The 72,089-nt window shown below is 41.0% G+C and overlaps 3 protein-coding genes and 1 long non-coding RNA gene across 4 annotated transcripts in view; 2 read left to right on the top strand and 2 right to left on the bottom strand.

Moving 5' to 3' along the window:
• Window positions 1-7,750: 7,750 nt before the first annotated feature.
• wnt6b (wingless-type MMTV integration site family, member 6b) lies at window positions 7,751-40,254 on the bottom strand. The gene is made up of 4 exons (XM_033617020.2): window positions 39,623-40,254; window positions 26,338-26,558; window positions 13,612-13,916; window positions 7,751-12,294 (listed from the first exon to the last, which is right to left on the bottom strand). Exons 1-4 carry the CDS (start codon window positions 39,700-39,702, stop codon window positions 11,833-11,835), a joined length of 1,068 nt encoding a protein of 355 aa, XP_033472911.1. The 5' UTR covers window positions 39,703-40,254; the 3' UTR covers window positions 7,751-11,832.
• A 107-nt stretch (window positions 40,255-40,361) lies between these two features.
• LOC144466855 (uncharacterized) lies at window positions 40,362-49,131 on the top strand. Its single transcript, XR_013493267.1, has 2 exons — window positions 40,362-40,497; window positions 48,142-49,131. It is a non-coding gene; the product is annotated as an uncharacterized LOC144466855 (long non-coding RNA).
• An 8,899-nt stretch (window positions 49,132-58,030) lies between these two features.
• Window positions 58,031-62,965, top strand: LOC117251671 (FAST kinase domain-containing protein 3, mitochondrial-like). The gene is made up of 10 exons (XM_033618167.2): window positions 58,031-58,147; window positions 58,397-59,311; window positions 59,503-59,653; window positions 59,769-59,956; window positions 60,049-60,217; window positions 60,448-60,533; window positions 60,692-60,863; window positions 61,388-61,457; window positions 61,630-61,744; window positions 61,963-62,965. Exons 2-10 carry the CDS (start codon window positions 58,439-58,441, stop codon window positions 62,065-62,067), a joined length of 1,929 nt encoding a protein of 642 aa, XP_033474058.1. The 5' UTR covers window positions 58,031-58,147; window positions 58,397-58,438; the 3' UTR covers window positions 62,068-62,965.
• Window positions 62,966-63,118: 153 nt separating this feature from the next.
• The window catches only part of cfap65 (cilia and flagella associated protein 65), a 13,083-nt gene continuing 4,112 nt past the window's right edge, over window positions 63,119-72,089 (bottom strand). Inside the window, exons 11-35 of the mRNA XM_033618166.2 lie at window positions 71,881-72,089; window positions 71,582-71,738; window positions 71,306-71,434; window positions 70,790-71,041; window positions 70,544-70,683; window positions 70,340-70,424; window positions 70,067-70,213; window positions 69,730-69,895; window positions 69,166-69,294; window positions 68,846-69,059; window positions 68,547-68,675; window positions 68,166-68,256; window positions 67,942-68,027; window positions 67,788-67,854; window positions 67,413-67,523; window positions 66,862-67,053; window positions 66,430-66,585; window positions 66,103-66,246; window positions 65,799-65,915; window positions 65,475-65,609; window positions 65,341-65,391; window positions 65,004-65,209; window positions 64,655-64,786; window positions 64,073-64,456; window positions 63,119-63,946 (exon numbers count right to left, since the gene is read on the bottom strand). The exon at window positions 71,881-72,089 is cut by the window's right edge and continues 27 nt beyond it. Of these exons, the coding sequence (XP_033474057.2) occupies window positions 63,811-63,946; window positions 64,073-64,456; window positions 64,655-64,786; window positions 65,004-65,209; window positions 65,341-65,391; window positions 65,475-65,609; window positions 65,799-65,915; window positions 66,103-66,246; window positions 66,430-66,585; window positions 66,862-67,053; window positions 67,413-67,523; window positions 67,788-67,854; window positions 67,942-68,027; window positions 68,166-68,256; window positions 68,547-68,675; window positions 68,846-69,059; window positions 69,166-69,294; window positions 69,730-69,895; window positions 70,067-70,213; window positions 70,340-70,424; window positions 70,544-70,683; window positions 70,790-71,041; window positions 71,306-71,434; window positions 71,582-71,738; window positions 71,881-72,089 (3,765 nt within the window). The 3' untranslated portion in view covers window positions 63,119-63,810. The remainder of the gene's footprint in view (window positions 63,947-64,072; window positions 64,457-64,654; window positions 64,787-65,003; window positions 65,210-65,340; window positions 65,392-65,474; window positions 65,610-65,798; window positions 65,916-66,102; window positions 66,247-66,429; window positions 66,586-66,861; window positions 67,054-67,412; window positions 67,524-67,787; window positions 67,855-67,941; window positions 68,028-68,165; window positions 68,257-68,546; window positions 68,676-68,845; window positions 69,060-69,165; window positions 69,295-69,729; window positions 69,896-70,066; window positions 70,214-70,339; window positions 70,425-70,543; window positions 70,684-70,789; window positions 71,042-71,305; window positions 71,435-71,581; window positions 71,739-71,880) is intronic.

Here is a 72,089-nt window from a genome sequence, read left to right on the forward strand (position 1 = left end):
GTTAAATGCCAGACTTTACAGCAGATACAAACATGTTTACAGCCTAGTACACAAAACATTTTGGGTCACTATGGCTAATTTCCCCGTTCATAAGAACTGTATATGGGGTGAATTTTTTTTTACCTAACTCACCCATTTAATTTTTTAAGGCTTTCATGAAGAGTGGCATCAATCTTTTCATCTGACTCTTTGCAAGAAAGCGAATAAGCTTCTCAAAATGTTATAAACCTGGATTACAACGTTCAACTGCATTGCTGCTTTTGCACTCAGTTGAAAACCATGGTAACTTTGGTCTGATTACCTCTGTCACACTTGTAAACTCAAAGGTGATACATAAGTGTTGATGTGGTATATTACTGCCCTTTTCCCATTGTGTCTTGACTTTGGTGCATTTTACACAGTACAGCAATGAGCTTTCATTAGTTTGCAGCGTCCCCCCCTTTACTGCCATGAACTTTTTAAGATTGACTTCATTGTTGCAGCAATAGCAAAGCGGGTGTCATGGTTACTTCCACCATTTAATGCATGCAAAGGACTATCATGAGCCCAAACCACTGTTAACTGTCACCCTTGGATCTCATACATCCCAAATTATGTAGAAGGTAGTTTACTCTGATTAGATTTATGATAGGTCAGGAATAATTACAACATATAGTAATTTAAAGATAGCTTGTGGCTATTTTGCAAAACCCTCATCCTCTCTCTCTGGCTAGTCTTGGCCTTTCTATACCTTTCTTTTTCGCAGCACATGGACCAATAACACTTTGACAGTGCAGTGCGCAGTATATTAACTGACAGAAGTTGTGTTTGTCACACCCTCGCTCTCTGTGTCTCTCTGAGAAGGGAGTTCAAGCGAAGTTCATGTTTCTTGGAGAGTTTTGCACCGAGCTGACGAAAATGAGCAAAGCAGAGGAGAGCGCGGCAGAGCAGAGGTTAGTCAATTACAAGGCTCGACTCTAGTAACAAACTTCTAACAAGCAAATTCTTGGCTCTGCGTGTGTGTGTTTGTGCGAGCGTAGGAGACAGAGAGAGGGAAGAAAAAGAGAGTGGGTGCACGAGGCTGTCAATAAGCACGGGTGTTTGTATGTTTTTGCATGCAGGGGCACATGTTTTGTGATTCTGCGTGAAATGTGGAGAACGGGCAGGGCAGGACAAACAGTGGAAAGGACGGGACAGCTGTGCAATTACACCAGAGGGAACTGAGACAAATGACAGGGCTGCCAGTTAGACAATCAGTATTCCAGATCGATGGCAACTGTGATTGAAGTGTTTGAAGGAGAAAGTTAAAAACAAAAAGTACTCATATGAAAACTTTGTTACTCTCCTTTTCCCCGAACTCTACTTCATTTTTCTTTCTGCGTCTGAGTCCTTTAGCCCAGGACAGTTTGACTGAAGCAGCTTTATCTTACAGCTCAAAAAGGTTATCATTTTCAAATCAGCATACAAATAAGCAGGGCTCTGGATTTCTTTACGGTGATTGACATTTAATATTCTCTCATTTACGGCGTTACACTTCAATCCACAACTTTATTTTACTAATCTACAAACCACACATCCACTCATGCTATGCTTTGCTGTAGATCTAATGTTTATGTACCTTCCAGTGCCAGTAACACATGCATGTTATTAAAGCAGTCACAGAGCGGTTTCTTACTACAATGTATTGTAGCTGTGTTGCAATCCCCATGCCGAGACCCCAGTGTGGTTCTAATCAATTAACCCGTCACTGCAGGGAATGAAAATATCCTGGGGTTGTGAGAACCGGCTTTATTTTGGATGATCCTGACGATTCACAGAATGTACAGAGAACACATGCCTGAGGGGAGGTAAAACTTCGCTGAGGATCCTTTAACAAAACAGGCACCAACGTGGGATGCTAAACTTCTGTGACTTTTTTTCCCCTCACTGAATGGAAAAGAAAATATTTCTGGGGCTGTATTTTTTGGGAAAGGCAGAAAGCGAAAGTGTCATATTTTACATTTTGAGTTCAACCAAAGGTTCTATAGTAGTTGTTCATTTCAAAAACAGCATGGACTTTTAATGGGGTCACATTGATGCCTTACTTCTTATGCTTACCTCTTGTCATTCAGCTTATTTTGTTCCCTCAAACTTTGTTAGGGGTATCATGAAAGATAAAAGAAATAAAAGAGAAAATTTTATCACAGATTACATTACAAAGAAGACACTGCACTTCTGATGGTGCTATGTACTGTACTTTGTGCACATACCCGCACATTCTGATGTCCCCACCATTTCTGTCCCTGAAAGCAGGCAGGGGTTCAGTACCTTATTCAGCAACACTTTTATGATGATCTAAGGCAGTGGTTCCCAACTGGTGAGTCATGGTCCAAAAGTGGGTCGCAGGTCCATTCTGAATGGACCGCAAGTGACTTGTAAATGTGTCAAGTTTGAAAAAGTCTGAAAAGAAAACCCCACTTTATTTTTTAGTACAGTGAATTTTCAGAATAGCACTTTTATTTTGAAGTGCTGTCTCCTGCTAGAGTGAGTAACTTACAGCTACTTGACAGAGACAGCAAACTTGCTTGAGGGCATGGCCAAATGTGAGTATGATGCTGGATGTATTAAACTGTGTGGACCTTGAACTAATGACTAAGATGAAATCTGGACCCTGTGGCTGGACCAGTTGGGAACCACTGATCTAAGGTGTATGTATGACAATGATGTCCTGGATCTGAGCTCAGTCCAGGACCTTCGTAGAACCTCATCCCTCCTCAGCTTTCTCGGGACCTATTATGCTCTTCCTTATTTCCTGGCATTATGTGTAATAATGTTGAATGTTCAAATTAAACATGGCTAACGAGGTAAGCATATGTAAAATAAATATCTGTAAGCAAATTCCTCAGGCTTGAGACTATTGTAAATACTTTGTTGTCAATGTTTTGTTTTGTTTTCTGCTTTGGAGACAAGCTGACGTCAGCTTGTGATGGATTTCTTTTTATGGTCATCTGCTGCAGGCATGTTACTGCAGGTGTTTACATTACATAGCACAGACTGCTACATATAGCTACAGGCTAATGTCAGGGAAACATGTATTGTTGATTGCAGAAGTTGTTCATTTCTCCCTGATTTTGCATCATATTACTGCTGGAACATGTCCAGTTGTGAAGTAGCTCAGAAGCTTTTATTGGTGAATTTTCACGTCACAAGTGCACTATACTCCGTCAAAGTCATTCCCCAACTGTAAGTGCACTGCTACATGTAGCTACATGCTAACATCAGGGAAACATGTCATCTTGGTTGTAGATGTTGTTAAAAGTCTCTCCCAGGTTTCAGATCATATTCCTTATGGCACATGTCTAGTTTTGATTTGAGGCTTTTATTCGTGATTTTTCACAGTAGAAATTGCCACTATACTCAGTAATAGTTAATTCTGCTGGCTGCAGACTGATATTTTCAAGGATTGGGGCTTGAAAAAAACAGGCACTAAAACAGAGTATCTGAGACAGAGGGTGAATACAGGTGTTCCAGCACAGACAGTATGGCGAAAAACAGAGTATTTTGTAAGCATTAGTCGTGTAAACATGTTCTAGTAGAAACCTAAAATGCAAGTTTGAACCTGAAAATAAGCAGAATAGGTGCCCTTTAATGAAGGCCAAAAAGGACACTTTATACTGTATGGTTTAAACCACCAACTTCTGAAGTAAAACAACTAACAAATCTAACACAACTAGCAGAACACCAGACCAATCTGAGAAGGGGAAGAGGCGCTCTTTGTACATGTGCTACAAAGCGGGGGCATGAGATAAGACAGGTGAATTATGCTATTCTGAAAACCTAAAGATTCTTTTCTAAAAGGGAATATATAGGTATGGATTTGCGCGGACACAAACACACACACACACACACACACACACACACTTTTTCTGTTTAGCGGAATCAAACTGCTTGCTTTCCTTCCCGCCTCACTTACCTCTGGGTATCTCTAATTGGGGATGATTACAAGATGTTTGCATGCCATTGTTGTCTGTAAACGTTGTTGTTTGTGCGTGTGTGTGTGTGTGTGTGTGTGTGTGTGTAAGAGAGTGTGTCTACATGCTTCTGGATTTAGAGTGTGCATGTGTGTGTAATTCAACTAGGGAGGTATGCAAGGTAGCAGGCACAGTCGATCCAAGACTGTGTTTACAAACCCTTATCGTTGCTTCAGAGCAAGATTGCCATTTAAAGAACACTTGGATAATTATATGGGTTACTAAGCTAAAAATGTCAATAAAAATCTCTCTCTCTCCTTCTGGCACACATAAAAACTAATGCTCACGTACAAGCACATACACACACACACACACACACACAAACACAAACACACATAATGGTTACATAGGCTTAAAAGCTGAGTTGATTGAAACCAAACCACATGAAGGAGAGCTGTGTTGACAATGCTCTGCAAGTACAATCAATTACGGTAGATTTGTTTTACATTTTCTTTTGTCATTATTTCATTACAGCTTATTTCACTTAATTTTGATTTCCTTTTTTGATATTCTTTTTTGATTATCATTACCATCAGGCCTCTCAGTGCACTCTGTCACCCCCAGTAGGATAGAGGTGTAGCACTGGAGTGAATCAACTTTCTTCTGCAAGGACGCCATCTTGTGTTCAAAAAGCCAAAATGACAAGAGCATTCACTATATGTGGGAAATTATCCTGCTAAACAGAGGAGGTAACTGAGTTCTATAATAGTTGCTTAGCCCTGTGTTATTGAATTTGTGCAATAATCTACCCAAGAGGGATACAGTATGTTACAGTAATGGGGCTCTTCACACTGCAGCAGCCCACATATTGCTGAGGTCAAAGGTCTTTTCTAAGGAAGCCTCCACGTCAATGTGTGTGTTGTGCAGCGAAATGATTTCTTACCCACTTTCCCCAAACGGAACAGATGCTTTGCACGCTGATCGCAAGTTGCCCATGCACATGTGCACACACTTTAGCGAGCTGGTTGTCTGCTTCCCATCAAGGCATTCCACGACTGTTGTTGCACAAACAACCATGTTTATTGTCTCTGTCCTAAAGAGAACGAGACCTGCCCTGTCTTCACACAGGAACAGACACTGAGCCAAAGCAGCCACAATAGACAGCAGGCCCCCCCCCCTCCCCTCTGTCTCCCACCAACCTGTGGCGGCCATGTTTTCACAACCCAAGATAACAGAGGGAAGGGGAGGAGACAGTTACGGGGTTTGATAAATGACACAGTCATGAGGAAGACATGACGAAGAACAAGAGAGGAAGATGTGGGACAGATGCGGGGAGATTTTAGGGGGGCGGGGGTGAAAGAGATGAGTCAAAGATACATTGCGAGGTCATTTCAATGTTTATCCACCCACGACAATGATGCGGGTCAAAGAGTGTTTCTCAAGGCAGCGAGCTGTTGTTTCAGGATGTTGCAATGATGACAGGTTCCTCGAGGAAAGCACTCATATTTTTTCATAGCTGCAGTGTATTTCTCAAGGACGAGGAGGATTTTGCCAAAATACATTTTTAAACAAAACTACTCTCGCTGAGCTTTATCTGCACAGCAATTTATCTGGCTTGGCTCACCTCATGTTCAGGGAACAACCCTGTACAGGATAAGTCATACTCCTGATGTGTTTTGCTGTACAGTAAATGTCGTTCAAGGGTCCTGAGAAGGCGGAGATGCAATGTCATGCACAAAATGAACTATTAAATCTCTTAGTACTAGCAGCCTAGTTGGGTGGCCTGTGGAACTTAGGCAGCAGCTGAGCCATCACCTCCAGGGCCTGCATTAACTCATAAAGATCACTGTCTCTTCCAAACACACTGAGCCAAAGTGGAGGTCATGCGCGTGTGTGTGTGTTGATGCGGATGTGTGCAAATGTGAGAATGTGCGTGTCTCTATCTTGAAAGCATGATAAATTATACTTTTAGTGCATATTTCATCTGTAAAAGAAGCGAGATTGCTTCATTTCACAGTCTGTGTTAAACGCGTGTGTCTGTCTCTCCCACTCCTATAATTACAGTCAGTGGTATCAGATGAAACCCCACACAGAGTTGATCTCGAGATGTGTAAGCAACATCTCCCTGCTAGATTGATGGAGAATTGGAGGAGATCACACAAATGGAGGAGCATTATAGTGTCGGGTTACCCCTACGTTCTCTTTCTGTGTGTCTTTCTCTCTCGTTATCTTCCTCTCTGTCTTTCCCTCCTTTCCCTTTTCCCCTTTTCATTAATAATTTTCCCTCCCTTGTTGCTCATTTCCTTATACTGGCCCACTCATTTCTCAGTTTAAATAATATCATCCCTCCTCTCCATGTTTTAGCTTTCTCCTTGTTTTGTGCAAGCAAACACACACACACACACATACATACAGGAAATGCATGGTAAATAAAAGCAGGAGACCACCTAGACTTCACTGTAGGAGATAAGACACAGGAGGACTCTATTTATCTGTCTGATCTACGGAAATGACTGTCTGCAGCGTAACACTATAGATCCATTTACAGTGGCAACCCTTCATTAATGCTTTGGGTGAGGCTGTGTGTGTGTGTTTGTACTTAGCAGTCACTGTAGGAGGAGACAAAACTCATCTCTAATAGGGCCAATGTTGCGTTCCGTAGGCACTATTTCTTTCTCAGAGGGACACATGGAAAAATACACCCATTCTAACCTGGCCATGCACTCCCACGGACACACACATATGGATGAACGCACGCACACACGCACACACACACACACACACACACACTGACTGACAAAGACAGACACATGCAGCCACATGCACACAGATGTCGACAGACTACCATATTTATACCAATGCTCCAATAAATCTATCTGCTCACTTGTCTATTTTCTCTGGCTTTGCCCATGCAGCACTAAATGCCTGCACAGCTTAAAAACAGAGGGAGTAGGAGAGGAGAGGAGAGGAGAGGAGAGAAAAGGAATGGAGGGGAAAGGAAAGGTAAGAAGAGGAGAGGAGAGGAGAGGAGAGGAGAGGGGACGAAAGGAGAGGAAAGGAGAGGGCAAAGGAGCTACACTAGGGGAGACAAGACGAGACGAGTGCCCCATGGCACTTTCCTCCTCTTTGGCCTACATCTCCATGTCTTAAACACAACTGCTGGCCCGACTCTACACACCACCGTGCAACAAATTCCTGGAAAATATGAACTTGTGTCAACTTGTACAGCTCAAACTAATACAGGCCCATGCACTTTTCCTTTTTTCCCTCCTTGTCTTTTCATTTCTGCAGCATAAATACCTCAAAACAACACCTCTTGGTCTAGTTTGGTGAAAATCATCTTTTAAGTAAAAGGCTAACTCAACCCTGTGCCTGTATAAAATAAATGACACTCTCACACAATGTCTGGAAGAACTCTGGAAGGAAAAGATGATATAAGATGTTATTAAATTAGTCTGTAAATGTTTAATGTGCTCTTGTCTTTCGAAAAGGAGAGGTATGATTTGGAATATTTTTGTCAGGACTGGGCTCAAAGCCATGGTTAAAGTTCAAACTGACAATTATACATACACAAAAAAGAGATGAGATAAAATATGCTATATGAGAAATTTATTTGTCCTGTCTTTCTTACATGAGGATCTTGATTCTTACAACCAGTTAATTTTATGTGCACCTGCATATGTCAACATGGTTTAAAGAATAAATTAGTCCAAATACACTGTGAAATTCATTATTATTACATTATCAATAGGACCGTCTCATCAGCTATTGTTATATAAATCTGATCCGACACATGGAAAGAATGAGATTAAATAAAAATATTAATGTTTTACTTTTTTATTTGAATAGTGTTTTGAATGTGAGTCACACACGGTAGTTTTATGCTAAATGAAAATTCAACATAGCCAGATATGAAATGACTTCTGAAGGATACAAAAATGCAGAGCATAATGAAAGGTGAAGCAAACATGACAGAATATCTTTAAATAGATAACAAATCAGTGGTAAGCTTGACACAAACAGAACCTTGTTGGCCAAAGATGATTTGCATAGCTGTAACTATTTCCATTATGGTAAAACATGTGTATATATGTGTACTCCTCCCTGATGCTCTTTTACTGCTACATTCTGTTGTTTTCCACCAAACCTGATTAAGATGTTGTCCAAAATTATTTGGAATGTGCTTAATGTAACATGATGCAGACATTGAAATGGTCACTCCACAGGTCAGATAAAAACATACGCAAAAGCAGACAGCATTGTGACTTTGGCGAGTCACTCACATTCCCATTAAAGGTCTAGTGTGTAGGATTTAGTTCCATCTAGTGGTGAGGTTGCATATTATAATCAACTGAACTGAGGAGAACTATAGTGGCCATAGAGAAAACGAGAATGGCATTATCTACAGGCAGTGTTTGGTTTGCCTGTTTTGGGCTAGTGTAGAAGAGGACCCACTCTGTATGTAGATATAAACGGCTCATTCTAAGGTAACAAAAAGACAGCTTTGGGTGATTATAAACTAATTAAAAAATAGTTATAAATACTACATTCAATTTCTGCTTCTCCTAAACACTACACACTGGACCTTTAATGGAGAGTTACCGAGTTATAGCTATAAATTGTAACATCAGCCCAAAACATCATACAATACATAATATGCAACTACTGTAGTTCTATTATTTGTGATAATTACCACCGTCGTGATGCCTTATATTAACACAATCAAAGTTACGGCAATAATAACTAACTGAAAAGCATCATGATTACCTTGTACATATATTTACTATTGTGCCAGATAAGATATGTTCCTTTCATAATCAGTGTGTGTGTGTGTGTGAGGTTTTGTTGTTGTTATTTATGTCATTCTACTATTAAATACATGAAATAATCTCAGTTGTCTGATTGCTATATACTGGGTCATACAAATTGGATTTAGACTTAAAATGGGTGAGTGATTTCTTTCTAAAATGCTTTTAATGAATATTAAAAAGCAATCTGACTAGTCTATTAAATAAATATATATATATATATATATATATATATATATATATACATATGCATACCAGTGTTCTTTGAATGGCAGATATTTCACTTTGGAATTAAAATCATACCGGTCTAGATGAAATGTTACAAAATAAAGTTGCACACACATTGATTATATAAAGGGCTTGGGAGAAATTGCCCACAATATAGCCATCCTATAACTTGTCATTAATCAAGGTGGTCATTGGATTTGGGCCCTGCAAAAAAATGCTGCCATAAAGCAGGTATTGTATGTAACAGCCAGATCTGAATCATGATAGCTTCCTGAAACACAAACATCACCAACGGTGAGATCAAAACAAGACGATACTGAATCCTTAAGGGTAGGATAGGATCCTACACTCAGAGACAAACAGCCTTAAGAGAACAAGTGGAGGCAATGTATTATTATAGTTTAGTATACTTACTGTACATTGTCTGGTAATAAAACGTAAGTGTAAATGAGATGACATGACAGGTTTATGGGAAAAATACTTCCTCTGGAAACGAAACAAATGAAAGATCTTGTCTGCCTCACACAGAGACAGAGAGTCAAAGAGCAGTGTGCTTTTAATAACCAACATGATGCAGTTTAGCGTCAGACAGCAACTCAGAGATATATAGAGGGTACTGTCAACTGAAGGATACGGTGATAACTGGCCAACCTGCACAAACACATACTCAACACTTTCACACACACTCACACACACACACACACACACACACACACATATGCAAATACAGTATCAAACTAAAGCTAACATCCAAAGTGCATTATTACATTAGCCCTGTATATCATAACAGATAAACAAAATACATTATATACATTTTCTCAATACCAAACAATGTCATGTTTGAAAAGGTTTCTCCTTTGGTTTAATAGAAACAGACAACCGCAAAAGTGTTCTCTTGCCAAGCTATTGAGGAAGCCAACGGCAGCCATCGTATCCAAAGTGCTTCTGAGAGAGATGGAAGTGAGTAGTCTTGTCATCATATCTTTATATAAATAACAGTCTTTGCTGGCAGGCCAAGTCCACACCTGCAAAACATGGTGTTGACAGCATTCTTCAAATCTGATAATTTGATATCATTTCCCTTTTATGTATATTTTTGACACAAGAGCAGAAAGAAAAGTCAAGACCAGCATCTTTTTTTGTAACTGATGTGTGATATTCACTTACAGAGTAGGCTAAAGTAACTGTAACTGAGAGACAGACTGATTTTGACACTTTTAAAGATTATGGGTGGTAAAATGTAAAGATGCACTGATTATTACTAATGCCTCATGAAGAATATTGGGCCATAGTGAGATCCCTAATCTTTCTTTGATCCTATAGCATATCGTAGATTGAGAGAAATGTCTGCAAAGGTCTTAAAGGAATACTTCAACCCCTAAATGATCATTTGTGTATTATTTACTCAACCCATGGTACATTGTTTTTCCTCATTGAATTTGTAAATAAAACTTTCTCGCATGCCAGCAGTGAGCAAAGATTTGAAAAACAGTGAAAGTTCTTGATGAGTTAAGGATAGCGGGGTCCACATTTAGCAACAGCAGAACTATATCGATACATTTGTTTACGAACTCTCACGCATCTCGTGCAGTGTAATCCAAGTCTCATTTGTCCGGCCGTATGCTCAGTACTTCCGAAAGTGATGGCCCTTTTCAACAGAGAACTGAACAAAAAGTAAAAACATATTTATGTTCTCTTCAAAACCAGACTCCACTGACAAAAACACTAAATTTACCTCACTGAAAACAGGAGCTACAGCTAGTCTACCACTTCCTCGACTGGTAGCTGGTTTGTGTTATTTTTTGACTTTGGTGAATCTGAAATAACCCTTTAAAGCATCAAAGTCACACAATAACACAAACAAACTAAATGATCAAGGCAGCAGTAGACCAGCGGTTCCAGTATTCAGTGAGATAAAATAAATGTTTTTGTCAGTGGAGCCTGGCTTTGAGGAGAGCGCAGATACGTTTCACTCCCTGTTCAGAAAGGGCTGTCTGTTTGGGAAGTACTTAGCATACAACTGGATAAAAGAGAGTTGGATTAGATACTGCATGCACTTTCTCCGAGTTTTTAAATGGATGTTTTGATGTAGTTTTGCTGTTGTTTAATGTGGACCCCAATGACTTTGATTCACCAAGAACTTCCTCAGTTTTTGGATTCTTTGTTTACCAGAGGCATGCGAGAAAAACAAAGTTTACTTAATGAATTCAATGTTACACTGGGTGAGCAGTTGATATACAATTTGGGGGGTGTAGTCCTTTAAAATAACAAATAAAACAGTAATTAATCTTTGGAGGCTAAAAGGGTTTCACAATGGCAAGGTTGTGCAGAATGCACAAAGATTTGCTGAATTTGCGTATACTGTTACAATTGCAACATCCTGGAGGCACTGATTTATTTAGCTGTTGCATTTTAAAATAAGTCAGTCTGAGACTGAACTTTCAGCCAGCTCATTAGCTTCTTCTCTTTCATTGAGATGGACAATAACATTTTTAACATTCTTTGGTCCTTTTTCATGTACAAGAAAAAGAAAAACAGCTAGTTCAGAAAAACACATTTTCCTATTTTGCTTCTTTTAGTCCCCCTGCCATGTGGATGCATTTACTTTTGGTATCTTCTGAATCTTTGGCTAGCACCTCTTACATCTGTCAAAACTCCTGGGAACCAAACAGCAGAATACGGGATCAAATACTATTTGAAATGAACATCTTTGAGGCGTTATCTGAATGTGACTGGTGAAAAGACAGAAACAAAAGGATCACCATGGAAATCCGAACCCTATCCTTCTTTCACACTAGCCAAACTAAAGCAAAAAAAAAGTATTTATAATTAACCAAGTCATATTGACCGCTGTCAACCTCAGTTCATCAGTGACAGAGACTAAGGTCTTTTCGGACCAAGCACTTCTTGCACTGGACCACGCAACACCAGTGGAAACGACACAGACAGTTCTCCTCTAACACCACTGTTTCCTCCCGGTAGCCGCGCTCACAGCACAGCAGGTCGCAGCCGCTGATGTCCATGGCCGTGCTGTTGCACATGCGCCCCCGTGTCCCCAGTGAACCAGTTTTCCGATTTGCAAGGCAAAAATCGGGCGACTCGTCAGAGTAGATGAGGTCCTGTTTATCTGGTGGCTTTATATTTTGGCCAACTGGGATCAGGGTCTTGCCATCATTGCCGCCCATCACCTTGGAAGCACCATTGAAGCGCTCCAGCAGGCGGTCGCCTACCTCACGGAAATGAGGCATCTTTTTCCAGCAAGTGCGCAAGGTGCATGAGCCCGACAGTCCGTGGCACTTGCACTCTGTCCGCATGTAGAGCTTCACCGCCTGGGAAGGGAAGAAGTGGAGAGGTGAGTGAGTTTAGGGTTTGGGGAGGCAGGGGAAAGCAGAGAGGTGAAGGAGGGCAAATGGTTGATAAATAAGGAGAAAGAGAGAAGGTTGATGTGACAGAAAAAAGGGGACAAAGGACATTTTAAAATGTGTACCCTGAACTGAAGCAGGATTGCATTTGACAAATGGCAGGTTCTCTAAAGAGGTAATTTATTATTGTGTTTTCATGATATATCGCAGACAAAGCCACTGGATCTCTCTCTTTCTCTTTCTCTCTTACACACACACACACACACACACACACTGATAGATAGGTAAGATAAAAGCAGACGCTATTCAGAAGGAATTTAACTCCCCAACCCCCCTCTCCCTCCATATTGCCTCTGGCCTTCCTACATCTAACAAGCCTTGACAACAGATCATTCACTTATACTGCACATAATTAACCCATCACACACACACACACACACACACACAGACTTGCAAGCATGCATACAAGTACACACACATACATGCACATTAAGAGACATTTGCACGCATCACAGCACCTTTATTTCTCAACCTCTGGGCATTTGTGTTTCTCCTTTTGTTCAAATGGTTTGTTCACTAATGCTACAATTGGACTACATCCCAAAAACCTCCCCTCTCCTCTCCACCTGCCTTTGACCCCAACTAAAGTGAACTTTGTAACTCTGTGTTTTGCTTGTGCATGTGTCAACAATTCTGCAAGTGGGTGTAACAAACGGAGACGAATCCCTGACAGCTGAAAGCAAATGTGATCTGGAAGATTTACCGAGCTATATTTCAAATGATCGTAATTAACTGCTCTCAAAAGTCGCTACTTTATCTCCTCTCTTTCGGTAGCAGGTTGACTTGTTGAGGCCATACTTCACTCTGCATTCATACGGGCAACAAAGAGGAACTTTAAACTTCTACAAGGGCTGTGGAAACGTTAGAAGCTACCTGCCTTGGAGGCTTGAAAACAAAATGTGTGGCACGCTCTTGTTTTTGTGTTTCAGAAACCTGATTCTTGTTAGAATATCAGCTTACGCTGCAACACAAATATGGCTGGGGGCGATGTCTTTCTCTTTTGCATGTTCGTGGAATGATGGAACATTCCACAGGACAAGCAACACCTTCGTTGCTAAAATCTTTGAGAGTGTAGTGAAATATCAGACCTGGGTTTGGTGTAGCACAGTAGCAGTTATTTTTTTGTCACACATTACAGTTGTGTTCAATGTATTTCTAACTCTACTAATTCAAGATGTAAACAGAAACTGCACAGACATACTGAATTCTTAAACTATTTCTTACCAGCCGCCCAGCCTCATTATTGTGCAAGTCAATGAGTGTCCTGATGTCGCTCTTGCCTCTTCTCCTCTTGGCGTCCATAAACTGTTTCGACTTTTCATAACCAAACTCTACATCATCTCCGCAGCCCCCCCACTCCCACTTGACTCCATCTCCAGATTGGGAGGATGAGGTCGGCCTTGGAGGTGCTCTGTTCCTGGTCGCCTCGCAGCCACACTGCAGGAGGTCTCCCATACTGCAGGCTTGGGTCACAGCGTGGGTCACACCAGCCGCCGTGATGGCATAAACAAACGCTGTCTCCCTGATATCTGTGGTACAAAGGACAAGCGAAAGAGGGGTTTGGTTTAGGGATTGGTCCCCAAGTTTGGTTTACACACGTCACCAAAATGATTTCACCATAGTTGTCAATGAATAATTCCTAATCCAAATGTATCAAGGCACACAATTAAAACTCAAAACAGAGGATTGAAACTTGCTTTCTCTCCCATACTGAGGTAACGATTATCAACAGCTTCACATTTTGGGAAATAGGCTTATTTGCTTTTCTGTCTAGAGTTAAATGCGTATACCTGTTTTTATGTCTGTAAGCTAAATATCAAGCTACATTCAGTGGCCAGTTATCTTAGCTTAGTATAAATATGAAAACAGATCTGCTCACCACCTCCTCTCAAGGTGGACAGAGCCAAGCTAGCAGAAAAACCTAAACAGGTAGTTGTCAACATACGTTGCATTCATTTTGAAGGATATGTGTTGGAGAGTAGAATGAGCAGGCTTTCTCGTTTTTCATTTCAATACATTACAATTTTACTGACACAGTGACATGGTATGTACATGATAAATACCAATGACTGTTTGTAAAAATTGGCGACATGACAGCTCCCCAAAAGTGAAGCCAAAACAACTTGATTGCCCCCTGGTGGCTGGCTGCAGCATAGGTCATAAACCCTGCCCCTTCCATGTACCAAAAACCCAAGTACTCAAAGTACATGTACATGTCAAAATGTTTTCTGTCATTTTAGGTAGTTCTTATCACTGCTGTATGTTCAAGTGCTCATTTTCTGATAAGTTTGGTTTTAATTAGGTAATTGATGCTATAAAAAGGGGGTGTGATATTATGACTGACAGTTGTGTATGTCAATGGAAGTACTTGCGATTAATGGCACTTCTTGAGATTGGGTTATACAGGTGTATGGGCGATTGACACTGTGGCTCCGCTTCCTGATCATTACTGTGCAGACTCTGGCTCCAAATTTGACAGCAGCCATATCTGACATATTTTTGCTTCATTTTTGGAGTCTATGATGTCTATGATGAATACCAACACATTACACCACACAACAGTCAGATATCTGTTAATCATTGTTATACTCAATCAGTCACAGGACAACAACTGGGAAGAAGAGAGAACACCGCAAGTGAAAGAAGCTAGTTTCCATCCATCAGTCCACTCATCCGGGCCTCTGTCTCTGCATGCAGTCCATCAATATCGCGGCTACATGGAACAGGATAAAAGCACCTTTCTCTCAATCCTGGTCCATTACTACAATCTCAAGCGTCATTGGATTTGTGGTGCTGAGAGGACGGCTATTTCTCCCTCTCTCATGCACACTCATACACACCACAGCTGCTGGTTTATTTCGGGTGCAGAGCTTAACACTCCTGACTGAAGGCATGTCCAACCACAACTGCAAATTGATCGTCTGTCCTCGCCGGTGGCTTCGGCATCGTACTCACCCTCGGCTCAACACGTCTTTATCCATAGTTATTGCAGCTATGAAAGAATCTCACAGACCTACTGGGTTGAAATAAGAGAATGCTTCATTGTAAGTATCTTATGAATTCTTTGTCCTCTTTTTCTAGCGTCATTTTTGCTGTTAGCACTATTAAAAACCTGACCATAATTTTTCCTTGATGGGAGATCTTTATTACGGTCGATCGATGGCATGGTGTGACTTTTTCATCAGGTGGGGCTCTGTGTAATTTAGCCGTTTTTGTAATCTTCTTTTGCAACGTGTACAGATGCTTTTCAGACCATTGAATTATTGAATAACAAATCAAGCCAACATTTTGTCAACCCACCCAAGCTTATTTTTACTGACATAATCCATTCAAAAGTTGCCGAATTGGGGGGAATATCACAGAATCTGCCAACATTTCTTGTGTTTATTTTTTTTGCCCCAGATCTAGTTATATTTGGCATACTGTGGCAACCGATCAGGGGCCACCAGGAAAATATGAACACGTTACACACATACTGATGTCAGGCAGAGAAAAGTAGGGCCTGTAGGCAGCAAGTTTTCATTGGCCATCAAATGTTTCTGTAGTATGTCAGAATAACAACTTACATTAATGCACATACACATACCATAACAATAATAAAAATGACTTTTCATTAAAATATGTATTCAACAATTGAAATTCCAAAGGCTGGACCTTTCAAATCTTTTTAAATATTTATGTTTAGGTACTGACATTAAATTAAATATTGCTTACGAACAATATTGGCAATATTTTTTAGCTATTGTAAGCAAATCCTGTGAAAAAACAAAACAAAACCAACAATGCGACTCACATGTAGCCTGATATATGTTATTGCTGTGCACTATGGAGCTCAGTTTTTGTCCAAAAACAATCACAAACACATAGATGCACCACTCCATTGCAGTGGGTGATATGTTCCCTCATTACAATGAATATGGGCACTGTATTTATTTAAGTCTATCTGTATACACTTTCTTGCAGCTATAAATATTCACCAGAGGACTGTGTATTCATCCACTGCTAAAAATAATCCCTGACAAATGCTGTTTTTACTCCAGTTTGAGTAACGTTTGCTTAAAACTACAGTGCCCATCTGTTATAGGATATGACAGAACCTTTTTAAAAATGGAGATATATATTTAACACCTGTAAAAGATGTACTGTATGTCTCGAGTGGGACCAAATGGGCTTGGGGCTAAGTGCCATAGTGCTGAAAGACAGACTAATGTTTTGCTAAATGTTGGTCTCTTATAAGGATTTGTTGACAATAAGAGTGTGTAAATTCTGTCCAGAAACAAGCGAGCAGTGGGAAATGACGATGATTCCAATGGCAGAACACTGAGAGATGAGGGGGAGAAAAAGAATAGCCACTTAGCGAGCCATTGTATGTGTGTGCGGAGACTAAGCGAAGGACTTTTATTTCTAAGAGCTGGAAGGCAGTGAGCGTGCAGTCACCACCATCAACGCTGCCAACTCCATATCGCATGATTCAGTGAATGGGATTCATTAGGAATGGTAACACACATACACACACAATGGGTGGCGTGCGACGAAACCTGCACACCCCAGCACGCCGTGATATCAATACCAGCTGTACACTCCAACACCCAAAGATGTCTCCAATCCAGGCAAATTTGTGTTTGCATGCCTGTGTTTCAATGTGTATGTGTGGGAAAAGTATGTATGTAGATTTAAAGCATTTATGGCATTTGACAAATAGTCACTTAATTTTATTAATGTGTTACTTAACATGGGCATGGTGGTGCACTTCTGCAACTGTGCATGTGTGCTGTTGTTGTGTAGAATCCTCGCAGCTCAGTTGAGACCACACCTCGGTGTTCCTGCTGCTCAGCAGAATATGGCTGGGATTTTCAGGAGCAGCAACATACTCAAATCAAGATGTGTCGTTTCCAAAACCTCCCTGAATCTATTTCGAGACACGTGTGTGAAACATCAGCACACAACTCAATATTAATACAATATGGTGATATCAGCACAAGCTGTGTCCAAACAAACAGGGAGCCTGTCCAGATGTCCTCAGATGCACTGGTGAAACACTGCATTTAGTAGAAGAAAACTGCATAAGAAACATGTCATGATGACATCTAATTTAAGCAAAAATGTACTTGACCTTATTATCATACTGAACTTGTTATTGTGGTTTATTATTAAAAGTATGAGTAACCTGGAGCAAAATATTAAGCAACTAAAAGCAGACAAACTGAAAGAGACAGAACGCAAAACAACAGAGAGTACAAGAAAATTCAAAAAGCGAGAGCAGGGGGTTTAAAGAGAGATAAAATAGAGAGGATTACTGTTGTGTGTAAAAGATGCTATCAAAAATCTAATGATTTGAGGCACCCTGTTTCATATTTTCCTCGGAGACATGAATTCCAAACAAATTCTCTGCCACGGCGGATGTCTGGGCCTGTCTACGTCTGCTTCTAATTCCAGAAGGCCCATCTGCAGGAATTAGAACATATTATTAATACTTTGACTTTTAGGTAATGGGATGTGAGAGCTAGTTAAAAATCCCCTCAAAGTCCAGATAGGCATAGTTAAATAAAAATACATTTGTTTTCTCAAAGGGAAAGGTGTTCTGAGGATCATCTGTGTAAGTAGATCTGGTGACACCTTCGGCAACTGGTGGTCAAATCAGGGGCTCTTTCCAAATGCACAAAGATTGGAGCATGCAGTGAGGACGGTAGGAGACTGGGATGCATCCTGCAGCATCTAGTCTGCCAGAAAGTCTCTGGGAGCCAACATCTGTTGTGGCTGAGGATAACTGCAACACTATCAGATTAGATATGCTGTGATATTAGGTCATTGCCAATCTGAAAATGTGAAGAAACTATGAGCTAAACAAACTATCAGAAAAGTACAACAAGTAACAGTTGTCTAACCTTACCAATGAAATTCTAATGACAGCAGACCTCAAATTGGTGGGAACCTGCTGACATAACATGGACACAACTGTTATCCGAACACCTAAAGACTGCAATATCTGGAGTGATTCTTAACAGGTAGAGATGTTCCATCAGTTCATGCATTTTCAGACTGGCTTCCCAAGAAAAACACCATCTGTCTTTTAAGCAAGTGCCCCAACACAACATCTTTTACACTGAAGTGACAAAGCCCTCTAGCAGCCAACGAAATTACCATGGGAGCAAAGGAGAAAGTCAAGTGACGTCATCATAGAGTGACAAAGTCCATGTAGAGAGAAGGTCAGGGTGGATGGAATCATCAACATAACGTCGGACTTCAGTGTGGAAGGTCGCTCTAACCCTTGTCTGTCGGTTGGGAGCAATCATTTGGACAATATGTTGGGAAGAATGTTTCTTTAAAGCATTATGACGCTTGTTCCGTAACCACAACCACATGTTTGTTATTGTAACCATGACAACAAATGTCCCCTAATGTTAACAAAGTAGTCATTTAAGCCCAAACCACTATGTCTACCTAATCTTAATATAGTACTTATTTTAATCCAAACCATGATCTTTCCCTTAAGCTAACCATGTGCCTTAACCTAACCAAACCTAAACCATAGTGTTCTAACATCTTAAAACTGATTTCATTTTCAACTGTGATTTCTAGCAGTTTTGGAAGGCACAGCCAAATTATTTCATCCTGCCGATAGGGGCGTCAGACCAAAAAGTTTGTGTTGTTCTAGAGGAGATGGATAAAATTTTAAACCTCTGCAAACCTCTACTTCTCCCTGTGAGGCAACCAGCTGTGGTGTTACCTCCCAACCACATACCACCCCAGCATGATTGCTCATATTTGTTAAATACATGTCTGGTAAGAGCAACTGCTCACAAGTGGGATTATTACAAACTGGGTCACAAAATAAATGATGTGCAAGAGTAGAAACCAACAAACTGCAGCACCCTCTCTTACTGATTTCAAAACACTTAGCTGGAAAACACAACAGCCTGAGATTTATTACTTTATTCATTTAGATCCAATCAGCATTTTAGGTATGGCCCTCTCTGTGTGCTTGCCTGCCTTTGGCTTGAAATGATATAACATCACATAAATCAATCCTTGAGGGGTGTCACTATCAGGTTCGGGGGAATCACAGCATAATACTTTTTCCTGCCAAATATAAAGTACAGTGGCTCTACCCACTTACTTTAAATACCAGTGAAACACAACACAACACAAAGTGTGTAAGAGTGTAAATGTGTAAACCCACTGGAGGACTTGGCGGGAAGGGCAATGGTCAGGGTGGGGCAACCAACTCTCTTGGTCTCCACCTGTTTGAACAAACCGCAGCAAAAGTGCCCCCTGGGCTACCCCCAGGGAAGATAAAACATGAGTGCCCTCTAGCTTGGCCTTCAATTAGAGAAAATGTGATGAGGTGCTTTCTAGAGTGCCCTTCTAGTGGAGAAAACATGATGAGGTACCCTCTAGGCTGTGTCCTCTGGGGTGATCTTCCAGTAGAGAAAAACATGATGAGGTGCCCTCTAGGGTGCCCTTCCAGTGGAGAAAACATGATGAGGTGACCTCTAAGGTGCCCTGCCCTTCCAGTGGAGAAAACACGATGAGGTGCTATCTAGGGTGCCCTTCCAATAGAGAAAACATGATGAGGTGCCCTCTAGGGTGCCCTTCCAATGGAGAAAACATGATGAGGTGCCCTCTAGGGTGCCCTTCCAATGGAGAAAACATAATGACGTGCCCTCTAGGGTGCCCTATCAGTGAAGAAAACATGATGAGGTGCCCTCTAGGGTGCCCTTCCAATGGAGAAAACATGATGAGGTGCCATCTAGGGTGACCTTCTAGTAGAGAAAACCTGATGAGGTGCCCTCTAGGGTGCCCCTTCAGTGGCAAAAACATGATAAGGTGCCCTTCAGGGTGGTCTAAAAATTGAAAAAGCATGATGAAGTGCCATATAGGCTACCCTACCAGTGCCCTATTTATTTTTTTCACCCCTGCCCAGCCTGTTTATAACACTGTGTGAACGTGTCTCTATACCTGAATGTCTACCTGTGAAAATCATTAATGACAAAATGTTTGAAACAATTTATGACTGGTTTAATTACCTTGCAACCACTGCACAGCCTAGGGCAAGAGTCCTTGTTTATTCCACAGTGATACAATACTCCACACACACATACCATGCACAATCTATAGAGACGCTCAAAGAGCTGCAACATCCCTTGTGTGATTAGCAGCATAACTGTATGCTGGCTGACACTGTCAGTCATGACTGCTCCAGGGTCTGTATGTTATTTAAACATGGAGGAGATTAAGGAAAAGAGGATAATGAATAACAATTTATGATGAGAAACAAGAAATTTGACCTTGTTTTGAAGCTGCTTGTATGTGAAAGGTTCATGTACGTTCAATTCCGATGCAAATAGGTTGTCATCCTTGTGTCGACATGTTCATTCATTCAGACTTGTTGCAATGAAGGTGTGAAATGGCAGTGTTTCAGTCATGTTGTGAAATCAACTTAAACCCCTATTATACAAACACATACACACACACACACACACACACACACCTATATGCACACATTTCCACACCCGTCTTCCTCAGCCACTGTCTCTCTTCAAGTGGATTCATGCAAACGTCATTACGTCAAAAATACTGGAGACATTTGCACCATGCCATATGAATGTTTCTGTGTGTGTTATTTCAGCCATACAGCTGGAAATTTGATGTATGCATTATCATGTTCATCATCTAAAACACTGGAATGAATGAAATACACACAAATGCATGCATGCTGGCTGTGCAGTCAGTCATCAGAGCAGAACACCTTCAACTTATCTTATTACTCCCCTAACAACATTTACAGTCAGACACATGTTGTCACACAGCAGCTGTGCTGTCCTGTAACATGTCACAAAGCAGACTGTTCTTATTTACTCCACCATATGACAGAAACCGAGTAGGATGTCAGGTCAAGGAGTATACAGAGTAACAAAGCCAAACAAACACAGGACTTTGAACCTGGAGACAGGGGTCTGTGTCCCGAAAAAAAAAAAAAAAGTCCACAAGTTATCTTTGGACACATCACTTCATCATGCCACTTCTAATAATCTAATTAATTAAATAATTCTAATTATGTTACATAACATGACATCATGTTATGTTAAGTGACCTTATTTGCCAGTAGGGGCACTAATTTGTAAGATATTATATAAACTATGTGTATTATATTTTTCATGAGATACCAAAAGAGCCATTCTAAGAGGATATGTTGCACAAAGTTGCACTTGAACACACCACAAAGGTTACAATCAGCGGCACGTACGTTCTGTGCCTGTATGAAAGGAAATAACTCTCCATACCAGCAGACGGCGGCAGTCTGGATTCTTCATTCAAAAAGGCAAAACCAGACAACCGTCATGACACTAGTTAGCCAGTTAGCACATGGACAACACAATCCCATGTTGAAAAGCAAAGAATATTTACCATGTGCTAGCGAACAATAACAAAAATGACCATGAATCGTTTCTGCTAAATAGGTTCATGGTTAAAATGGATAACATTCAGCAAAGGGCTGCAAGCTGGAAGATTAAGAGTAACATATAATCTAAAGCTATGTAAGACATGCAATCCACTAATAGTCTGAGAGGAAGTGAGGTAGACCTACATCTTTAAAGCCACTATGTGTATATTTTCTAATTTCAGTCGTATCAAAAACAAAGCAGACAAGAAAGCACACAGTATGCTCGTGCCCAACACCCCCACGGACACACACATGAATGGAGTGAAAGCTGCAAAGACTTCACCAGGATTGTCTCATATCTCTACAAAGAATAACCCATGTCATTAAAATAATTTCGAAAGACATATCACATACAATCAAAGCAGAGGTCATTGAGTTTAAGTACACCACTTAGAGAGTGAACACACAAAGGAACTTTTATTTTGACATTTACTGCTACTAGTTCATGACAAACAGTCATTAAGAGCACATCCAGGTAATTGAGGACAAAGGCTTCAAAACAGAGGAGCACTTTGGCCTCCTTCATAGACAGGCAGGAATTTATGATTAATTGCAAGTCTGTCTTCTACTGGTAGATTCTTGTCCCCTTTTCCCTCTCTCTTCCTCTCTGCCTCACTCTATCTTTGTGTCTTTTTTTCTCTGCCTTTCTTCTCCTTTCAGAGACACTGGCAACCCCAGCAGTGTCAAAAGAGATCAGATTAAAAACAAATATGCTTTTTAAGCCTATGGTTAGGCTCAGCTCCAGGAGTTATTGAAAAATTATGTGAACTTTTCTGATGGTGTGAGGCCAAATTATGCTCAAATTCCTAAGTGAATCCTGAAATTCGGTTAAGGATTTTGCCTCTGGTGTGCCACCCCAAGATTTTCAGTGGACCCCTCTGGCCACCCCTATGACACATTTCTGGTGGCACCATTGAAAGTACCTCATGTGGAGAGAGGATGCTCTCAGTGAAGAGTTTTAATTCTGAGTGGATTCATGTTCAGTAGCTCATGTGATTTAGAACAAAATCTTATCAATGGCATGCAGTTACAAAGAACTGAGAATGAAAATGTCACTATCCTACCTTATCTTTCTGAGTATAAAAACTGTGGTATATAAATGCAGCCATATATCATTTTCCTTGAAACAGAATAAATAAACTGTTTTTTGAGCAGCTAAGGAGGCAGAGCAGGTTGATGGAAGATTGGCGGTTCGATACCCGGCTCCTCTAGTCCGCATGTCAAAGCATCTTTGAGCAATATACTGAACCCACAATTGCTACTGAGAGCTGTGCCATCTTTGTGCATGTAATGATTACCTCCTGATGAGCAGATTGGCACCGTGCAAATTTTGCAAACAGTGTGTGAAAGTGTGTGTGAATGGGTGAATGTAGCATGTAGTGTAAAGCCCATTGAGTGGATAGAAAGGTTCCATGTGGTAAGTCCATTTACCATTTACAAATGATAACAGACTTGTTTTACAGTACAAAGTTCTGGCACAGATCAAGGAAAACATTTCTTGGAAACATTCATCTGCTATTTTACATATTTTTGAATAATGTAAAATGTCAATTTCATGTCTTTGTCTCAGCAGAGACCAACAACAGGAAAATGATTGATCTCAAAAGTTTGCATCACAGTCAAACAGTATTATACTGCCTAGAAAGTACATTTTTTTATGTATACTTAGGCCAAGAAGTAATCACAAATTTTCCGAAAATGGGAAGGTTGTGCAGCTTTGATGTAAACAGTTCAGGAGATTGAAAATAACAATTCAGTATTGACTGTTATATTGTGCCATGGAAAATTAATATGATTAAAATGTCAAGTGCCACTTAATGGAGACGTTAATGACAGGCGAGCACAAAACTTCAGTATGCACATATTCCAGCAATGGTACCCAAAATGGTTTTAATAACATGCTTGACACATTTTTTGTCGTATATTAATATCAGTTATTCCCTGTTTGTTTATGAAACACAGAGATAAAGGCTCTCTGTAGTCGCAGTCAAAGAAGAGACAGGCAGCTCTCTATGAATCTAATCATACAAGAGTAAAACCAACACAGTAATTGGAGAGGACCCAGCGGTCACCCAACATCAGTTATATTACAGACTTCAAAGAGCTGGAGGAAGATGTTAAGAGATCTTGCGAGAGATGTTAAGAGAAAAGGGCAATTTTCGCTGATCATTTCAAGCGTGCCCAATCTGATGAAGAGGAGAGTCAGTCAAGTGTGAATACGTCTGGTCTGAAGTACAACAGCTGCCCTTGTCTGTTGGAGTGCCATCAGACAGGGATCTGACCTCAAGTTGACGTAAGGCCGTCAACTGCGGTCATGAGGCCACGGGTTCAGATCCTAAGGTACTCACGGCTGAAAAATGGAACATGACAATATTTTTAATGTGTTCTTTAAAAACCCTCTGACAGGCTTTTGGAAGGACTGATGGAGTGAGCCACAAAGATGATTGTGGGAATTTATATCTCCTCCATCAGCTATGTACATCCAGGTCAAGGGTAAAAAACATCCATAGAAATGAGTCACATGCACCTTTTTTTCTTTTTAAGTTTCTGACAAAATCCAAATAACTGGTGTGATCTGTTTCAATTTCAACATGTCCTCATACCTAAACAACAGCATAGGTAATTTGCCAAAGACTCCCAAAATATATGACATGTATGCCCATTGTACCAGTGATGGGCACACATAGTAAGGGTCTCAGTTTTAAACAAGTGGTTAACATTGTAAAACAGTCCCAATAATCCACCAAAACTGCTTTGTTAGGCTGAGAAAAAAGATCATGGTTTGTGTTAAAATAAGCATGTTTATTACCTAACTTATAAAACATACTAAACTCAAGTCACATATGTGTGTACTTAAGTTACGTACGTAAATGAACATAATTAACGTTGCCCTTGGTTTCACAAAGCACTAAAAAAACAGTCTCCTGGGTTAAAGTCCTGTGTTTGACCCATCCATCCACCCCAGCTGCCTCCCTACATGGACTTAATCGCTTTCTAATTTTAACTACATCACATCACTTTTTTGCTCCCATCCAAATTATTACAGCCATTAGAGGTTGCCACCTAACAGTAAATGAAAATATGAAAAAGACAGTTTTGTTTTTTTTTGTGTGTGTATTAAAGTAAAAATTCAATGTTTTGGAAATTTTGCCAAGAGTACTATGAGAAGACTGATACTTCTCTCATGTGTATCCATTGGATATAAGGCTACAGAGCCAGGATGCAGTTAACTTGGCTTCGCAAAAATAAACAGGGGTTAGCCTAGCACTTCCCACAGGCAACAAAATCTGTCAACAAGCACCACCAAAGCTCACTAATTGATATGAAAGATCTTACATATATTGCTGTAACCCTCAAGAAGTCATTGTGCCAACCCCATGAAACCACAGTGCTGTTTTTACACTTCCTTGTTTGTACAGATTAAACATAGAACAAATAACATGTTAGTGATCTTACAACCCTTTTCACACATGAAAGTCTGAACCAAGGTCTGCATTTTTGTTACACTGTATACATTTAATCTGGTTAGTTTTGGTTTCTAACTGCAATTATGCAAGTGCACTAAAGAACCATACATGACACACCTATGCCCTGGTGTCATCACCTACTTAAGCTGTGTCTCCCTATCCCTGACATTGACCAGTTTGCAGACGCACTCTCCTGTCCTCTCGTCTCCCCTCTCTCTCATCCTCTTGGAAAGTAATTGAGAAGAGTCAGATTTTTTTCGAGTTTTTTTTTCCAGCTGACTCTTTATAAAGTCATCTTCTCCACTCCCCATGTGCTACCACAGTTCATTTGGTTATGCTGTGTTGTTCATGGATAAACTGAAACCTACACTGCACATTTACTACAATTTGCTCTGCTCATGAGCACCTGTCTGCTCTGAGCCCAGCCACCATCACTCTCTCTGTCACTACACAACATACAAACACACTACATGCTGAGGAGCTACACTACTCTTATCACATTATGGTAGCCTGCCAAAACTTCCTGTAATTGGTCCAAATGTTGAATCCATCTAAAATCTGTTATCACACCAGAAATTAACCAAACCATGTTTCAGTTTGATCTGGACAGAGACTGCCCCTTTTCATTGGACCAAGGCTCGGTTGTTTGGTTTGGAACGTTGTCTGTGGGAGGCTTCACACCTGCAATTTTGGATCGGACCAAGCTGATAAGTCCAAAAGTCTGGAGCAAACAAGGTAGGTGTGAAAGGGCCCTAGAGTGCTTGTAGGCAACTTTTGTTACCTTTGGACGGAGTAGGGCTCCCTTTCTTTCCAGTCTTCACTAAGCTAAGCTGCTGCCAGCCTCATATTGAACAGACAGATAAAAGAGTTGCACTGATCTTCACATCTAACTCTGAGCAAGAAGTGAATAAGCCTTTCCTTAAATGTCAAAGTATTGCTTTATGTATGTATGAATGGAAATCCATACTAGATAATAGGGGAAAAAGAGAGACACAAAGTTAGTTATCAACAAGCCAAACACATTCTTCTTTCACTCACCTTGCTGCAGTATTTTGCCAAAGTACTTGTTGTGGCTGGTGCAGTTCCACCGGCGGTACCTGAACTGGTACTGGCACTCCCTGACACCCAGCCTGGCTCCTTTGGCCACCTCACTGACAATCTCTGGCTGAGTTTGGCACAGCTCAGCCTGCTTCCCCGCTAGGCGCTTTGCCTTCCTGCAAATGCTGTTGGGGTCCATCACCAGCGGACTGCCCACCGCCCTGGAAGAATTTAAAGAATGTTATATAAGGGCAGAGAACAATATCTCAGTAACATTATAACAATAGAATAGTTCCCAATTTTCTTTTTGGTGAGCAACACCTGTTAACTTAATCACACAGTAGACAATGTGGCCGCACTCATCAGCAGCCACAAACCAAATGCAAGTTAAGTTTTTTCTGTGGCTGCTGAGCCTGCCAACTCTACCCACCACTTCTCGGCTGCGGCGACAATGTGCTTCTTGAATAGGCACGTGGGAGACAACAGGGCACCGAGTTTCCCAGAGACATCTCAGCTCTGACGTCAGATTCACAAGTCTGTATTTTGCTATTGGACTGCACTTGAGAAAACTGTGTGGTCCTCACAGAGTTGGAAGTGAAACAGTTGGAAGTCTCTTAACAGACAGGCCGTTTACTGTTGATCTTAATGCTAAGTTGATTTTGGTAAACCAGAAGGCAGACTCTGTAGATTTCCTGATGATACAGCCTCTCTGGAGATTCTGTAGCAGTTAAGAGCTTCACCGCTTAAACCACACATATCCCTCGAATCAGCGCAGCTAAAACAATTCCCAGATTAAACCCACTGAGATGAAAAATGTACATATTATATTACTAAAGAGAGAACAAAAATGAATGTTTAAACCTGTAAATCAACCATGCCTCATGTAGTTTAAATATTTAAAACATTAAAATACATATACATACATTTTGTATTTGATGAATGCAGACCCTGGACCTCCTCAATAGCTTTGACAGATGAGTGTATATAATAAAGATAAATAGTTTATTCCAACTCTTAATGGGAAAGAGGGGCTTGGCTCTAGCACTTAGAGGCACTGCCAGCATCTGTGGCCACTTCAGTGGCATAACAGCAAAGTGGCTTGAGATGACTTTATTTCATTCTTTTCCTCCTCCCCTTGCCTCAGCTGTCCTCTACTCATCCCCTCTATACTGTTCACTTTATTCCTGTTCTCACATCCCCCGCTTTTGTTTACTCAGTCACTTTCTGCAAGTCTTCTCCACAGTTGCCCTTAGCTCACAGAATTGCTCCATAACTTCAAGTTTCACCATGACATAGGTGTCAGGAGGGGTATGAATGACACAAAGAGGGAGTGCAAAAAACTGAGAGTGAGCAAAAGACTACCTCATAGGTTTTCATTCAGCCTTGTCTCTGTTAATCACACCGCCTGATATCATTCATCTGCCTCGAGAGTTTGTTTTAAGAAGCAGAACAAACACTCGCCAATCCCCTCTTCTGGCGGTCTGATACCAAGCAAGACATTTGCACACCCACACACATGTATGCACAATCATCCTTGCACACTCAGTCTCTGTGTTTTGGAAGTTTTTTTTAAAAAAAAACTATTGATTTTTATTTTATAAAAAAGCTATTCATATGACAGACTAACATGCCAACACGTGATTGAATGAAAGCACAATTCACAGGAAATCTGGTGTCAGCTTTTTAGCCAAAAACATCATGGAAAGGAAGATCCAGAGGCAAACTGCACACACCAGGACTTAAACATGTGATAATGGCAGGCAGCATGGATTACAGTTATGGTTTCTTTGTAATCCATTCTAATAATTCAACTTGTCCAAAGATTAAGGGGAGTAAATGTATCTAATCCTACAGTGTGAGCTCTGATATCTGGTGTTTAATGTGGAAATTATAGTAAAAGATCATAAGTGCATTGGCACATAAGCATACATGCGCTGTCTACACAGATACACTCCTGGGACACCCACTGCTACATTCCTTCTATGATTATTGAGAGTGTATTGACAACATCGCTATGGAGACAATGCTGTATTTGCAATACAGGTGTTCTGTGTGTACAATGTGTGTGCGAATATGTGTGTTCTCCTCAAGTGTGTGCGTGTGGGAGCCACACAGATAATGAAATCATACAGACAGTCTGTATGTGTTAATTAGCAGGTACAGGTACAATACTTAGCAACACACACTCCCTCTCAACAACCTCTCATTATATACCCACTGCAATCAGACTGCACGTGTGTGTTTGTGCGTGAGAGAGACAGACAGACAGAGAGAAAGAGAGATATATGCAAGTGTATTCCTATACAGTATGTGTAGATTTTTATGGATGTGAGAAAAATAATTTGTGTTTGTCTGTATGTTTGCCCGTGTGTGCGTGTGCACATGCACGTGCCAGGGGCAGCACTGGGAAGCCAGCTCTGTCAGCAGCTCACAATAGCTAGCCTGGTTTTTACAATGGGAGGTGTAGAGTTGTAAAACGAGTGAATGTACTAGATGAAGTTTGGATGGTGTCCTGGAAGCAAAAGACAGAGACAATTAGAGGGCTTTGACAATGAAAAAAATTCCTTATGATCTCTTTTTGCACAAAAGTAAGTACTGCAAAGAGAACCGGGAAAAAAGATTTCTCCTGGCGGAGGATCAAATGTAACAGTAGTTATAAATTCTTATTGTTTTGTGCACTTATGCACTTTGTGATGAATATGGTAATCTGCATGCACTTTGTTTTTAATGTGTCACCCTGAGTGGTGAGTCTACCGGTGATACATACATTACACTTTTTTGCTTTCAATTTTTTCAGGTTCCATGTTTGACACTGGGACTGAGGATAAATCCTGGAGATTACTACAGTACTGTGTAGTACTGGTATGTAGAAGATCTGGACCCAGGCAAATGTGGTATGGATCTGGGATCTGTCTTACATCTGTGTAAGCAGCATCTTCTCTCTTTCTTCTCTACCTGTACATTCTCTCAACAGGTCATAAAAAATAAACACAATAAATTCACATGCTGCCATCTGCTTTATCATACAATTTAACTAATTCCAACACTACCTTCCAAAGACCGAGCAGCTGCACAACAGTTGCAAGGGGATACTGGAAGCACACAATCGGTCAGAGCAGAGAAATGAGCAATAGCAGGACTTTAATTGATTTGAGGCTAATTGCATAGCTGACTTTTATTAAAGTTAGGCGACAGGCTGCTGTGAGTTTCAACAATTAAGACAGATATCAAAGTAAGTATTTGTAGGTGAGACCCTTTCTGACACAGTAGGATGAAATCATCCCTTAATTTTAGTTCAAGGCCTATTTGATAATCCCTACTGGAGTGTCTTCAGTATTAGTTTAGAAACAGGGCATGATGGGAGGAGAATGGGAATGCAGTCTGAATCGGAAAGTGAAGTGAACTGAGGTGGAAAAGCGCCTTGCCGGTGATATACCCAAAAATGGGGTGCAATAATTGGATAATAGGATGACTGTAAGCGGCCTGCATTCTTGCCCTTGTTTGGAGATTAGTACATAAAAGTGTGCATCCCTGTGAGGTTGAAGAAGATATGTGAACAAAAAAACAACAGATATGTTGCATTGTAAGATAAGGAGCTTAATCAATTACAGAGGTCTAGGAATGAAGTCAGTACATTCCGGTCATTTTGTTCCTTATTTCAAATGACCTGAAAAGCTGATAAGCAAAAATCCACCTAAAATGGGTTGTTAGGATATCTTATAAACTAATTATCTAACAAATGCTCATGATAGGCTGTTTCTTGCAGCTCTTATAGTAACATCTATAGAATAACTAACTTACATAAAACAATTTCTGAACTTGCTCTTAACCACTGCATTTGCAGAAATTCTCCAACATACATATATAGGCTAAGTGATTCATTGAAATTACATGAGTTAGTCTTATTTTTTATGAAATCAACTTTAATTTCTGGTGCTGTTTGCTGCTTGACTGCCCCATCAATACAGGTGCATGCCTCCCTGGAGTGCAGCAAGCCGGAGTTGGACCGCAGTTGAAAGGTTGCATTTGAAAGGCAAATCGCCAGCAAATATGGATTGAAGCAGAATATTTCATCAGCTAAAAGCATGTTGTAAATTTTGGAAATGATTACACCTATTTTCTTAAATCAATTTTGACTTTTGAAACATGCTCTTGAATTATTGGGAATGTTTGGCATCCTCTGGAATCCTCCATCAGCTTTGCCGATGACACGGCGCTATACTAGCTTAAAAATACATTTGACGTTTGTAGATGTAGTAGCTTAATCTGTAGGTGGCTAGCTAAGCACTTTTGTGTTTATGTCTGGGGTATTTATTTAGTTTGGGAAACCCCACTATCTCTAGAAGCTCAAGTTGGCTGGCACACTCTCCAGGGACTAGAAAATGCATCTGTTGTTAGGTTGTTACTTTGGTTCGACCTACTTGCTGGAGTAGTAAACTAGGTTCCCTTGCATATAGGAGTCTAGTGACGTGACTGATTGCTTTCCGGTTATTAGTCAGACCCCATGTATTTCCATGGAAATGGAGACTACAGTTAAAAATGTTTTCTTTTACCTTGAGAGCCAACTGCCCCTCAACACCATATATTTTGATTATATATTTTACTTTGTTGGTAATAGTTGTATAATCACAACATTGCACAAGACAGTGTGCTTTAACTTCATTTGTAGCACTTCAGTGACACTTGCAGACCTCGGTGCAAAGGCCTCGGTTCTGACCACATCACCGTCATGCCACAAATGGGGTTACGTAACACCCTCTCATGTAATATTGCTAAAATCCAAAAAGTGCGTGTGGAAGGTGCGACGAAAAGCAGAATTGCTTTAGGGCAACTTGAAAAGGTTTAAGTGCAGAACATGTCATTCATGCATGTCATATGCAGTATTGTCTACACTCTGTTTTGGTTTTAATGGAGCAGTATAGGACAGAATCGGGCACTGACGTAACGTTCTTTGCATCTTGTACTGTATACGATATACAACTGTTGGCTTGACCCAGATCCTACTAGGAACATGTTTGTCTCCTGGTCTGTGGCCCTATGCAGCCACAAGATAAGATAAAAAAATATTATCTACCGCATCATATAAAGATGAAAAAGACTCTTAAAGCTCTAATACCCAATGGAGTGTTTCAAATGGATGCATACATATACACAAATGCAGTTTGTGCATAACATCTTACATCTATGGCACACACACACACACGCATTTATCCAAGCAAACGCATTCGCTACTGTGCGGGCATGCACAGAGATAAAAGCATGTGTACACTTGGAGAAGGAACTACAAAGCCAGACAGTAATCAGATCCTCTTCATGCAAAGTGCCACTGTAATTTATGATAACTCTTGAACAGATAACTCAGTGCAGAACACCGTCTAGAACTTGGAGTCATTGATTTTATCAAGGGCTTTAAGGAAACACTGTCTCGCATGAATAGGTTTTCATGATGATGAAGCCCCAAAACAGAGATGGCGGGTTATACAGTGCCAGATAAAACAAGACAAAGCAAATATAAAATACCCAAATCTAAAGCACTGATAGCAGTGCTGCTCCCATCTGTGACAGGTTGACAGCTGCTCCAAACCTTTACCTTGTGGCTTCTTGAATTGCTTTAACATTCTAAATAACCTTGTATTAGTGATGTACTTTTCACATTTGTTTCTGTTTTTCATATTGTGGCTGTATATTAGCAGGGAAAGACTGAGGTGTCTTAGAAATAGATGCCTTATTCAGTGTTTTCTGAGCCTAGAGGTGGGTCAGAAAGAGATTAAACATTGGTGCTCAGAGCGACCTCAGGTTTCATTAAGGATCTCACGGCACCATAGATAAAGTGCTGTACTGTACGGGGCCCTTCTTTTTTTTTTCACTCCGCCCACGAATGAGTGAATTTCATCCCTCCTTAATCCCTCAAGTATGCTGGAGATGAAGACAGTCACGACAAGCGCTAGTCTGAGACGCCAGAGTGAGAGAGGCAAAGAAAAAGGGTCAGAGAGAGACAGCTAAAGAGAGGGTGTCTGGACATCAACAGAGATGGTGGAGGGTTTCAGCGCAAGATGAGAATGAGATACGGAGAGATAAAGCAGTGATAAAGTGATATGGAAATGGAGATAAAAATGAAACACAAGTAAAATTTGGCCATTATCCAAACTGAAGAAGGTGGAAAATGTATGTGAACAAATCTAGCACCTTTCCAGCGTTCCTGCGAGGACAGTGTGAGAGGGTCTGTGTGTCCTCACTAATTGCTTCCCTCTTTTCCTGACCCTGCTGTCTGGAACGCGTTGATCACTCTCAAACATGTTTGATCATGTTGTTTTTTGCTAATGTAAAACAAGACTGAGAATAATGAAGTTTGCCTTAATAAAATGTTTCAGCACTCATAACTTATAATGCACCCACTCTAAATAGTAGCAATAAAGTGTGACCGAGAGGAAACCAACACCACCAAACCAATTTCACAAAAGAAAAACATTCACAAGTTTGTTCTGCTGTAACAGCTTGGTACAGTGGCACACCCAACAGCACTGACAGCCAAAAGATACAAATTGTCAAAGAATGGATATATTCAGATGAAAAGTACGGGGAAAGGTGCACGGATGTTTGTGGGGCTCAGAAATATCTATCAATCTCATGGAGAGCAGAGCTGGAATGCCGTGTTGGTATGAAGGCTGGTGTTTTCTGGGCACATGGGCATCTGAAGTATGGCTGAGAGGAGAAGCAGACATCATACGTGGAACTGATTAAAGGCAAATTCAGCTTGGAATAGCTCTATTAACTAATGGCGAATAAACAGTAGCTGTGACATATTAGCTACTGTATCAGAGATACTGCTGATGCCTTTGTCAGTGATGTCTTTCAGAGAGTGGCACAAATATTTTTAAAAGCAATATTTATTTCCTTATAATTTCCAGGCATTGGTAAAGACAAACTAAGTATTAATGGCTTGAAAAGTACACTGACTTCTACGAGCCTTTCTATTTTAATCGGTGAAACACTTATAGCCCTGGTTTAGCAACCAGGAAAGTCACATACCAATTGCATGCATTAAATCAACTCACATGATGCAGGATGTTCTCATGCACCATTTGCATGTATACCAACAAAAAGTAATGCATCTCAATTTACGTATAACCCACATAATCATGAGCCAGTAATTCATGTATAACCCACCTAATTGGGAAGGTTGAGATCACGTTTATCCCTGTGACAGTCTGGTGACCTGTCTAGGGTGTACCCCGCCTCAAGCCCAGTGTAAGCTGGGATAGACTCCAGCCTCCTCGCGACCCCCAAAAGGATAAACGGCTACAGGAAATGAATGAATGAATGAATGAGATCACGTGACCAATGCGATGACAACATTGTTGAAGGAAGTGGAATAAAGACCAATAGTCAGCATAAGGAAGCAGGTTGGGGTGGTGAGTGGGTCAAACAACTCAGGACTTTCCCCCAGGAGACTGGTGGTTAAGACTGTGGGAAACCAAGTGAATTTTGGGTTATCTTAAGGTACGTTGTCACCATGTTTCTTTTCCTAAACCTAACCTATGTAACTTTACTTGCCTAAACCTAAAGACGACCAACCGTGTTTTTTTTCCAAACCTAAGGTAACTTCCTTGCCTAAACCTAACCTACATAACATTATGTTAAGTAGATATCATTCAAGGGCCCCTACTTTGTTAGTTATCATACCAACTATTGTATATGCATTTTCATAAGACATCACACAAACCATTGTATATGGAAACATTGCGTGATGCTACTCAGCCAATCAAATCTTTGCATTCTGATAGGCATTACAATTGACTTGGGTCGATGCGATACACACACGTGTGATGAGACAAGAGTTGGCGAAATAAGAGACTCAGAGAAAAGTATTGGCTTGTTCTACAGAAAAAAATAGGGGAGACAGCAAGTCACAGTTTTAAATCAAGAATGGACAGACTCTTACATGTTTGTTCTACCCACAGGCAGTTCAAAACCAGTGTGTCTCATCATATGTTCCAAGACTATGGCGATTATAATAGACTAAGCACAGAGCATCTTTGGAGCAAACATGCCTACTGAAATCTGAACTAAGGGCACAGAAAATAAAATATTTTATATAGCACTGAATCACTGAACTGGATTATAGTGCAAGTTAGATGTGGGGGGTGGGGGAGTCCACCATGTTAAAAATGTACTGATCAACTAAATGTGAGAGTTTGCAAACTCCACAAGTTATGCCATGAAAAACGTTTTCTGATGAGACTGCCGCTGTTTGTGTTAGGAGTAATTAATCAATTTGATGAATTTGAAGCTATAATCTTGACTGACAAATGAAATTGGAAAACTATGATAAAAACAGCAACATGAAACAGTAACAGTAACATGTACAGAAACAACAGTAAAGGAGAACCAGAGACGGCTCCACTCTACAGCAACTTCTACTTTATGCAGAAATGTGAAATCCATCACGTTAGCTTGCAACGTTACAGTTACAGTACATATGAAGCTGGCTCCTGCTGACCCTAAACTATGAGAGCAGTTTTTGCCCCCTTCGTCAAATTGTCGAGGCATTTTGACATCTCTTGGACAATTTGAACCCTCTACCCTTTATATTTATAACACTGGGACATATTTAAAGTATGTAAGCCTGCAAAAACCCCAAAATTCATGTATGCACAGTAGTGCAGACCCACACATACCCACACACACATAAACATGTTTAATTCAGCCCTTTCTCTGATGCCAAACCCACATCGTCATTTATTCTTTATCTGTACCCATCTCCCTGGTCCTGATTAGACATTTAGCTTTTCAGACTAGGAGTGGAGTGGACAAGATAAGATCTGTTACAATGAAACTCTCCTCTGGTGATGATGGCGGTTCTGACTATAGAGCCTGTGTGCGTGTGTGTGTGTGCATGTGCATATATTTTCCCACAACTGTACGACTGAATGAGTGCATTCGTACATCTCTGAGTGCATGTTAAACAGATTAACCCGGGATCCAGTGGTCAGAGACGTATTTGGACTGACACACACATAAACACAAAGGAGAAAGCTGAAACGCACACACACAAATGCAGCGTGTGTGTGCACCTGTAGGCCAGTGGCACGCTCCAAGCAGGCTGTCCACCAAACTGGGACTGTCACAGACACACACACTCACATACACACACACACATTGAGCAAAGTTGGCCCTGCTAAGCACTGCAGTCAAAACCAGTATAAGAGAGCAAAGGCATTCCTCACTCCCCAGAGTCTCTGAGCTGTGCTCTCTGCTCTCAGGCCAAATGATTAGAGTGCTCTAATCAGCAGAGGCTCTGAAAGGACAGCTATCTCCCCGCATTTCATCTCCCTCACTCTCCGTCTATCACTGCCGCTCTCTCTCTTTTCCTTCAGCGACAACCTATCTGTATGATAGGTATTTTCCTTCAAAAGACAAGTACGGCTAAAAGACATACAGAGACATTGAAGAGGAGCGAGCATGAGACAGGGAAGAGAGATGTACCGATGGTATGTCCAGCAGCTTTCAACAGAGAGCATCATTGTCTTGGCAGACTGGGAAACAAACCCGCAGGTGTGGCTTCACCCTAGCTGCACCACAGTTGGCCACTGTGTGTGTGTGTATGCGAATCAGTGTCTGAAAGTGTGCACTTGTGTGTTTTTGTGAGTGAGTGTGCAAGTTAGCCAGCGAACAAGTGAGTGAGTGAAAGAAGATGACAACGTATGTCAGTGGGGATAAAAAGGAAGTAGCTGATTTCTTAGTGTTGATTCCCTTAATCCACTACAGCTTTATTTAAAATGAATGTCGTGAGTCCTGTCGAATGTGCTGCCAGTGGAACGCTGACATGGGCGTTCCAGAGACTGAATATAGTTTCAACACGAGGAGCTACTTGGTCGAAGATTCTTACAAATTTAGCATCATAAATTTGGATGTATCACTTGTGTTTCATTGATTCACTGTTTTTTATCTCTTCCAGTTGATTACACCACCGATTAGGAACAGTGTTTATATGAATGTAAGTACAGCTTTTGTTGATAATAATGGCACAGTGATGCATAAAGGATCAAAATCTACAGTATTTTATTGTGGTGCTATATATATCTTCTCATGTTGGTGTTTTTTTAATTGTCATTCTTTTTTGAGTTGCAATTAGCCCTGATGGACAACAAGATTTTGCCAAATTTAGCCCAAACACACAGAGTGTTTAAAAGCAACGTATATGTAAATGACCCCTGTATATGACATTGTTTTTCCCTCTTTCCCCCGAGACCAGTACCCCTCTGGGTAAACATGACTTGTCCACATTGATATTATGTCCTCCGTCTACACTGAGGTACCTGAACACTGTGCTTTTCAAAAAATGCCCCCAGTGACCCCATCTCTGAAAAATCTGGTCTGGCATTTCAGTGTGGACAAGGAAAACTGAGCTCTTGGAAAACGATAGCAAACCCCTATTCAGGCACTGTCAGTGGCTATGTTGCAGTAAAGTTACGACAATTTAACTTAGCTTACCCTTTCTTACCCATTTTCTACCAAATTAGCTCTGGTTCTTGAACCGGGTCTGTTCAGGATTCTTGAAGTAATCTAGTGAATCAGCCTGCATGTCCACCAATTTTGCGCAGAAGTATTGTAATCAAGGATGTGTCATCAATGAAGGACATTGCACAATTCACAACAGAAATAAACAGCAGTAGCAAAGCCAAGGATTGCATTGATTACCTGCAAACTTTTGTTGTGTTATTACTAGGGCTGCCACTAACGATTATTTTCATTGTCGACTAATCTGTCGATTATTTCTTCGATTAGTCGACTAATTATTTCATCAAAAAATGTGTTAAAATGTTGAAAAATGTCGGTCTGTCTTGCCCAAACCCCAAAATTACATCATCTAATGTCTTGTTTCATACTCACGGCGAAAGGTTTTAGTTCACTGTCACGGGAGAGTGTGTAAAGCTGCCAATATCTGAACTTAAGAAGCTGCAGTAAGAGTATTTTGGGGTACTTTTATAGTACTTTTCTTTAAAAAATGACTCAAACTGATTAGTCGACTACTAAAATAGTCACCGATTATTTTAATAGTCAATTAGTCATCGATTAGTCGACTACTAAAATAGTCACCGATTATTTTAATAGTCGATTAGTCATCGATTAGTTGACTAATCGTGGCAGCCCTAGTTATTACAGATATTTGTTTTTATCAAAAAAGTATGGACTAACAAGTAATTAATCCTGCATGCTGTTTTTTTTCCCAAAGATTTCTCTCTTGACGTTTCCATTGTTGTTCTCTACCCTCTCTTTTCAGCCTGTAGAATATGACACACTCTCTGATGTTGTCACAGTTCACACAGTTCCCCCACTTTTCATGTTCTGAACCATTTTATTTTTGGTCGAAATGCTCTGAATGGTTCAAAATTAGATACAGGCACAGAATCGGTTCTATGTTGTTGGAAAAGTGGTATCAGTAATTTTAACATCAATATTAGCCATTACACGGTGCACACACTGTCACTCACTCATACATCTATGTTGATTTTATAACAACTTAGCGATCATAAAATAGTGATTCAGCATTGCAGTGTAGGAGTTTCTGTTTTCCTGATCAACAGGTAGCATTTTTGAGCCAAGATGTCCAGTGAGTGAGAGACTCAGCACAGTAACTGGACTGTGTCTGTCCTTTTCCTTAACAGATGTTGGCTTTGATACACTCTTGTACTTTGCCAACAAAAAGATGACAAAGAACAGATTTTGAACTGTTCAGGCATCTTACATCTTTAAGAAAACATCCCGGGAACAAGAGTGGGGATGCTCATTGTTTATAGATGTAGCTGCATTTTCTCTTTGAGTGACACCCCAGAAGATAACATGTTTTCCAACAGGAACTTGGATCTGTGTCATCCATCTTATGGTCCGTCTGTATGCAATGTCAACCCCACATTTACAACAGGACGAGAGAGGTCTTTAACGTCAAATCAGTCATTATAAAAGCAACGGAGAGCAGATCATTTTTTCCATTCCATATCCAATAAATTCTGTAGATACTGACGGAAACTATTTTTCCTAACAATGTAATTCTAATAAATCCCCACAGACTACCTGCATTTACCTCACATCTATAATGATCGCATGCAAAGTGATAGAATAATGGAAAAGTTCACTTTCAGAGACACGTCCTCTGAAACCGCCAGTCCATCTGCCAGTTGCACAAGGACATTCAGTTGACTTACACAGCCTCTGTGACACTACAACCCACATTGACCTTGACTGGGCTGTGAATGAACAGTGGGAGGATTCGCTGGAGGAAAAAAAAAAATCACAAAGGTTCACATTCAAACACTGCCGCTTTGCAGAAGTGTGTGCGAGTGTGTGTCTGTGTCTGTGTGGGTGTGTGTGTGTGTGTGTGTGTGTGTGTGTGTGTGTGTGTTCATAAAAGAAAGAGAGGGAAAGACAGCCAGAAATATTGAATGTTGTCTAATGAAACACTGCACACAAGACAGTGAGAGCACCACACAGACAGACACACAAAGCAGAAAACATGTTATCAGCAGATCTGCATTGTCTGTCTGTCTGTCTGTCTGTCTGTCCGACTGTCACACACCTTGCAGAGATGAGCCTATATGGATTGTTTTATGATGACATATCCACTGTGCCTAGAGGGCCACCTGACATTCCTGACTCTGAACCCCCACTACACACATGCACACAAACACACACCACCTCCACCAGTCTCCATGTCCTCTTTCTTCTCCATGTGTTACTGCAGGCGATGAGCAGCAGACACCTCTCTCACCACCCTGTTTCTGTCTCTTTGTCCGTCACCCTGGGGACCCATATTTCCCAGTCGCACTGAGACATATTTTGACTTGAGAGTGACTTTTTTCATTGCATTGAGCTTTGCTTGTTTTGCTATTACGAAAAAAAAAACATCAAGAGAATAAAGTGTGAATAATTGTTTGATTATATATTTTTAAGCACTTTAAAATTGATTTATTTCTCACATTTAGGCAACATGCATCTTTAATCATTATTGATTTGTAGTCTTAATTTGGTCCATCTGTATGGATTGCAGCCATAGATATGATATAGTATGCGTCTTTGGACCAGACTCTAGAAGTTCTCTGTGTATTTAGGTGAAATGCCGGTAAGCCAATGCTGAGTGAGGGTGCTGTGGGTAAATATAGAAAACATAAGCCCCATGTTTGTGCGCAAAAATTAAATACAACAGTCAGGTGAGAGCATTTAAATACCAGTTTGACACGAGACAGAGCAACACAAAACACGTGGTAAGTAAATACAGAGCACTTACCACCAGAGTCCGATGATATTGACCGGACAGAGCAAGATAAAGAACAGGGCCAGCTGGATCCGCGATAGACGAACCGTCATGGTGAACGCAGCAAATCCTCGAGGAGATTCCCCAGCAACGTTTTAAAGTACTGACGAGCTCAGCCAAAACCGAGTTGGATTATTTCTTAAATACATAGGAGGTCCTTGTTTTCTGACGGTGGCAAAAGCTCACTGGAAACTATCTGTCAACAAGAGCGCAAAAAGTTCCTCATCCAACTCCTCTTCTGTGGGGCGCATCTTAATGCGCAACAAAGTTGGTCAAGAGGCTACTGAAGAGATGTCCGCTTTCAAAGGTGTGGTTAACCTCTTCATTGTCGTTCTGCTATATCTGTCGCAGCGCATCACATGTTTCCAAAACGATCTGAGGAGGAACGAGAGGTGACTCCAAGCGGTAAAGTCCTCTCAGACTGCGAAACAGCGCACGGTGGTTGTGAGGACACTCGGAGTCTCGCCACTCTTTGGGGGATATTTAAAACAATGAAATGATACAAATGAAGAAAAATAGCACCGTGGCTTTTAACAGAATTAAAACAAAGTCTTGGTCTTTTGGCGCTGCTGGATGTTGGTCGTGCCCTACGCGCTGTGAAGTGACGCGCAGATGAACTTGGTAAAGTAGTTTTCGGTGCGCACCGGCTGCAGGTAGAGGCGTCTGTGTGCCACAGTCTGTCGATGTGTTTTCTTTGGATGATAAAGGGAGAGAAAAATGCGCTCGTCTTCTTCCACCTTGGTGTGACGTCGCTCCGGGCGAAGCGAAATCCTCGCTGTCACTCAGAAAGGGAGAGAGAAAGAAACTGCAATTAGTTTCAGGAGGACCCGGCTGAGAGCAGAGAGGGGGTAAACACACACACACACACACACACACACACACACACACACACATATGCATGCACACACCTGTCATACAGTGTGTTTACGGTGGACCCGAAATCAGAGCTTATGGAATGAGGTGATGTCAACACAGGTGTGGTGGTACCTTTCTGATATCAGTGCCAACAGACTGGCACGTTCTGAAGTCATCTGGTGTCTTGTCATATCTTTTCTTTGGCTAAAGCTGAAAAGATGACATTATTTTTCTACCTCATCGTGGTGAGAGGGGAAAACTGTTGTTTCACATCAATCATTTACACAAAAGAAGCCATAGTTTATCAGTTGTCCTCAAGAAGAATCATTTTGTGTGTTCTGCATTACTAAATCTGTGTGTGTGTGTGTGTGTGTGTGCGTGTGTGTGCGTGTGTGTAGGGAGTGGGTAGTATTATCACCTATCTGGCCAAGGGCATATCCATTGAAATTCAACACCACTGTACTGTAGTCGCCCATAAAAGCCCCGACACCCGACTTCGTTCCACTGCAGTGATGCAATCAATCACGAGTGTAACACAAGGCAACTCACCCAGTTAAGTACCACTGTCTTTCACAAGGCCCAGTGGTGCCCCTAGAAATTTTTCAAAGGGGTGGCTTGATAGGGCCACTGAAAATCTTGAGGTGATACACCGAAACCAAAAGCCATAACTGAATTTCAGGAATTTGATTGTTCTGTTGAGGTATATAGGCTAGTTGAAAACTATGTCAATGTGAGAGTTGTGGGGAGAGTTGTGAGTTTTGAGTTCCACAACAATCCTGTTTTAATGTGCCACGTATACAGGCCTATGTGCTCATTAGATACGCTGGTTGTCCTTTTCCTTAAAAAGACAAATAAACAGCTTTAAACTTGAGGGGAGAGATGTGGGTACCAATAGAGTCCATTTTCATTCAGATATCTTGAGGTGAGAGTTCAAGGGATCCCTTGAAAAAGGCCATGCCAGCTGTTCCCTTGCCAATATTTAACCTAAATTTGGAGCATTATTTAACTCCTTTCTGGACAAACTATGCTGACATGATTGGTACCAATGGATGCCTTAGGTTATCTAGTTTCACAATATACCACTACCTTCATAGCTTAAGAAATGAGCACACCACAGCCTCTTAAAGAATGTCAACCTCCAATGATTTTCACCAGGGGGAGACAGTGGGGGCTCTCTTGGAGACACCACTGTGAAGGCCTCAGTTCTATTCACTTACATGCACACACCATAACCATGGCTGTAACTCTACCTTAAGGCTGACAATGAAAAGTGATGACTCCTACATTCAGACACAACCTTTTCAAGTGCAATGAATAAAATGAAGTCACGTTTTACTCAAAGTGGAAACACTTCAACTCTAAGTGTAATTTTTGCCCCATAGTCTGCAAAATATGGAGCCCAACCCGTTGTGGCAGGTTTCATTTATTTATCCAAACTTTTCAGCCATTGAAATATTTTTGCATGTCAGTGCCATATGCAAGGGTTGAAACAACTTGAAACAAATCCATTGAAAACACAATGGAGTTTTTGCTTGATTTGGTCCATTTAGATCATGTATACTTTACATTGCTGCAGACCAAATCACACCGTAGCTTTTCAGAACTTATGATGCATTTTCCCTTACTTACTGTCAGACATGGTTCCCATTCATTTCCCTGCAGCATGAGCACCAACCTGTACAGACTTGAAGCTCGCTGGAGGTAATTTGTCATATTTAATTTCATGCTTTCTATTGGTCAGAGTATTATAGTGTGGCTGGAAAAGTGCATTCATGTGCTGTCAGAAACATCTTTCTTTCATGGGAATTGGCCTTAATGCAAGAGGTGGTGACATTTACATGATCTCGTCATAACATCCACATTTTTGTATTGTCTGTCATCTGAGTTTTTTGTTGCTTTCTTGTGAAGCTGTCTGGCAGCCTAAATATTAAGTCTCAGATATCAGGAATCCATTGGAAGATGTTTTAAGTCAACCCACACACTTTAAAACCTCGTATGCACCATGGATACATTGGAAAAATATCTATGTATCTTATATGTAAATAGTTTGGCATTTAAATGTGGAAGACACCAAACATATAGTGTAGAAAATGAAGGTATTAAGGAAACCTTTCACACGTCATATAATCCACATTGTTGTGGTTGTGACCTAACATTCCACTGATTATAGCAGGTGCTGACCCTCTACAGTTGTTAAATAAAGGCTAATTCTATGGAAGGGGCTAATCAGCTAATTGATGCACATAACCGCTGGATAGTGAGTAAAATCTGAGTCATTTTTGGCATTTGCCATTTCATTTCACCCAAATGTTAGTACACTATATAAATGAAAATATCCCATAATATGCTTGGACACACAAGTTACACCTACTGCTTTGTGCAGATGATTATGATTCAGCCTTTGTAGGAGTATCAGAACTGGATTCAACACTTCTCAAGTTGTCCATAGCTGAAGTGAACTTTTACCTGCATTTTGCAGGTATTTTAGATCAACATTTTTTCAGTGTAGATTTTAGGCACTCAGAAAAAAAAGACAAAGACAAAATTAAATGACTTGGTGAATTTATTTTATGTATATGTTTCTGATGGTAACCTGCAAGGTGAATTTTAAGGACAGAACCAAATCAAACTTTTTGCAGTGTTGAGAAGCAAAAAAGAAAAACAAGTATGACACCATCTTCAACAGCATTTTGCCCATCCCTATGGTGTTCTCTAAGAAGACTGAAGCCTCTCGGAGCCCAGTCAAGAATTGGTCCTAGACCAATTGCCTGTGGTCTGTAAAAGCGGGTGTGAGCACCAAATCACCTCAGATTTGGACTTTCAGTATTGTACACCAACGCACAGGCCATGATCTTATAAAATGGAAATTACTCTCTGATATACAGAACCATATGAAAGAGAGCATGCTCTTCATGTAGTATTCACATCATGTCAGGTGGAAGATAGTGATGGGAAAGATTTTCATGGTTATGACTTGCTTCCGGCTGTTTGATAGACCTCATGTGGAGGCAACAAATTATGTGCTTGATCCTGACATTTGGGTTCAGTTACTGTGGGCGATGGGCTGATCCGAAGCACATTTCCAGACACCTCTCTGCCGTTTACTGCTGAATGGAATGCAGAAAAAATAAGAAGCAGAAATGTAAGTATGGACCAAATCACCATGTGTTATGTAAGAGGGTTTGCTGATATGAACCCACAGACAACTGGAGTAGCATCTAGCATCTTTCAGCTCAGCTGTTACATTAACCCACAACGTCATTGTTTCGGTTCACTCTCACTGCGTTTCCAGTCACAGCAGGCAGCAGTTTTCACCAAAAACACTCCAATAAACATGCTGTACATGATCTACTCATTGCTAAACAGCAGCAACATCTAAATGAGGCCACAATGTAATAGTTATTGTACTGTAGCTAGCTAAAAGCTTGTTGTGGAGTTCTTGGAGTATTTATCATGCTTTAAGTTGGAAAGTGGTAGACATCTACAAACTGAAGATCATGGATTTTCCTGAATTTAACTGAAATGTTTTGAATTGCCTTTAATAAGCAGGTCACTTGCGGCAAAATTTCCAATAACCCTATCCCATTGGACAAACAAACAAACAACAGCTTCAGCTTAGCTCAGCAGTGATAAAAATTTGACACCTGGTTTCACACTCTAATTGTCTCGGCTTTTGGTGCAATGCAAAGACCAACCCATTCTCATCCCAACTCGTCAAGTACTGCCGCTTTGTCAGTGTCCTAAAGGTCAAAATATGATGAGTTAGACAGCTTCCTCGGTCGGTTTTGGACGTCATAGAAGGTATCTCAATTGACTCTTGTTACATGCATTGTGTCCTTTCAAAACACATTTGAGTTTTCACAGGAAATGTACAGTTTCTACTTGTTACATACATACACATACATACAGTCTGAAATACACTTGCTACATTAGTAAAATGCTTTTTTTTTTAGGATTATTTCCTCAAGTTTAGGTGACAAAACTCCCTAGTCAGGTTCAGGCAACAAAAGCATGTTTGATATAGAAAAACACATCATGGTTTGGCTTTAAATAAGTGCAGTTCTTACTAACGTGATGTCACGTTATGTTACGTGTGTAAGGTGACATAAGTCAATAGTTTAGCATGGTAACACTTATTAGCACAGCCTCAGTGAGTCAATATCTGATGCCGAAATCTCTGACAAAGCAGCAGTATTTCACGAGTCCAGCGTGAGTCCTAAATGGCTACACTGATTTTTAGGTAAGATGTAGGTCCATTCCTGAGGCCATATATTGAAGGTGGTCATGACTGGTCGAAGTGGGCGTGGCTTATTACAAGATAAACAACAAACATTTATTTCAGCAGAACTATTGTACTGAGGGCTGTGAAATTTATAGAGTACATATAGACTAGGACACAGACCTCCCTCACCAAAAATTATGCAGATACTCCACTAGGTGGTGCTATAACAGACGCAAACGCGTGTTTTCTCCTGTAACTTCTGCATTTTAACTCCAAAAGTTCTGTCTATGTAAAGTCAAGCCAATTTTGCGTATAGCTCCAAATCACACTCTTGTGCAAATGCTTTACAGTCTGTACAACATACAGTGCTTTACAGGTTCCATTCATTTTTTTGCATCTCATCACCAGTAGTTCATTAATTTGTCTGAAGAGACTTTTTTCTTCTCTCATAATTAATTTATAACAGCTGGGGAGGATCAGCCTCTGGTTATGTTTTGATCAGGCCTTTATGAAGCTATTCTATTGTTTTTTAGTTTCTGCAGTCCTCCAGTAATGTACCGCAAAACTTCCACTAATAGCCCTGGCTATCACTGAAATCAACGGGCCGATATTTGGGACAGGCCTTTAATTCCTTTCACGTAAAACTGTTGCTCAGCAAAGATTATAAAATCAAATTGTTTATTTAAACCAGTAAGAATAGGAATAAAAATTAGGTTTCAGATAATACATCACTTGTGAATAATTCATTTGATCTAGCTCCGACAGAGAGAACAAGTCACAGCACTCAAGGATTACAGCACCCAGCATATTGGCAAGACACAACTTTATCCTGCTAAAACAATACTCATAACTTGGACTAATTTTTATGAAAAAAAAACCCATTTATATTAAAGGTTGTTTCATAAATTTGCATGACTGAATTTGTGCTCATTCAATTTCTATTAAAAAAAAAAGAACTGCTCATCAACCAGACCAGGCGTCTAACTGAGACAGGCCTTTATTTGTCAAACTGTGTAGCCACACCGGGCTAGTAAATGGGACTGGGCTTTTAATTGGGACCAGGCTTTTAATTGAAGTTTTACGGTATGCAGCAATTTCTGGTCCTCCAGATTTGTCCAGGCTTCCTTAGTTCTCTATTGCTTTACAGAAACGGTGAAGAGTTAAATGTATTTTACTGTTTGTTTACATTATTTCAAACCTACATCATTAGGGTGACAGTTTACATGTTCTGTTTTTGTCTTTGCCTATCTCACTTTATATCTATATCTAGACAAAGTGAATAATCAGCATGCAGCAGCTGAAACAGAACATACTTTGATGCTCTAGCAGAGATCTCCGCAGAGAGTGCTTTATTGATATGTGAACTGGGAGCACCCATAACAAAATTAGAAAGTTATGAAAATTGAGTTATCTCTCAATGACCTATAAATAACATGTGGCATAGTTGTGAGTGTGAGCATTGTCCTATGCTTTGTGCTGGCTGTTCTCTCTCCACATCTATCGCTCAGCCACCTTACCCTCTCTTTGTTACCCAATTTCTCTGTCTGTGTCTCACTCACCCCCAGGTTCTCTCTCGTCTTGTCCCTCTCTCTGCTGGGTGAGTGTGTTTTGTTAGGGAGGGCTGATTCTTCATACTTGGCTGAGGCTTTATGGACAATAAAGATCTGATTTCAAAGTCCGGCAGGGTGTTGGGCCTGGGGTCTTGGCTCACAGCTTTAGTTGCCTGCTGGGAGGAGACACTACACAGCCCCTAACCAGATGGCCATCAGCCCACATACAGTAGATTCATATTATGCATTATGTGTATTGTTCAGATTCTTGCCTGTGTGCAGAATCATACTGTACCACCATGGTCACTGAGCTGTACTTATCTCCTTAAAATGAATATTAATGTCAGTGGAATTTTGCTTTGACATTGTGTGTTGCATGCACTGTGCTACTGAAAACAGAAAGCATTTAATTACAAGCTATTTTATCTGTACAGTATTTAAGACAAATGATATACGTATCTGGGTTTTGCATGAAAAGGGTTAATATTCCAGCTGACTCTTAAATGTTGGAGTTCCCTTGAATGCATCCAATGACTGACTTTTCTAGTCTGTGCTTGCTACTGCATTGCCACACAATTACAAATTAAGTTTGACAAAGAATTAATTCAGTGTGGTGAATTTTGAATTTCATGCCAGTTTTAATAATAAATTGTGTTGAGACCAGGTGACTGCCTGCTCAGCAGTAAACCAGTCCAAATACGCATGGTATGCTTTGGCAGAGAAGTGTAAGCAATTTGTGGTTAATGGGCTAAAACCATCAGTGTGGTCCTTAAAGTGTTTCTCTCGCTCCTCCCTGCCTGTTAGTTTCGCAACAACAGCCCTCAGAGCAAGAGAGTCAGCGTCCTGCTCAAAGACACTTCAGCAGCTAGCCAGCACAGGAGCTGGATCCAGAGTTCTCTGGTTTAAGTGGAGTCTCTCTACCCTCCCTTCCTCCCTTCCCATGACGCCATGTTGACCTTAAACAGCTTTGTGATCAACTGGAGTCCCCTTAGTTGTTTATTCCCTGATTGTTTCATCTTAATCACATAGCTCAGAGCGGAGATATGTGACGTGTCCTTTCAGCATGTATAATACATCTGTGGGGACTTAGTTCAATGTTGTAAAGGAGAACGCCCTGATAGATACGGGAGCTTCACTAGGAGCTGCCAACAGTGCATTTTTCAGTTATTACATTTAACTTATAACATTGTTTTTGTTCTGTAAGATGTTTTGTAGTAGAAGTAGAGGGGAATGACAGGCAAAACTGGGATTTACTCATGACCTGACAAGTAAGTGGGTCTGACCTTTTTAATATAATGTCAGCTTCTCCAAATGTTTCCTTTGGCATCCCTAAACTCCAGCACTTTGTATATGGGCATGTTCAGTCAAACATATTTATTTAATTTCACACAAGTTCACACTGATACAATTTGCACAATAACACCTGGCCTGTCAAGTGTATTCGCTGTGTCAGTTCAGTGTAAGTGTGTTTGTGTTATAGCCAGCATTTCATAAAATTGTAGGCATTTTGTTTCAAGTCAGAAATTTTTCATAGGCACAGCCAGATGGGGCCGCCAAAATCAAATGCCATAATGAAGGTTACAACATTGTAACCCTAGTTCTATTAGCACAGTCAGAGCTGTAGTCTTTGTGTAATACCATTCCTCCAATCAAGAGCATACATAAACATGGCTAGCCAATCAGAACGTGCCTACCCACATACGTGTGGAGCCCACAGTATATACAGGTGCAGATCACCACTATCAGACATCCTATACCCTCTTCAGTGAGCAGTGTAGGAGCAACAGGGCCCCAAGGTAGAGAGCTTTGCCTGTGCTAATAAAACTAGGGTTACAATATTGTAATTGCTGTATTGTCTCACACAGGTTCTGCCTTCCACTGGACTCTTTGGGTACAGTGGATGAAGCCAGATGAATGAACACCCTGTTGCAACATAACATCAACCCGGCCACACTGATCCAGACTGGCTAAAGGTTAGTCGCCGTAGCCTGCCTACTTCCTCATAACCTGCATCAGAGAAATAGGGGGCCCCAGCCAACCCAGGTGGTAAGCGACCAAACTCGGTGGAGCTTTGGCCTTACCTCACAGGAGTCAAAAGACAATAGACACCCTGCACACCGCATTTCCAGGGTCATCAAGGATCACAACTGTGGGTGTATCATGCCCAGAGGGGAGTCAGGTGCACCACAGCTAACATACACCCAACCCCTTTCACCGGTCCTGTGTTGTTCCAGTGAGCACAGACCCTGAAAAGGACCCCGACATGTCCAAGAGATAGAACTGATGAACAGGCAGGGCATAAACCATGATGCTGCCAAACATATGTCCTTGACACTCACCCCTCTGAGCAAGGTTGTTGACACTGCAACACCACATGGGCGGATCCCTGCCTGCCTGCCTGTAGGCTTGAGAGACGCACTTACAAAACCACTTTGCAAGGCATTTCGTGGATAGGGCCTTACCAGCCACACCATTACCAAAGCACACAAACAGTGCGTCTGATGGGGGCCAAGCAGTCGACATAACTTGCCAATGCAAGAACTGCATGGGGTGGAGGACAAAAAGCATCTAACTGTATTACTCTCAGCTTGAACAAACTCCTTATTTTATGTTCAGCCCTGGGAAGGGACTTTTCCAAAGATAAAGCCAGATGCTGACAAGCTGAAGAACAAGGAAAAGAAACAGCAAGCTCTTGTTCAAGATGTCGTGGAGCTCACTCAGCTGCTCCAGCAAGAAATGGTTTTGAGGGTCCAGGCATAGAATCCCTTAGCATCCCTCTCTTAGTTAAAAGGATGTTAAGTTTACCTTTTCTTTGCTCTTGTTCAATAAACAGTCCCACTCAAGGATTAAATCCGGCTCTGTTTCTCAGTTTTTATCTTAAATTTCACTCACATCATAATCACGGCAGGTGCACAGTCATGGTTTGGGCAGCATGTGATTTGTCACATGAAATCAAACAAGCTGTCAAACTGATTTAGAAGTGATTTGTGCAGACTGAGGATTCAGTTGGTAGAAAATCTAATCTATCAGCTGTCATAACTGGATTAAGATTGCATCAACTGTTGTCCACTGCCAAGATTGTGTTTGCATATGAATTTGGGCCTGGACAATTTAAATGTTTATTTATGGTGTGATAGGTTCACTGGTCATAGAGGCCTAGCCTGCTGAGGTATCTGATGATTCTCTGTTGGTTTGTCATTACCACATTTTCATTACACATCTTTATCTGACCCTTTCTTAATATAAAAATATTCATTAGAGCAGCTTTAAACGGGCTATACATTAACAATGTATCAAATTACAATGTGTAAACAATGCTACAATGTAAAAGGTAAAATTACTTGTAGTGATAAAACTACAGCACCTCACTTGGCTTTATGGAGTTTTATACTGAGTTTCAGCTCATTGTTTAGCTGTCTGGTCTGCAGTCATGCCCCGGGAAATTTTTTATAGTGGAGGCCAGATGGAGTGGCACACAAAAACCAAGGCCAAAATTGAATCTCAGGAATTCTATTATGCTGTTGTATTATATGGGAGAATTTCAAACTATTTCAATATGGAGAGTTAAGGAATCATATACTGATATACCCTGGCTGATTGTCGTTTTCCTTTAAAACACAAATATACAGCATAATGAGTACACTGATTGTAAGGAAGAAAACATTTACTGGGAACAAGCCTTCTCAAATGTAGGGAGACCAGATTTTTTAATTTATATTCAGACACCTTGAGGCAAGACTTCGAGTGAACGAAAATGGCTATGGCAGTTTTTCCTTGCCAAAATTTAGCCTAAACTTGGAGTATTTTTTCGTCCCCTACCGGACAAGTCATGTCGGCATGATTGGTATCAATGGATGCAGGGCAGCAAGTGTATCAGGGGCTTGGGGGGTTGCTTGAGATGGTAACAGTGGTGGGTCAGTCAACCACTTTGTGTAAATATTCAATCAACCGCTCGATGGTTCGATGCTTAAAAAATGTTTAACTTTGTGTTCAGTTCTCTTTAACAGATGTTAGCATGCTAGTGTTAGCATACAGCTGAAAGCATCGTTGTGTGTGAGTAGGGCATGGACTTTTAGTCATGTTTATCAAATTTACAGTGAACTTACTTCACCCTGATACTGTACCCCCTCCTTTCATGTCACACAGGTCACAGTGGATCATTATTAAACACCAGAGGTGTTACAATATATCAAATTTTACAATAACACAATAAAAGAAAAAAGAAGTCTTGATGCTGTTGTGAGACTGTGACAAAATTTTCCACAATATTACATGGGTATTTTGCTAATATAGCTGCATTCTCCTGTCTTTCCTTGTTGAAAACTGTATTATTTTTGTTTGAGCAGCAGAGGGCCCAATCATACTAGAATAGAGGACAGATTCCCATCATCCTTTGCTTGCAGGCCAAGCACTGATAATTAGCGTCTTAACATAGACAGAGAGAAAGCAGTGGATGAATTAGATGAACATGGCAGCAAACGATGAAATGAAGATTATATACAAATAAAAATGCTGGACACATCAGATTTATTATTTAATAAAGAACATTTTTTCAAGTTGTATTTAATTTTATGATAAATATACTGTGGACTTTTTATTGTAGCATTATCATACTGTGAGGTTTTGTTAGATTCCTATAAAATACTGTTGTACAATGTATTATACTGTATACTGCCTCACATTATATTTGTACAATCTTTTGTTAGAAGGCTTATCTGTACAGAAAAAAAATACTACATAAACAATCAGTTGGAATAACTTTCGGTTTCCCCTTGGGTCTGTCACTGATTGAACTGAAAGAGCATTGGTCGGGTTATGAAGTGTTCCCTCCCTCCCTCCCTCCCTCTCTCCCCCACCTAGGAAAAGCTAACAGGCCTAACCCCTGTCCTGCCACACCTATCATACACAGGCTACGAACACATTCCCCCTCTCACACTGCTTTCATCTGGGCGTGAAATGGATTCCTACTGTCTGCCAGAATGCACCACCTATCTCTGGATGTGATTCTCTTTCACCCTCCTTCTCTTTTCCTGTCTTTCTTTTTCTGTACCACACGTGTGCCCTTTTGTTTCCATAGAAAAATGCCTCGCCCGCACTGCAAAGTCCACAAAACACATTCCCAGGCGGTTAAGATCGAGATAGATTAGAAATCCTATCGGAGCTAATATTTTATATGACAACTTCAATTAGATCTAAATCAGAAACACATGAGGGCCCTAACCTTTTAAAAACAAACCACAGTCATCCCTGGAATCCCCAGGAGAAAGGCATGTTCATGAAATTCCTTCATAACTGGCACACACACACACACATACTGAAAGTGTGAGAGAGGTTGTTGTATAAAATATTGATACCTCCCGTTGCCACATGATTTTACATGTCCAGGAGCAGAAAGTCTGTTTTTGAAGAGGAAGGAACCGAAGTTATGCAAAATGATGGTCTTGTCACAGCAAGTAATGAAAGTAAACCCTGTTCCAGAGAGTTCACTGAGAATGGCTGCAATCTGTCAACAAAAGCTACATAATTTGGTGTGATTCAGATATATCCTGCTTTTTCTCTCTCATAGGGCTGGGTCAGTGTCAGCTCACAGTGACCCTATTGTAATTGGACACACATTATTTGGATCATAAAAAACACTTGGAATCAACCATCTGAACAGTTACTGGAAGAATGAGATGTAACTCCGCAGCAAGGCGATGATAAGGAGTTAAACCTGAAGGTTCCAATGAACCAGGTACCAGCTGGTTCTCAGTAAGTGTCTAACTTATGTCACTTGAATTGCCAGAGGAATCTGAATTGTTTAACTCTGGCAGCATCTCCTCCCGCAGTGCCATATTTACACATGCAGAGAGTGGAGGAGAAAACACTTAACTGCGTGGTGTCTGTGCTCAGCCCTCAAGTTTGGCAAGGTTTTGTCCGATTGCTTTTATAAACGCAATTCTTGTAACTTTATTTCAGAGGATTATTTCATTGCTTTAAAGGCAGAACTATAAAGAAATAGTCAAATTCAAAACATAAAACTGGAAACACTTTTACATTCTTAGAGCACATAGCAAATTTACAAGATAAATTCTAGCTCTAGCTATAAAAGTGCTTTAGCTTTCTTCACATCTGATAGCTTTGACAGTTAGGAGTGAGTTATACCCAGCAGCAGCAGCAGCAGCAGCAGTGGAATGTAACAGATTACATTTACTCAAGAATCGTACTTGAGTACAACTTTGAGATACTATAATAAGTACTTTACTGTATATGCTGTTTATTCTTCCATATTTATTTGACAGCTATAGTTAATGGTTAATTTGCATACTAAAAGTGCCCTGTGAAAGTTCTGACTACCAATAGCATTATGGAGCAATGCTTTTAAAGAAGAATTTCACTGCTGGAAAGATGGTCTTTTCACAAAACTGGGCTGTCTATGCAGTAGGAAGATGCAAATACTTTTAAAGTTGGTGCTACATGACCAGAGAAAACGGAGAAAAAGGGCTGTGGCATTTGCTTTTGTTCAAGAGGTATAACACCTACGACTACCAGAATGCACTGCATTGCATCAAACCAGTCAACGCTCCCACTTATGCTCATTCATTTTGACACAGAAAGCAATATGGCGGCTGGCTGGTAACAAACATTCTCAAATCGCAGTTAAACAGTAAGCTAAAATATGTTCCTGAAAACATTTGAGGCAAGAAAAAGGCAACACAGTAAGAGAAACTTGGTTCATATTTCATTAGCATTGCTTAGTTTTTGATCTGTGTTTTTCTAGCCTCCTTTTTTACAATACAGGAAACAGTACGGTGCCCACTTTGTTTAGAGACATTTCTTTGAGTTAATGAACATCTATGTACCATGCTGGATTTGCAGGGAGATGGTTAGAGTTGACATACAAAACCAGAATACGGGTTTCCAAGGTAGTTCTAGACTCCTGTCTATGTTCAGGCAATTAAGCATGGTTAAGATTAGGAAAAGATTGTGATTTTGGTTAATTAAAAAAGGTAATGCTAAGAAAAATTCAACTTAAATACGTTGTCAGTGGACTTTTTGCTGATACATTCATTACAATTTTGCCACTTCCCCATTATGTTAATTAGAAAATGTGATTCACCCGGCATTTCATTTCCCTCTAAAACACTGCTTTAAATTAGCTATATGAAAATGTATCCTCCAGACAGGGCTGGCCAATGGTTTTTTGCTATTCCAATGATCTGCAGGTGGCAGTAATGCACCAAGAAATGCTGCGGTGTGCCAGTAAAGGCAGGGAATAAGAAAACCACAAGCTAGCAAATATAGATATAAACCAGGTCACAAATGTTAAAAAAAATGGCTTTTTAAAATATTTCTTAACATTTATATTCTACAAGTTTGTTTGATTTCAAGAATAAACCGAGTGGCAACTCCTTGGAATGAAAAGTGAAGCTAACATTGAAGTGCTAAAAACTGCAATTCCTTTAACGGCCACTTGAGGCTGACTCCAAAAGCAAGTGATTCCCCACAGACACCCATGTTAAAATGCCCAACTTTACAGCAGAAATAAAGATGTTTACAGCCTGGTACAAAAACGGCTTTGGTCTCTATGGCTAATTTTCCCATTAATGACAACTGTACGGGGGTGAGTTTTTATGTAACTCACCTGTTTTAATTTTATCAAGGCTTAAAGTTATGCATAATTAAGGGCAGGGATGCCTTAAGTGACAGGCTGTCAGCGAGGCCTTAGTCTCGCCACCAGACAATCAGAGATCTCCGCCTTCTGATAGTCTGGGGACACTCCTTTCTAAAGTGTGTTTAACACACCGGAGAAAGCGGCCGGCAACAAAGCAACGCCTCTTGCATTTTTGAAAAGGACACGCCCTCCTGGAAATGTGCGCTCCCCCTTTTCTCGTCCGCAAGGAAACAAACACACAGAGAGCTTGAAAATGGACGCCAAAAGATTTAACTCCATTTTATCAAACGTGTGCTCAGTCCACAAGATTGTGGAAATGACGTACTTACAGCGACTTTGTTTAAAACTTTTAAGCAGTCGGACTATGTTTACGAGCACAAGAGTTCAGCGAGCCACCGAAGGACTGCCCTGTGGATTTACCATTGGTTCTGCAACGTAGGGAGTTTTTTTTTTAACTCTGAAATTGTATCCGCCCATCTTAACACAAAATCAGGGAGAAAGACATCAGTCTTTAGTTAAGCAAAGCGTCTAAAGACTGACTTGTGAGTCTAGTGAGGCCTCACTACAGTCTATGAGTCAGATCCAGCCCTCACTCCTTCACAGCTCGACCATCTCATACAAATATGGTCACTTCTGCCTCCAAAAAGAAACAAGATGGCAATGGCCGAAATGGTGAACTTAAGGCTTTAAAGTGAAACTAGTAAACTAATGATTGATATCACAATAGCTACGTCCATTATTTTATACAGTCTATAGGATACACACAATGTGTTTGGGGGAAAGTAACAATGGTAACACTAACTGTTAACAGACACTTTGTTAACAAAAACCCACAGGGCACCTTTAAAGTTTACATTCAAAGCCTGTTATCAGTTAATAAAATATGATGAATTGTGACAGTTTTTACTACCCAACAGCATATTAAAAAAAGTAGTGAAATACGCTCCATCTCAGTGAATTAAACTGCTTTTTTGTGTCCTAATAATAAATTCTTTGTGGAAATAAATTTCTGTGTGCGCTTTGGTCTCTTTCAACAGTCCAAATACATGAAGGAGAGTTCCACCAATGTTAAGCTTAAACAATACCAGTCTTGACGCTGAGAACCAATTTAACATCTTCTGTCAAGTTCTAAATCGCTTGAGTGTCAGCATTAACTTTCCCAGTAAATTTCCCAGTAAAGTTAACCATTTGGGCTGTGTTATTTTTAATGCAATAGCAGCAATAATTAAGGCAAGACAAAGACAGAGTAGACATGTTCTCCAAATGCGTCACATTTGTGAGTCATGATAACATCACTGCTAAACTTCTGATTATTAGATTAGATTTGGCCATAGTGTGGTGTGATGTTATTCCCGCACACACTGTGCATGATTATGGTTTAAGATGATGAAACGGGTTGATTTAGCTCCAGAAATGTTTTGTTTGGTTGTTTACGTTTGAACATATTTTGGTTGACGAAATGAAAATTGGCTACATTTTTACTCACTCTTCCACTTCCCCCTCACAACACACACAGGGACACACACAGGGACACACACAGCCAGTGACTATTCAGTGTGATTCATCAGCATTACCGGCAGAACAGTAACTTTATTATAACAGATCTTATCTGCTCTGCCCTGCTCACCATTCGAAAGCTCTGGGTCTTTTTACTCTTTCTTCTTGGTCCAACTCGTGTCCAGAGGGCTTGTGGTGTTGCAACGAGATAGAAGGGGAACCAGCCAGATGGGTAACACACACAAATACAGACACCACACACACACACACACACACACACACAGATTGTCTTAGAGATATGGGGTGCAGATGACTTTCGGACCAGCCACACACAAACACAGAGCGCTCGGCACAGACACATAGCTTTTTGAACAGAAGCACTATGAGGTACTGACCTTCTTAAATTCCAATATCACAATCTACGCTCATCACAAAAATGCAAACTTTGAATTTGAACTGATTTCACACACACTGCATATCACAGCAAAAGCTATAACATCACTGAATAAAAAGTCATTGTTGAACAAATGATAGAAACTCTATTTCCAGCTTTTGTGATTCCATCATGGTGCTCTATGCTCAATGAACAACTTTCTGACTGTGATAACAGCAGGGAAACTGCATTAAACATGCAGTTTCCCTTACCCCTTACCTACTAATGCCCCCCCCCCCCCTTTAAAATGTGGGTACAACTACGCTCAGCTGTGACCTTTAAGGCAAGTCAGTTTGTTTGTATATAGCACCATCTTGTGGCAATTGTTAAAAGCTGTACATAGACACTGCTTACATGACCAGCAGGAAGATGACATAAGAGTCAGTAATGGCTGGCTATTAAGTAAATTATGATTCACACTTTGAGGGAAAGACACGTGACTACACATTAAAAAAATATATGAGCCTTTGTGTCAATACAATTTTATAAAGCGCTTTTCAAAACAGAGATACAAAGTGCTTTACATTTCCGTAATTATAACAGACAAGACATGAAAACAACTTTTAGAAGAACTGATAAAAAACACTTTGGAATATGAAAACTGAGGAAATAAATGGCAGTTTAAATGAATTTAAAACTCAAAGTAAAATCAGGAAAGGCTCTCTGATAAAAGTATGTTTTAAAAGAGGATTTGAAAGAGATCACTGACTCGGCCGACCTGATTTCCTCGGGCAGACTGTTCCAGAGCCTCGGGGCCCTGACAGCAAACGCTCTGTTCCCTGTAGTTTTCATTTGGGTCTCTTGAACATACAAAAGACTTTGCCCGAGGACTTCAAAGTACGTCCTGGCGTGTATGGTACTAGGAGGTCGGAGATATAGCTGGGACAGAGACTATGAAGAGCCTTAAAAGTAATCAGTAAAATCTTAAAATCTATTCTAAAGCATACTGGGAGCCAGTGGAGGCTAAAACTGGAGTGATGTGATTAGGACTCTTGTCAGCTGAATTCTGTACATCCTGGAGTCGATTAATAGATTTTTGATTCGGCAAGAACAGAGACTGTATCAGTAATCCAGGCGTGAAGAGATGAGGGTATGTGGAATTATGTCTGAGTCTTTAAAAATGTAAACGGATTGTGTCATTAGAATAAACTTTAAATATCAGGTCAACCAAGCTGTCCTATCAGATATGCAATTTCCTTTTACCCAGTAAGCCCAGTAAGAAAAAAAATGTGTGCAGACCTACTGCTTCCTGCTCTTGAATGGCTTTGTTCATGCACTCCTATACTTACCATGGTGTAAACTGTCAACTATTAAAATATTGTAACAATACATCCTCATCCCCCAAAAAAATATCGTTATCAAAATAATTGTACACAAAGAAATACTCCATACCTGCCCGGCTCTGTGTATGTTTGCACTGGCTTTGGTGTGCTTTTAGTTAAGGACGGGACTATTTGGAGAGCAGCTTCATGTGGGGATAAAAGATCATGTCTGTGGGCCTTGCTGATAAGACACCTTTTATAAAGGGTTGTAAGTTGTAATTACTTGCTTCATCAATGTCTGTCATGAATTTAATAACTTACTCATACTTAATAGATCAGTTTTAATGTATTATTAAGAATAACTTTTCGTTTGTTATATTGTGAAAAATCCTCCAGCAGCAGATCATTTCTCTTGAGTTTATAGGAAGACCCTCTGATGGATATTTTGCCTTTTGGAAAAACTGCAGAGAATCCTGAAAAAAAAAAAAAAAAACATTCACTACTAGAAACTATATATAACTAGATATATAACTAGAAACTATTATGATTTATTACCCATGAACAATAACAAAAAATAGACATTTTATCAGCTGTTTCCAGTATTTTGAAATTATTTCAATAAACTTTTATTTCAATAAATAAATGCATTCTATATTTCCCCTACAGAATCATATTCATGACATCCAACTGAATTTTTTTTCATGAATGACATGACATTAATGAACTTTTTAGAGAGTAAGGTCATTCCAATTATGACACTACCGTCCATATACGATTTTGCACGATTACCTTCAGTTCCTCTTCACACTTCCCCAATACTTGAGGCTGGCACGGTTCGGCCAATCAGAGAGCACATGTGCGGTGTGTGTGTATATGACATGCAGCCAGCCTGCAGTACAGGGTTTGACCACAGGGTGGCCACACTTGTGAACACATGTCATCTTACACAACCTCTTACCAAACATTGAAAGAGGGTTCCATAACACACTGCAGCTCCTCCTCAGGATACTCCTGTCTCTCTGAAGGTAAGTCGCTTATAATCTGACAGACAGTTAAGTTTCTTAGCGCAGGGATTTTACTTAAGTTTCATTTACACTTAGGAGTAAAACCATGTGAGTACAAATCCGCTACATCCAGTTTTTAAAATGACAGCTGTCTTGTGTAACTGCGTCCTTGCAATCTGTTAGTCTTTTATCTTTCTGGTGACTTTACAAACTGAAGCACTGTGTGTGTAAAAGTGAAAACGCACTAACAGGGACTTGTCTCGTCTTCAGGCTGTTCTGAGACAGGAAGAGGCTGTTACATCACAGACAACAATGAAGTCCATCGCTTGTTTCTCATCGTCTGTCAGAGCAGCGTGTCAGCACACCTCAGCTTGTGTCCCTGTAAACCGGGGTCTCTGCAGTCCGGTGAGAAGATGCTCTCATGTGGATTTTGCCAACAAAACTGTAGTGGCACAGCAGCCATGTGTAACCGGTGTGCGTACTTTCCATAACACGCACGTAAACGCAACAGCAGTGCAGCAGGTGAGTGCAACCCCTCTGCCCACCCCGGTGCCCATACCAGGGAGAGGAGAGGATGAACTGACTGTGTTCCAGTTTGGCAGATATATGCCAACAAAGACAGCTGCAAGACCAGCCCCTCACCTGTCTCCATACAGCCCATACACCAAGCCACAGAGCAATGCAGCTGCACTAGTCAACATCCGGTCTCTGACTGAAGGAGAGGTGATCCCTGAGCTGTGCTCCAAGCTGGCAGGCTTCCCCAGCAATGACAGGGCAGAGGGACTCGCCACTTTACTTGGAGCATGTGTTGAATTTGGCCTGGCAGCCCACAACCCTCTAGTCATCAGACTGATAAATGAGTGCCTGGAGCTCCTCTCCAGCGGGGACATCGAGGTGTCACAGCTCTGCCACCTGGGTGAGGTGGCATATGCCCTGGAAGGCCGCCAGTCGGCCATTGTGACAGAGGTTCTGGACTCTATAGGTGGTGCCGTAGAAGAGGATGTCTCTCCCAGGGAGGCTGCCAGAGTCTACTCCCTGCTGGCTCTGTGTCACGACCCTGCCAGCCAGAGGCAGAAACTCATGCTGTCCACTTTGCACAGACATACACAGAGGCAGGTCCACCGGCTGAAAGCAAGCCAAGTCAGCGACATACTGCAGTCCCTGTTGAAGTTACAGCAGGCACAGGTGGGTAGAGCAGCCACCTCTCAGCTCTTGAATGAGATTTCACTTCGAAATTTTTGAACATCTTACATTTAAATACTTTTTTCAAAGCTCTGTGCCATTATGTATGTGTTTCTGTCTCTTGAAGTGTCACCCTGTAATCGGTGTTTTCAAACTGACAAGGTCACAATATTAATGCAAATATTGTCCCACAGGCCATTTCCCTGGTGCTGAGGCTGAGTCACAGAGCATCACGGGTTTTCAAAACTTTCAGAGATGATGAAGTTATTAAGGTGCTCTCTGCGCTGATGACCCTGGGACAGCACGATGAAGAGCTCCTGACTGCTATGGAGAAACACCTACCAGGTGAGGTCTACTTTTTTTATCTTAGGGAAAAAATAAATGTGCCATTCATTGGCTAAAATGTGAGGTTGGCAACATTTAGAATTAATCCTGATGTTCTCTGCTGTGTCGGTGTCAGGGAGGCTGGGAACGTGTGATCCGGAGCTGATCAGCACCGTCATGGGGTACTGTCTGCAAATGAGGTGCCGCTCTGAGCCGATCTTCGAAGCTGTTGCTGAGAACTTTGTATGCCACGCTGAGAGGCACACCACCCTTCAGATTGCCAAACAGATAGTTGCCATGGGGAGACTTAACTATCTGCCACAGGTGAGCATGGTGCAATACTGTTTCTAACATAGTGTGTAAAGCATATTTGACTACTGGAAGACAAACTAATTAATGTCTCCTTTACTCCTCAGTGTTCCAGTGAGATGTTCAAAAAGCTGGAGAGTATTTTGTCAACGAGGTTTTCCCAGTTCCAGCCTCGCTCCCTGATAGAAGTGTTGCACGCCTGCATCCACCTGGAGCGCTTCCCACTCAACTACATGTCCAAAGTCTTCAGCCCATACTTCTTACAAAGGCTACAAGGTATATAAATGGCAGCATACTAAAAAAAAAAAAAAAGATTACTAAATTAAAGAACATTATGGGCCACCAATGACAGTTGCATTAGATTATACAGGTGTACCTAATAAAACGGATACTGAGCGTACACTCAGTCGCTATTATGCCACTTTTTGCACAGCATAGCATGCACAACATGTCAGTGTGTAAAAAAAGGTGGGGATAAATGTAAGCTGCCCTTGTCTGTCCGACAGCACAGGGGGAGCCATTGGACAAGAATGCACTGGGACAACTGACACAGCTTCATCTCTCCACCTCATTGGAGTGCACTCACTACTGGGTAAGCTTCACGCAGCTTAATACGTTTTGGAGATTTTGAATATTAAATAGTGCGTATAGTACTGTTATACTAGTGGTTTAATAGTTCAGAGTACGTAGTTGCACAAGTATGAAGTATTGATAACAGTGACGAACTCTCCTTGATGTCTTCCTCATCAGGGTCCCAGACTGCCCTATTTCCTCCATGTGAAGAGGTTTTCGTCTGTGGACCAGGCCTTTGAGACACCTATGGAGAGTCTCCTCTACAGACAGGTCAAAGGGCCGCTGACTGAGCTGCTGGGGGGGACGTTTTACTCCACCAGAACCTTTACCCCCAGTGGATACACAATAGGTAAGCAGTAACCATGTAAATGCACACAGACGTATGATCAAGATGGGAAAATATCAATTTAATTAATGCTGAACCAAAGGTTAAAGGGAAATATTAGTATTTTTCAACCTGGACCCTTTTTTCCCCCATGTTTTTTTGTGTCTAATGGTAACAACATTTTTGGAGATTGGTCCGGCATTGAATAAGAGCACCGCAGCCAGCAGTGGCAAACTGACACATACATCCACTTTAAGTGCTTGTTTTTGCCACTGACAGGTTCAGATCGCTATTATAGGTGTCTTACAAAGAAATTAAGTGTTTTCCTGGAACCTTTGGCTTTTGTCTGCTCGTTATTGTGTCTCAAGGAGAAGTCTCATTCTGAGTTCTCGTAAGTTGAGTTTTTGCAGGAAAACAATAAAAAAGAGACCAGATCAAGTGAAGGTCAAGAAAATGTTATTTTAACAACTATTTGCTCATTTAGTCAGTGAAAACCCAAACTGCTGTCCTCACAGACACAATGTATTTTGTTTCATTTTGCTATCCAGATGTGGAAATATACCTGGACGAGGAGGGATGTGTTCTGCCTCTCTCTCAGTGGGAACACACCTACAGAAGGTGAGACTCAGAGACAAGTGCAGTCAAATTGACGCACCAATTGTGTAGATTTTGCACCGAACGAAAGTGAACGAACTCTGGCCTATTTAGTGTTGCAAGTGAGCTGAATAACATCGAAGCCTTATCTTAACCGACAGTTAAAACTTTTTCTTCATGTTTTGTATATGTGTAGAATTGCACTGTGTTTGGATGGCCAAAACCGTTTCTGTAGCAACACACAGCACCTGCTGGGGAAGGAAGCCACTAAAAGGAGACACCTCCGCAGGATGGGCTATGAAGTGGTGCAGGTATGCTTGAGACACTAGATCATTGCATTTTGGCACCAAAGTTTTGCTAACTTGCCACTGCTTCTTGGGGAACTTAACTAGTTATCCAATATGTTTCATCAATCTTGCATTTATATTTGTTAAAGCAGTCTCCACTATAAGAAACTTACATTAACATATTATCATCAAGGCATGATATCCAAGGAAAAATGTCTTTCTCTGCTCCTTTGCTCTTCCAGATCCCTTACTTTGAATTTGAGAAACTGATAACTGAGGAGGAAAAGGTCCAATATCTGCACAACAAGATCTTTCCCACCATCTTCAAGTTTAGTCATGGATTGTAAACCCCTTCCAAGTTCAACCGAAGATTCCTCAGTATCTTTAAATGGATGATCTTCCAGTTGCTGTACAGATCAACTGTCCTTTCAATGAAGTATATGAGCATTTAGCCGAGTGATGCAGACTAGGTATGTAAAGTATGAAGAAGATACAAAGCATGGCAGAAAATGAAAATAATTGTCTGTGATATTCAGATTCAGCACATACATGTCCTAATAGGAGGACACTAATCATCAGAAATAAGGCAGAATAAAACATTTCAAAGGCATTTACGTCCCCAAATAACCAAGGCTTAATGTACCAGATGTCACTGTAAAACATAAGAGAGATCTGGCATTTGTGTTTGTTTCTATGTTCCCTTAAGTTTTTTTTTAATTTTATGAAACAGCCTGCCTTATTTTGAGCCTTAAAGTGAAAAAAAGTAATTGGATAGTTTCACAGGGATCACTGTTTAATACTAAGGTATCCGATATCAAAGCTCCCTGTTCAGATTGAATAGGGGTCAAGATGAAGATGAAAATACAGCTGCTGAAGACGGGTACTACCAGGTGAAATACAACATCCCTGGCGATTTGCAACTATTTCTTGTATTTGCACCGTAGGACTGAAATTCAGGACTATTTTAATGGCTATCATAACACTGACTTTTTTCGAATTTCAGGAAGCTTAATTTTATAATGGTACTGGCCATTTTTAGCCTGCTGTTAACTTATTGTTGTGATATGGACATGATGGCGACTATTTATGTGGTGGATTAATGAATGGCAGAGTGTTGTGGCTTCCACCTTTGTCATAGCATTGCTACCTCTTTTTTCAGGGGAGTGGGGTCAAAATGAAATGTACATGAGGTGTAAAAATGTGTTACATTAAATATTCATTTATTTGATGTTTGCAGATATGCAATACATTGCCTTTTATCCTTATTATCCTCTGGACTGGTGGTTGATTCTTCAAAGCAGGAAACACTGATTACTGAGGTATTGAACAGATTTGCATTTAACAGTCAATAACCGCTATGAAGACATTCCCCTTCTCTACAATTTGCCATATTGTTAAGGGCTGCTGATCAGACATACAGCAACACATTGAAAAAAAATGGACTTGAGGCATATGGTTACAAAATGAGAAATGACTGAATGACTGAGTGAAATCCAAATGTTCTGTAAATGTGTCTGTGCAATATGACGGGAAAATGAAGTCAGACAAAGACAGCTTTTAAATACTGCTGACCCTCTGTTTTTTCAAGCATACAAGATTCTTGTCTCTCTAATCTTGTCAGTTTTACATGCGGTGTGATACTGCATTCAGATGTCATCTTTTAGTCTTGCAAAATGTCACACAAATGCGATAAGAAGCAAAATGTAGGACACACTACATCTTGGCCAAGTAACCTGTGTTACGTTTTAAATCACCGCCACAGTGTGAAGTTTCCATGTCTCTCACTGACATACCATTCAAGTTTTTGGATAAAGTGTAAAACCAAAGGATTCCAATAACTCAAAATCTCTGTTATTATTGTCCAAAACATTTGGTAACATCTTCATACAACTGAAACATACACATACAAATGTTAGTGGGGGAGTTTATGACAAATGAGGCTGCAAAGACTAGGACAAAGAGGCATGAGAAAAGCAGTTGGGACGGACAGAAAATGGATAGCTCTGTATGGGATACAGGAAAGCTAAAGTTTATGTGTCAGGGCAAAATGAATGAGGAAAAGACAAAAGCTGATGGACAATATGTTGGATTTAAATGGATACAGCAGAGTGAGTTGGACCTCTGGGGCGTTGAGTAGATGGTGAGACTTTCATCCCTGCTGGTTCCCTTCTGTTTCTCGAACGTTCTCCCTCCTCCTCAGCCGTGGCTCCGAACATCCTCCTGGTTCTAATAGAACACACACTATGTTAGCCATATCTTATTTCTGACTAATGCAACAAACAGAGGTGGAAGGTATCACTACCAGAGCTATTGTACTGTAAGTGTTTGTGTACACTGTGTGTTTGTCTTCACCTTGTGGAAACAGGTGGCAACATAATAGTGCAGGGGTGTGCTGTGAGGACAGGCTCTCCTCTGACAGCTTCCATCATCAGGTTCTGGAGGGTGTTCAGCAGAAAATCCTCACTTATGTCAGCAGGCATGTGTTCAGCGTGTGGCGTGTTTTGTTTTGGGGGCCCTTTTCTCGAACATCTCGTAATTCCCTCACTGTCCACTGGGTTGTGCTGTTCTGCTTGCCCAGCCAGCATCCCACTCAACAGACCCTCAGGATGGGGTGTAGGGTGAGGAAATGGAGATGAGGAGCATGGATGGGGACTAGTTTCTTGAAGCTGGTAGGTGATAGGCTTAAATGGAAGAGTAAATAGAGACTGGGTAAAGGCTGGATCATCTAGTATGGACCTGTGAGAAGAGAGGGAGAGAGACACATTAATACACACACACACACACACACACACACACACTTGCAACAAGGTCCATTTACATATAAGCTAAGCCTAAATTCCATCTACTTTCAAACAGTTGGTGGTGCAAGGGTCTAGGTAGATGATTGAATTTAAGTCTTTACTCTGCGTATCTAGGTGTCTGTGTAACTGTTACCTGAGCAGAGAGGTGAGTACGTGCATTGTGATGTCTCTATCAGGGCCTTGTATCGTTGAAGGCAGCCCAGCAGGGAGGGATGTGCTTGATGAAGTGGTTTCCAGTTGCTGGGACCTGCCTGACTGGAGGCACCTAAGGAAGACAGCACAGATGCAAATGTTTCTACTCCTACAATAGAATACAGATCAGGCTCTTCAGGGTGCTTAACATAAGTCACAACTCATTTACTAAATCCTGAATAACGTCTTGTATGAACATTAGCATAAAGGACACTCTTTATAAAAAATGTGCATCAAAGTTCAGTCCATCTTAGTTGCTGTGAAGTGTGATCTGAGTAGGAATGCTTTACCGATAGTGTTGATCAGGGAAGTGTGTAAGGTACTCTAGAAGCCTGTGGGAGTGTGCTGTAACTCCCAGATGCAGCAGAGCAGGCTGAGGGGGCTCAGGATGTCTCCATGTTTTTGCTGTTTCCCGCTGTGCCCGCCGCTCCGCTTTTGTTAGCTTGATACATATCATGCCCACTGTCTCACAACTACCACTGATAGGAGGAAGAGTCTGGAGGCGACAGAAATTGAGTCATAAAGATGCAGTCACAATGAAGACATGCTTGATAAATGTCTCAGATGTTCACTTTTTTTTTTTTACTGCATGTCTATAAATGAATTTGATTACTATAGTATTTACACCTTGTATTTCCTGAATGGAGGCCCTTTTCTTACTGGAGCTGCTACAGGTTCCTGTAACAAAACAAAGGGTAAATAAAGGGAACGAAAACTGTCATATCACTGTCAAAAATACGACTCTGAACGTGAGGAAGGACCTTATCTATCAGAACTCCTGGGCTTTCTGTAAGATTTTTGTCCGTGATTGTGAATTCATCTCGCTGTCTCTGTTTCTCTTCCTCCCAACGCTGCAATGCATCACGATACAGAGCTAGTGCAGCTTCCTGGATAACCTAGGGAGAAGAGGAGAGAACATCTTGCATCATCCATAATTTGCAGAAAAGTTTAACTTTAAACGTCCGCCAAACCAGGACGTCAGTGTCATTGAATATTGGACATTAATTCACCAGGCTCAAAAAAACAAGCAGAACCCTTATGCCACTTAATGCAGCTTTAAATCTACACCAGCGCTGCTGCAGTACCTGACAGACAACATCTAGCTGATAAACAGTGGGGTAGTCAGTAGAGGTGAAGGTAAGGACACAAAGGGCACTCTCCCCTGGACACAGATGACCTCGCTCTGGTTGGATCTGCACCACCTGACAACACAAAACACACAGACAGATATGGGAGAATCACTGATATACAACCTGCATATCTTTGTGTTGTCTATAAAAGACATGCCGATGCAAAAAGGGTAGATCTATGTGTGTCTTCCTCAAAATGCTGAAATCTACTTACTGTCATGCAACATTATTCACAGGCTACATGAGCACCTTTCTGTACCTGCTGATTGCTCTGCTGCAGCAGGTCCCATGTATAGTGGATAGTGTCTGTGTGGGACACATTGGTCAGGAAGAGGATTCGTGAAGATTGTGAGCACACAGGGATGTCGCCAAGAGAGACACTGTCCTCAGACAGGGATACTACCTACACACACACACACACACACACACACACACACACAGACACACACACATTGAGATGCATGTATACAGCCTCAGATGGTCACTGACACAAAAACAAGAGGACTTAAAAAGAGTAGGCTGCTGGCATTCTGCAGAATGAATTTAAGTTAAATTAGGAATTGAAAAGATTTTGAAAACCTCTTACCTGTCCTGGAAACAGCAGCCTCTGGACAAAGGGTGCAGTTGCCTCAGTATCACATGTAAATGGGTTTTTGGAGCCCCGTGTAGGAGAATTAAACCCACATCCCTCAAACCTCACCAGCGTGGAGTCCCCATCTTGGACATGGATAGGAATCTCCATCTGATGATGCACAAAAACAGACTCAAAATCACAGGTTGTACATTTAGGTACTTACCTAACAGCAGTAATGCTTTGGTGTGTGTCATTATTCTGAATAAATGGATGAATAAAAAGTAATTAAATTGTTTCTTTGTATATCCATCTAAGTATACCAACTTCTGCTGGTGACAGTGAAGAGGAAACAGGCTGCCTACAATATAAGCTGCCCAAACCAGTTGCATAAAAGGTTTAAGGGGACAGTGGTGAGAAGGCAGGGGAGAATGGCTCGATCATTACTTGGTACTTCTTAGCTTCCAATGGAGAGAAGATCCATTCCAACATGGCCGTCATCCCAGGTAGGACCTCTCCCTCTGGATTGAGGCAGCACAGCACTGGATGGTTAAAGTTGTGCGCCTGTAGCTGTGACAGCACAGCTGTGTCCACCTCATAATGGACTGGCACTGCACCACCATTGTGTAACTCATACATCTGTAGGACAAACAAAGATATACAGGTGCAAAGTCACACGGGTTTTCTATCCTTTTAGGGAATCTCAGGTTGTAATGTAACAATGCAGTCCAACACTGGACGATGGATTTCCAAACACAGTTATTACAGAAGCTGAATTCATCGCTTTGTCTTTGTATGAACAAATCAAACAAAAGATTTTTCATTTTGATTCCGCTGCTGCAAGTGAAATCACAAGGAAAATTAATGATAGCTGTTTCACTTAATATGGTTTCATATACGAAATATTATACTATCAATCAGAGTGCAATACATTTCAGCTCACTGCTCACTGTGAATGTGCCGCTCTTAAAAGGCTTTATGTGACAGGAATTACACACCTGCCTTGGAGGAGTATAGTCCCTAATGGTAACCGAAGTGAAGACATGTCGCTTGGAGGCAAAGTGGAGATACGGCCTGTCTCTCTCCACCGTTACCCCCTGAAAGTTCAGCTGCATACAGAACCACAAGACATGCACGTGGAGTTCAAATAAAATATCCAACAAATATAAAGTTCACCATACTTGGTGATACATGTTAGGTAAGTGGATTTCTCCAGCTTTCCAGAAAAAAAGGAAAATATAGGAATAGTACTACTGATATAAAACTGTGGAATTTTAAATTTGATTCTACAAGTACAGTTGAGTGAATTTTGTGTGTTGTTAGACTTGAATGAATTTGAGCCTCATGCAAGTTTATATAGATTTTTGCCTCACCCAGATCTCTCTGCCATAAGAAAGTTTGAACACAACAGGAAGCCGATCTGTTCCAGCGAAGTCATGGCTGAGATAGACGACATTTAGATTATTGTAGGATCATGTTATTAGTGCCATCTGATTTCTGTGATGTCTCATTTCAACCATCTCTGACCTGTAGGTGAAGCGTACTGCCATCTGCTGGCCAGGGAGCAAAGTTCCAGAACGGGGAGTAACGCTGAACAGATGGTTGTCTTGAACCTGTTGATGTGATCGAGAAATGTTTGCATCTCTAAATTTTCAAAATTATGTGAAATGTTACAATCTTGGTGCATTTCAATCCCATAGTTATATTTAAAATTTCGTCATGTTTTTGGATAAAGAGGGGACATGTCAAACCTTCATCTGGTGCAGTTCGGTGCTGCTAAACTCTCCGGTCTCAGCCCAGTACTCCAACTCTATTTGTTGGTCCTCTGGAAACAAGAATGCCCTATATTAAAAAGAAGAGAGGCCAAAAGTCAGTTAATCAAAGATTTCAAAGAGTGGTAGGAAAAGGCCTATTCAAATTGACCCTATCAAGCTCTACTCCACAGTCCACAGTCGAATGGAGTCAGTTGGTAAAATGGTAAAATGATTAGCTGTATACAACAGTCTGGTCTGGTATACTGTACTGTGCTGTATACATAAATTGAGCAATTTATAACAAATATAAATAGAATGCAAATGCAGTTATCTTTGACTTGGATTTTCTGTATTTCCAGCAGTCTGGTTGTTACTCACCAGTCTACAGGGATGGATCCAGGGTTGTGAAACATAAACACAAAAGTTGAGGGCTCTGAATTCAGGGGAGCAGCACTGAAGTTGAAGTCCAACATGGCTTTGGTGAAAACGGAAGGACAACTGCTCACACTAGCGGGAGGAAAAAAAGACAGTCATGCACACTCCACATCTTGACAATGTAGATGCAGGATATCTCTTAAAACAGTATTATGTAACTATTATTCACAAAAAATATCTGTTGTGATCTTTAATTGTGTTTTCAGAGTTAATGTCAAGCATTAACATATTCTGCCACTAACCTGTGCCTGGTAGGCGTTCTGTAGGTGAGTTCTACAGGGGAGGGGCTGGACAGCATGTGCTCATTGAGGCTGTCCAGTGAGAAGAGTTTCCACAGGTGCACTTTGCTGAGTCTGCCCACATTGCCACCACTGCACACATCGATAACCTGGAGGGTGGGAAACACGCCCTGAGCTCGCACTTCACACACTGCCTGGGGAGGAGAGGATACAAACCCTGGGAAGAGAGACAGATATAGGAAGGGAGAGGTCAGTAGGTGTTAAGGATAAAGAAAAATGGCAGAATATATATTTAGTTTTGTAGCATCTGTGTTTCTATCTACCGCTGGTATTCAGCATCTGATAGCTGATGGTCCACAGGTACTGGGCTCGTCTGTGTGGTCTGACAGTGGCTCGGAGCAGCATTGTGGAGTGCGAGGCAATGGTTCCCCTCTTACAGTCCAGCTGTAGGGCTAGAGAGTGAAACAGGACACAAGTAGTCTACAACACTGGTTCAGCTATATCTATATCTATTATAATCAGTAGTGGATTTTGTCTCCACTTTAGTGTCTGTCATCATATGGTCATAGTTTTAGTTAAGTCAGACAGGTGAGGTCACAGCACTGGTGCTGACTTAGCATTGGCATTGTTTAAGTTACTTTTCATACAAACCAATATGGAACCATTGGTTTGGTTGAATGGTTACCCTAAAAGATGGGAAATATTTTATTTACAGCACATTAAATGGTTGATTGGTCTCAGTAATGCTATGGTGCAATTGTGTGATGGGCTGGGAAGACAAACAGATTGTGCAGCAATGACTTACTGACAGGTGCACGTTTGAATTAAATACTATCATGTAAACACAGTACGTAAAAGACAGCATGAACTTTACAAAAGGAGAGTACCATTTGGCTCAGTCTCGGGGTCGTAAGTAAGCTCCCTATCCAGAAGTATCTGCCGTACAGAGATACCAAAGGAAACAGAACAGGGGCTGTTGTTTACAAGAGGAATTTGAATCGACTGACAGCTTCCAACCAGAGTCTCCCCAACATCCAGAACTGCTGTCTCTGCCTGGGGAGGAAACAAAAATGCATGCACTGCTTAGGTTTCAGAGTAATTTACACTCCAGAATGTGAATGCAACAGCCATTCAAATTTGTTGAAAATTCACATACAGTTCCAGTGCATGTCCACATGAACATACACACACATAAAAATCAAACAAACACCATGACATTCCCACCTCTATAAAGCCTTTAGAACCCATCCCCACCACTTTAAGGGTAAGCTGTGACTTGTTACATCCTGGAGTCTGGACCGGCCAGAAGGTGAGAGTGGGTTTAAGTGTGTATATTTTTTCTGCCAGTGGGCTAAAGGACCATATCTGGACCTGTAACATCAATAAGTTGAAAACAGTTTAAAGAAAATGTAAATGAACTTGGTTGCTAATGTTGTTTTGATCAGATGCACAGTCTCTGCTTGCATAAATGTATGTATGATTCATTCAGTCTCTCACTGAGCTCTCATTGGGATGTAGTTCACCAGCATCTGGTTCAACAGAGATAAGCTCCTGGTCTGGCTCTGGAATGCTCCATTGGAATCTATCAAAAAAAGGACAATTACAGAAAGCCAGCTGTAGACAAGATTAATGATGATGGGATAACTCCTGACTACAAACAATACACTGAAAAATGTCACAACAACCATTATGCCAACCAACCGCAGAGGTAGACAGCTGAGGTTCCTGATGTGGTGAGAGCGCTGCGTAAGTGAACCCACCGCTGTTGGCTGGAAATATAAACTGCCATCTCCTTCCAGAGACACACACAGCTTTTCCACCACACTGACAACTGTCAGTTCCTAAAGGATACAGAGACAGATGCACAGATAAAATAACCTGCAAGCAAAGTGTAGGGAGGGGGATCCCTGCTTTTGTCCTCTCTGTTCTGTGTAGTGTATATAGTACCTTTGTGTGTTTAGCTGCGTTGAGCTGAAGGTGTAAAGTGAACCCTTGTTTGGGACTGTCTTCTGTGGGAGTTGTTCTGAGGGTGAGGATTTGGTGATTCCCCGGCTGGATCAAACCGCAGCTTGGCACCACAGACAAGGATTCTGCCAAAGCAGGGTTTGAGCTGTGATCCAGACAGAAAGTGAGAGGCAGGTCCCCGTGATTGTGGAGGAGAACTGTCCGACGAGAAAGCACACTAAGGGCTGGAAACACCTTAAAAGAAAAAAAAGATCAGTTACCATAGTATCATCTCTTTGTGTATAGCAGTGATACATCTTTTATAATTGTTTCAAAGGAAAGTTTTAGCTTGACAAAGCCTTCATCATTTCTCTAAGGGTAAATGATGATTCAACTTAAATGGCACCTTAATTTTTTGCTGTTTATTGAGAGAATGGAAGAACTATAAATACAGGAAAGACTAGAGGAGGAGGATGAATACAGACAGAGAGAAAACTCTCTCTCCTGCTTGTGTCTCACCACTCGAGGGGGCTTCAGGGAGCAGCATGGGATGAAATGCTCTTTGCCAGGCTGAAAGGAGTGGCCGATGACTCTGACAATCACACACCAGGGTGGACACAGCAGTCGCTCCTCTCTGTGAGAATTGTCCTGCAGCAGCCAAGGATGTAAGAGAAAAGAGTGGCAGCGGCATAAGAGACAGAGCCAGAAACATAAGAGTCTGCCTCCACGGAAATTTGAGTGGGCACAATCACTTAATGTGACAAAATTTTCCTGTAGATTATGAAACAATATTACCTTGTAGTATGCAAAGCACTCAAGTTGCGCTCCGTGCAGAGTATTGAGCTGCTTGGGGTCATAGGTCACTCTGAATGAGGTGGACTTCAGTGGAGCTAGGTCACATGATGAGGGAGAGACAGAGAATGGAGAGTCTTGGGCAGCAGTCCACACCAGGCTTGAGTGGAATCACATGCAACAGAAACCAGATTGAGTATGAAAAACTAAAAACAAATATGCAATTCAAGTTTTGTTTCAAAAAATATATATGTGTGTGGGTAGTGCCATGATAAGCCATAATCCAGGGCAAGCAGGAGTACCTGAGTTTTCCCCTGGTGTGGTTAGTGATGGAGACAGGTTGAGAGGAAACGGATGTGGTAGACAAATAGGAGGATGTTTTGTGATTGAACAGTAGCTCACTGGGCACCACAGATACATGTGGGGATGACAAAGAACTGGAAGAGAGCGGATCCATGACCCCCAAGCAGGATTGGTAATATTCCCCCAGGGGATCTCTGGATACAACACA

This window comes from Epinephelus lanceolatus, chromosome 14 (genome assembly GCF_041903045.1).
Source record: "Epinephelus lanceolatus isolate andai-2023 chromosome 14, ASM4190304v1, whole genome shotgun sequence".
Taxonomy (NCBI): Eukaryota; Metazoa; Chordata; class Actinopteri; order Perciformes; family Serranidae; genus Epinephelus; species Epinephelus lanceolatus.

Bases quoted from the DNA above. Each gene is read 5' to 3' on its own strand.
- LOC117251671 (XM_033618167.2), top strand. From the start codon at position 58,439: ATGAAGTCCATCGCTTGTTTCTCATCGTCTGTCAGAGCAGCGTGTCAG. The intron at 59,654-59,768 runs GTGAGGTCTACT...TGTCGGTGTCAG, and splicing joins TATGGAGAAACACCTACCAG to GGAGGCTGGGAACGTGTGAT. The intron at 60,218-60,447 runs GTATATAAATGG...TCTGTCCGACAG, and splicing joins CTTCTTACAAAGGCTACAAG to CACAGGGGGAGCCATTGGAC.
- wnt6b (XM_033617020.2), bottom strand. From the start codon at position 39,702: ATGACGGTTCGTCTATCGCGGATCCAGCTGGCCCTGTTCTTTATCTTG. The intron at 13,917-26,337 runs GTGAGTGAAAGA...TTTGTACCACAG, and splicing joins TGGCAAAATACTGCAGCAAG to ATATCAGGGAGACAGCGTTT. The intron at 12,295-13,611 runs GTAAGAAATAGT...TTCCCTTCCCAG, and splicing joins ATAATGAGGCTGGGCGGCTG to GCGGTGAAGCTCTACATGCG.